Raw genomic sequence first — 72,089 nt, 5'->3', positions numbered from 1 at the left:
GTTACTTCTATTTAAGAATATTAAGAAACATATCTCCCTAAATATAAAGCAAGTTTTTAAAAATCATGTTTTCTTTTTTTAATGGCAAAGAAATCCTGTTTAGCAAGTTTATTAGCACTGAGAATCTCTTTTCTCTGTTTTGTTTTGTTCTGCTGTTTTAAATTGTGATCCTAGACCTGGCTCCTTCCCCCGTTCCTCATCTCTCATCCTGTCCAGATCAACACGTGGCCTCTGTCCCTGGCCTGCACAGCTTTCTGTTTGCAGCCTTTGGGATAAAATATCAAGACACGGAGACTTTTAGTAATCTTTCAAACTCAGCTTTCTTTTATTTCCAGAAGCCTGAATTCATTTGATTCTATAGAAGTGGTGGGATTTTCCCCTTGTTTTAATCTTGGCTCTCTGTTTCTGGTTTGACCTAAAAGAGGTTTTCCTAAGTAGCGATAAAACTAAAGTATATTATTACCACAAAACATTCTCAGAGGCACAGGAAGTTTTGCAAGTGACATTTGGTACTGATCGCCTTAGCCAATTCTTCAGAAACGAGTTTACTCACAGGAGGGATGTTTATGAGAAGATTTGCCCCATACATATGTATATGCATGTTTTATAGGCTGTTTTCTGGGATTAGCCTTAAAAACATGACGAAAAAGAGGCCCAACATGGTGTGGGTGTTCCCCTTATTTTATATTTACATTGGCTCCTTGTAAAATCCTTTCCAGAGAATAAGATTCCTAGACAGAGACGCTTCTCAACTCTGTACCTTACTGAAAAACCAGATGAGATATATATTGAAAAGTATTTGCTTTGGATGTTTTATGTAAGTAGACTCATAGAATTGGCAAAACACGATACCAACAAAACCCAACTTTAAATGAAAGAAGAAAAGAACACTTCACGGGGAAGAAATTGCTGGATACATTTTCAGAATGTAACAGTAGGGATGCTAGGTGTGGTATGCTTTTAGAGTCCTTTGATTAAGATCTGGAACAAACAGAAGAATTAAAACACAGAGCTGGGATAAAAGACGGAAGATGGGTGGAAAGGATAACATAATGTAATCAACACGGGGTCCATCATGCAGAAAGAAAGCAGTCTTGACTCTACCATGTTTACGGTCTTGTTGTTTGAGGAGAGAAATGTTATTATTGGGAACAGGGAAAACAGTACAGAGGTAGAAGGATTTAGTACATGAGCACAACCCTGAGCAGCTATTTGGAAACCTTCACAGAGCTTAGAAAAAGTTTAACTCTTCTTTTGGCTGCTCAGGCATTAAGTAAGTATAACCTGAGAAGATACAGTCAGTTCTGCTGTAACACTTGTTTTGAACACGCAAATTAGTTCCACCGCCCTTGATACGCTAAGGAGCAATGTGGACACGTTTGCTTGAGTATAATGTGCTGTTTGAGCAAGCTTCCTCTTTGCTATTATATACACACAATTACATAGAAAATAGATAATCAACAAAGACCTACTGTAGAGCACAGGGAACTGTACTCAATATTCGCTAAGAGCCCATATGGGAAAAGAATCTGAGAAAAGAATGGATATAAGTGTATGTATAACTGATTCACCTTGCTGTACTTCTGAAACTAATACAACATTGTAAATCAACTAGACTTCAATATAAAATAAAAATTAAAAAAATGAAACACTTGAATGAGAAAAACTTCACCCAACTTGACAGAGCTGCATAGGAATACACCACACACACACACACACACACACACACACGCACACACACACGTACTCCCAGACATCTCAGCTCACCCGGTGTGTTATGAGCTCATTGACCTGTATGTACCTGGTGGTACCACTTTCCATCATGTTTCAGAGAACCCTCCTTCCACCACCTCCCAATAACTCACAAGCTGCAAACCTTTCTTCTGACCCCCTACTTCCACAAGCAACCCTCAGGCCTTTCCCAAGGCAGAGTGCTATATTTACGGTAGCATTTATGCATTCCTTAACCATGTATAAAATACCGCCACTGTTTCTATCAGGGTCCTATCTTTTATTTTTATTTTTTAATGTATGGGTGATGAAACTTTTTGAGTGGTGTGCCCACAGCCCTCTTTTCCCCAATCAGTTCTAGTTTTCTTGTTTTTGTCTTTTTTGCAGATTACGGTGATTTTTAAGAACGCGCGTGTCCTGTTATAGCAGACCTCACTGCTATACCCCGGGGGAGAACTTGTGGCGGGAGCGGGTAGGGTATGTGAAACACTAGCACTGAAACGCGCCAGGACCCTCTGCCCTGCAGGTGCTGTTTCCTGTGAAGTGGGATCTGTTCACCACCCTCCCTCTATTCGCACGAAAACCTAAACATGCCACTTTGTCGTCTAGTCCTCCGGCCGTGTGATTCCTGATGCCCCCAGGCTCCGCTGACCTAGGATGACCCTAACCAGCCGGCAGGGTCCCCGTGCTCTCAGATGGGTTTTCCAAAGACCCGATGGACCCTTTTCTCGCCTTTTCAAAGAGAGCCGCACAGGAAGGGACGCAAGAAATTCAACTTTTAAACTGGGCTATTCATGGTCTTTGCAAAATCCTGGCAGAGAATCCTGGCTTTTCATTACGATTCATCTCACTGATTTCTAAGTGGAAAGAGCTGGCCTTTCACTAAGGCCGTGGGAGAGCCGAGTGGGGTGACCAGGTCCTTAAGTGCTGTTATCTGATGGGGGAAGTGGATGACTTCTCAATGTGCATTTGAGGAGCCTGCGTTTCCTTTCACTCGCTCTATCTTGTGACCATGGGTTCAAGGGGCAGGAGAAGTCCAGTCTTGCCTCCTCTGTCCTGCTAGAACAATGCCTGCCTTTCTGCTGTGTGGGCAGGCGGAGACAAGCAGACGGGGCGTTAGTGCTCCTGTTCCCACTTTCTGAAGAGGCCAGCCTTCCGCCCACTCAAGAACCTTCTATTCTCCAAATGAAGCTATTTACAAAATAGAAATAGAGTCACAGATGTAGAAAACACATCTGTGGGTACCAAGGGGGGAATGGGGGAGGGATACATTGGGAGACTGGGATTGACATATACACACTGCTGTATATAAAATAGACAACTAATAAGGACCTACTGTAGAGCACAGGGTACTCTGTAATGATGTAATGACCTATATGGGAAAAGAATCTAAAAAAGAGTGGATATATGTAAATCTACAACTGAATCACTTTGCTGTGCACCAGAAACAAACACAACACTGTAAATCAACTCTACTCCAATAAAAATTAATTATAAAAAAATTCACCATCCCCGCCCCCCAAAAAAAAGAGCATTCTACTCCTGTAACCGAGAGAAGTGTGATATCATTAGTTTCTTAGCTTGTCAACTAAAGCTCACACACACACACACACACACACACACACAATGCCACTTCTTTCTTCTACCAACCCCCACACCCTAGAGATACCAGTTTGCATAAGAGGGGAGGATGGTTTCATTTGAGCCCCAGTCTAAATTCATTGTCAGGAAATATAATGGTCTGTCACACAACCTGTTAAAATACTTTGTGGATAAATAATTTAAGTACAGCTTTGCTTTAATTTGAGCTACATTTACTGTAAAAAAAAAATAAACCTCTGATTTATAAATTATTGAACTGAATACATTATATGTACTTATTTGGATATTATTAAATATCACCTTTGAAGATATTATTTTACTTTCTTTTATTACAGTATTACACTAAACCATAGTCTTTTGGGTTTCAGGACCCAGTAACAACATTGCGGGGGACAGTTTCCCCATCCATCAGGAACAATTCTCCAGACACCAGTTGGACGCCTGTCATTCAACCCAGTTCTGAAACGGTGTACCCAGAGATAGCATCAGATGCCACAGGTGAAGGTAAGGCCCTTCCCCCACCCCCCCACCGGCCTTGCTCTTCAGGTGCCAGTTACAAGCCCAAGTTCTTAGCTGTGCTTCTGACCGCTGACTGGCTCCAAACTGGAGGTCTCAGCAACCCCCTCTAACACAGAATGTCAATCGCAGGTCCAGGTATGAACCTGTACTTCTGGCCAACTGGCTATCAGTCAGAGATTTCCACAAGCTTCTCCTTGGGTTCGATCGATTTGCTAGAGGGGCTCACAGAACTCAGAGAAACAGGACTTACGAGGTCACTCACTTATCGGAAAGAGATGTAACTCAGGAACAGCCAGATGGAAGAGATGCCCAGGGTGAGGTGTGGGGAAAGGTGTGGAGTTTGCATGCCCCTCCAGGTGAGCTGAACCTACACAGGTTCACCAGCTGGGAAGCTCTCTGAACCCCATCCTTCTGGGTTTCTATGGAAGCTTCATTATACAGTTATGACTGATTAAATCATTGGCCAGTGGTGATTGATTTGACCTCTGGCTCCTCTTCCCTCTCCAAGGGTTAAAGGGGGTGGGATCCTTAGTTCCAACCATCTAATCACAAGGTTGGTTCCCATGGCAACCAGCCTCAGCAGCTTAGGTTACCTGAGGGCTTTCCAAAAGTTATCTCATTAGCATAACAAAAGACAGCTTTATTGCTCTCATCACAGGAAATTCCAGGGGTAAGCTTTAGCTCTCTGCCAAGAAGAGGTCTTGTTATAAATCACAATATCACACTTAGACTGAACTTTCTGCACATCTAATTCATTATATTGTTAATTTAAAAAAAAAAGCAAAAATGGTAGTGGGTTAAGGATTGTGATGAGATAGTATAGAACCAATTGGATATTACCGTTCAAACATCGTTATTAGAAATAAACAATCTATCAGCTGGGTATTCTGTTTACATATTATTAAATATTCAGCTATTTGGTAATGTGTGTGTGTGTGTGTGTGTGTGTGTGTGTTAGAGAGAGAGAGAGAGAGAGGGTGAATGTATTGGTACTTAGTGTCAACTTAAAAAAATGCACAGGGGTAAAATGAGGACTGTCTCCCAGAGAGCTTTGGGAAACGGCTCCAGAGAGGTAGTGGGGGCAGGTCAGTATGCATGTGATTTGGGTGAAGGGGGAGTCCATGCAGTCGAGCGCATATTTTTTGCAGACGTTTCTGCTCGTCATGAGGAGCAGTCGTCACCGTGAAGGATTTTAGTGCCTTTCTAGATATGAGGAGATACAAGAATTGGGCTCATAAAATCGGCTCCTGAAAATATCTATCTCAAGACCTGTTCTGCCAGTTTTTCCCGGAGCACAGTGCCTCATTCCTGCTCTCCACCCTGAAATCCAGAGGGTGTGGAAGGTCAGCAGCTGCAGCAGCACATGATTTAATCCTTGTAGAGGCAGAGGGCGGGTGCCCATGGCGAGTGCCAGGTGCAGTGGACATTAGCAACCTTTTTGAAGTGCATAGATCAGGATACGAGAACTCATTAACGCAAAATAAGTTTCTTAGAATAATCGTACGCAGAGGTTTGTCTACACAATTCTGCTAAATTTTGTCTCCTTCATTCTTTGCCCTTATGTATAAATCAAAGCAAATAGTGGCAAAGTGAAATATATTGATTTCTAAGCTGCACGGTGGTTTTTAAGATCGTGAAACAACTGGGCATTATAAATAGTCAATTTATTGCAGAAAAAAACTTCCAGGTGTAGTTTGTCTTGAAATCGCACAATACAAAACTACAATTAAATGCAAGATTTCCAAGCCTGTGAAATCTCACAGCAACTCCTTCCATTTCAGCCTTAACTAGATCTATATTTTATACAGTGCAAGATTATAGATTAGCAGCCTATAGATATACAATGGGAATAAAAATGTACAAAAGTGTCTAGAAATCTCCCATTTTAAACACTGCTGATTGCTGGGAACATTTACATGTGAGCAATCGTAAATAACCTTTAAGATTATAAGACTATGTAAAGTATGACTGTAATTTTTTAGTGTCAAGCAGACTGCATCTACATGATCCAGCCAAACCCCTTGGGCTAAAACGTCAAATGACTACTTTGATGTTTTTTTTAAACTGAACCAATCAGTCCTTTTGCCTTGATATAAACACACAATCTTCTGCTAATTCATTCATTTATTCACGTCGTCAATCGTTAAGCATGTGTTTATTGAACACACATCTTGGGCCAGGTACTGTGTTGAGTATGCAGTGTAGAACAAAAAAGACCTAATCTCTGTTCTTATTTATGTAGCTTCAGTTCGTTACCAGATAGACAGATAGAACAATGAAGTTATAGATCATCAACCTAAAGGAAAACGCACAACATGAGATCTATGAGTTTAAGTTTTATTCAGACTTACGGAGAACTGTAGCCCAGCAGACAGTCACGCAGTTAACTCTGAGGAAACTGCTCCAAAGAGGTGGAGGAGGAGCCAGTTTAGATATGATTTTTTTTTGGCTGGGAAATATGTGCAGTTGAGTATGCATCTTGGTGTAAAATGACTTCTGATCACAAAGAACAAATCCTTAAGTTGATGATTTTAATGCTTTTCTCTGTATGAGAAGATGCAAGAATCTGGGGTCTTTGAAATTCCTCCGGAGATGTGTATCTGACACCTAAGGGCTTGGGTATCTACCACACAGAGTGCCTCACCCTGCGTTCCACCCTAAATTCCTCTCCAGGTGCATTTTCTGTGTGCCACTGGAGCAAGTTATGACTTAACCCACGTAAAACTGGGTGGTGAGCAACCCACGAAACCCAGAAGAGACAACAGGGATCATCCAACTCCTTGTTCTGCAAACTGGAAAGCGAGGATCTGAAGACATGAAGTGTCTCAAGAAAGGTCACACTTCCAGTTAGTTGTCAGTCCAGAAATAAAATCCAGCTTCCTGGTGTTTTCTCTAGTGATGTTGCCCTTACAAGAGACTGCTTGTACTTAGTGGAGGCTGTGGGAGAATATTCTTCTCATTAAGAGGTGAAGCATCTTCAGGAAAATTCCTCCACGTACTCAGATAACGAAAACGCAGAATTATCTCTGACTTCTTTCTCTGCTTCTGCCTAGTTTTATCAGCTGATAAATAACATAAAGGCATTTACATCTGCCTAATTCTCCTTCTATCCACTAACTTCAATACTCATTTCTAACCTAATCCTTTTCACGAATTCCTCCTTTTTTTTTTTACCCTTCCCCCATTGACTGTCTTTTTTCCACTTCAGTTATGCTACACATGGTCTGGATTCACATTTCTGCCCCCAGCCTTCAGAGGTTCCCCATCACCTACGAAACCAAGCACAATGCCTTCACCGGGTGATGAAGTTCTTCCAGGATCTGGTCTCGATCACTTTTTTTCAATCTTTGCTTCACTACAGGAGCCCCCAAACCACAGTCCACCTGCAACATTCTTTCTTCCGGATAGTTTCTCTCTTCGGACTTTGTGCACCCTTTTCTTTAGGTTCAGCATACGTGCATGACCTTCTCCACCTCTTGGAAGTTCATTGTCCATTGTGAAAACACTGCTCGCGTGCAACTTTTGCTGATCTCCACCCGTGGGTGGGCTTGTCCTTACTTTGCTTCCACAGTCATTGGTGTGTGATCCTTTTAAGCATCCGCGTTACCTAAAGTCCAGCAGGTTTTTATTGTTGTTGTTGTTGTTTTTAGTGTACTTGTTGTGCTGTCCTACTAGACTGATGACTCCGTGAGAGCAGGCAGGGGACCATATCTTACTCAAGCTGATAACTGTAGTGTTTGGCACATCTCCTGGAACATACAGGCGCCCAGTCCACGTGTGTTAAATCAAGTTCCAAAGATATATACGTATGTGACTAAATTTTATGCAAGATGAGTATCCTTTCCTCCTTCCCTTCTGCCTTATCCTTTTTCCTCCTCTCTTTCTCTCTCCCCCCTTCCCTGCCTTTCTGTCTCTTCCAGAAAAATGCAAGAATTCTAATTCTGTATCTGCTTTCTATATCACCGATGTACGATTCAGTGAAAAAATTCATGGAGTTGCTATAATTCAGTGGTGTTCGTTTTTTGCTGGGTGAGTGGTCCGAAAGTCCTTGGAACTTGAGTTTATTTAAACAAGTAAATAAAGAAAATGGGCAAAGGACTTTATTACAGGAATAAGATGTATACTGTGAAATACAGTCAGGGTCTGAAAGAACCTGGAAGAGGACGGTTGTGGTGTTCACATCAGATCCATGGGGAAGCCCAGAACCCAGGCAGGGACCCCACGAAGCTGTGAGTACTTGGGGCAGGGTCATGAAGCTTCTAAAAGATGGGAGTCGTTCTGAGTTGAGCAAACACCTTCAACACGTACTAAATAATCACGTAGAAAATTACACCAAGAAACAAATTTACCTGATATATTTTCTTTATATTGAGCTTTCAATCTGTCAAAAAAGAGACACAATCCGAACTTCAGATTCTGAGATTTTCATTATGATTTAGTTGTATCTAGCTCTCGCATTCGCTGATATTATTTGGAACTAGAGATGCAAACATTGCTCGGTAGTTGTCATAATTTGAAATGATTTTGCTTTCCTTTGGGGGCTGATGGAATTTGGTCCAGGGCTCGTATCAATATCTAACCAAGACCATATAGTTGCTAAACCAAAGAAAGATGTGCTCGGCCAATACTTAGGCAAAAACAAATCGTTCACAGCTCTGCTTCTGCAGCCAGGCTGCCAGGGTTCATATCCTGGAGCCTTGATTTGTGAGGTGTGGGAGCTTGAGCAGGTAACACAAAATGCCTGTACCTGCCTCAGTTTCCCTGTTGGTTAAATGACAAAAAGAAATGATATAATACGTGAAAAGTGTCTAAAAGAGTACCTACAACTAGTATCCACTCAGTGTTTCTTGTTACTTTTTTTTTTTATTTTTTTGGGGGTACACCAGGTTCAATCATCTGTTTTTATACACATATCCCCGTATTCCCTCCCTTCCTTGGCTCCCCCCCCTCGAGTCCCCCCCACCCTCCCTGCCCCAGTCCTCTAAGGCATCTTCCATCCTCGAGTTGGACTCCCTTTGTTATACAACAACTTCCCACTGACTATTTTACAGTTGGTAGTATATACATGTCTGTGCTACTCTCTTGCTTTGTCTTGTTACTTTTATTTAGATTCTAATGATTATTGCCACAGTAAAAATATACAGTTGGAAAATTTTCAGGGAAAAAAGTCATCTTCAGTTTTAGAGCAATGCTTTCAGTTACTTATACAGAATCTACCAGGCTGCAGGAGACATCATCGTCATTTAATTATTTCATTTCAAATGACACCCACTGACATAGATGCATTTCATTCCCATTTTGTATAAATCACCAGCTTTAGGAAATGGCAATTTCATCATTTAAACAAATCATTCTTGAAATATTGTTTAAATATTGTGCCTTAGGTTTTGAAAAGGCTAAAATGGATTGCTCCTTGAGGAAACAAATTCAAGTTGGTTATTTTTTCCTTTTCTCCCCACTTCTTATCATATAGATTCTGGCAGATTTGGAAAATAGTAGAATACACAGAATCCAGCAGTATTTTTTTTTTAAAGGAGGAAATGGAGGAGTGGAAGGAGGGAGGAGGAGAAAGAAAGGAATCCAAGAAGGCAGTCTGGCAGGCAGAAGATGGGTGAGCAGAAACTTACTTTAAGAGTCAGAGCTGTGGTTCTTACAATATGAGGCATTTTGATTTGTGGTTTGAGGGACTAGCTGTGTGAACTTTATCTTTACAACAGGAAAAATCCCGTTTGCATAAGCAAAGGCATCACATTTCAGTTATATTCCCTTTGCAGATTCAAAGGCTCTCAAGTTCTCCCTCCTCGAAGACAAACATCAGCTCTGTCAGGCGCTGCCGGCACAGGAGAAGTTAAGAACACGTGACTCTAGTAGACAAAACAAGAAGATAGACAGACTCACGGGAAATGTCTAGATTTTGAAAAGTACCTGATGTGGAAAAAAATTAAAAGAGACATAGGAATGGAAAATTCCTCTGTTGGCTTCCTGTTCTCTTTCCTGCTAAGGTGGGATTAGTTACCAGCTGTCAAAAGAAATATCACTTTTAATTCTTATTTGGGGTGGGGGGGGAGGAAAGCATTAGGAAAAAGAATGACTTGGAAGAGAGAGAGATAACAAGGGCCTCTCTTTTTACAATCCATCCCTGCAGCTTGAAGGCATGCAAGAGGGGCGTGAGGAGGGGAGGAAAGGTCATGCCACCGTATGAACACTGAAGACAAGTTGAGGACATTATGTCCATAAATGAGTCTCCTCAAACATTTCCTAATGAAACCATCCACATGGTAATGAGGTTAGTTAGGGGTATGGGACTTGAAGTATTCAGACAGTTATCTCACATCTTCCCTAGGAGAGGCAAGGAGTTCATAAAAGAAAATTAGTCTTCAGAATAAGGGAGTCCTTTGAAATCCGATCAACCACCCTTTGATGCAATTCCCATTCCCACAAGGCTTCCTTGAGAAGGGTGACCACTTTTCAGTGTATAAGCACTTCTTCCAGAGAAATAGGATTTACCCCATGTTTGGGCACAGCTTCCAATGGCGTGCTCGAGAGTTTACAAAGCTCTCTCAGAGCGCGGTTTCCGTTAATGCCCACAACTAAGAGTAAATCCTATCAGGAAATGCAGGTGTGATTGGGATGGACAGGGAAGACAGCACGTGCTCCAAAAGATCTGCTTCACCTGCTTCTACTGGACATCAGGAATTCCACGGTCACGAACGAACGCATCCTTTTGAATTAAGACAAGAGCTCCTTGGCGAAGGTTAAAAAGCAAGATTCAAAATTGTGACTGTAATGAAATCTTAATTTTTTCTTAAAACAACAGGGAAAAAGATTGGAAATAACTTTTCTAAAGGAAGTTGAGGCTGGTGATTAATTTCTGTTGCTTCCTTTGCACGCGTATTCATCGTATCTACAATAAACATTCATGACTTGAATATCCAAGAGAGATTTAAAGGTATTCTCCCCTTTTTTCCCCTCCTCTGGAAAGGATAATACAGCTCTTAACCTGCTAGCATGATTCATTCAGTGTATCAAGCTCTTCTGAATGATACAGTCAGTTGCATCATTTGTATTTAAACCTTTTGCTGGAATAGCTTGCCTCAGCTTACAAAAACGCTGAGCTGGATTGCTCCTTCAGGAAGCAGATTCAAGTTACCTTTTTTTCCCCCTTTGCCTCTTATCGTGTACAGTATATTCTGAAGGGCTTGGAAGGTGGTAAAACACAGAGTCCTTCAAGTGGAAATGAGACACAATGAAGGAAAATTTTGAGAGATGGGTTGACGAAGAGAGAAAAAACACCCAGGTACAATCCAGCAATTATGATGTTGGGTGGAGCATGTGGGCAGCAAGAGGGTCTTGAGCCTTCAGAGAGGTGGAGATGGACAGAGAAGGATAGGGAAGCTCATTAAGGCAGTGCACTAAAGGAAAAGGGTCGAGGAGAGTAAAAGGCAATCAATCAATCAATCAGTCAAACAATCTATAAGTGTTTGGTCTCCAAATATGGTATACTTGCTACTCTAAAAAAAAGCATTCATTCCTTAGTATCTATTGTGTTACAGTTTTCTGCTGGACACTTTGTTGGATTCAGTGAGGGATAAGCTTCGGTCAGGCCTTACCTGCTAGAATTTAAAATTTGGTAAAGGAAATGACACATGGCACAAAAAACCACGACATATAGATGGGGAGGGATAGTGCCTTTAAAAAGTTTATTCTTTTTAAAAATTATCTTAAAAATAAACTGTGAATTGATACTTACTGTAGGCAAGGAGGGAGTTAGTAGAAGGAACCCAGAAGGAAAGACAGCATTTTTTAAAGACTATTTTTTAGAGCAGTTTTAGGTTTACAGCGACCCTGCGGGAAGGTCGAGAGATTTCCCGTCACCCTCTGCTCCCACAGAGGCTTAGCTGCCCGGCTACCAGCATCATTCACCAGAAAGGTGCATTTCTTTCACTAAGGATGAACTTACATTGACACATTGTAACTACCCAAGTAATCCCCATAGTATACTCTAGGGTTCACTCTTCGTGTCGTGCATTCTATAGGTTTGAACAAATGTGTGATGCCATACTGATGACATACATCCATCGTTGCAATGTCGTATAGAGTGTGTTCACTGCTCTGAAAAATCCTCTGTGCTCTGCCTATTCATCTCTCCTTCCCTCTGCCCCCACCAACCCCTGATCCTTTTATGACCTCCATAATTTCAGCTTTCTCAGAATGGCATGTAGTTGGACTCACACATTACCTAGGGTTTTCAGATTGCCTTCTTCCGCTTAGTAACAGGCATTTAAGTTTCCTCCACATATTTTCATGGCTGGATAGTTTGTTTCCTTTTACCAGCGCAAAATATTCCATTGTCTGGATGGACCACTGTTTATTCACCTACTGAAGGATGGATGTCTTGGTTTCTTTTGCGTTTTGGAAATTACGAATAAAACTGCTATAAATATCTGTGTACAGGTTTTTTGTAGGTGTATATTTTTAACTCTTTTAGGTAAAGACCAAGGAGCATGATTGCTGAGTTGGATGTAGAAAAGGATTTTAAATTGTAGAAATTCAGTTGCCTTGGAGTTAACCCTGTGTTGTTCATTAATCAGAAAAGACGAGCATCGTCATTGGAGAAGAGTGAATTGCATAGTTTAGCTAGGTCGGAGGTCTGCAAATGTAAAGGGCCCGATACTGAATATCTGAGGCTTTGAGGCCACATGGCCGCTGTTGAGACTCTGAGCTTCGTTGAATTCTGCTACTGGAGGGCGAGTGCAGCCGCAGACAAGATGTAAATGAATGAAAGAGTGGGGCTGCATTCCAGTGAAACTGGGTATGGTACTGAAGTTTGAATTTCACGTAACTTTCACACCACAAAATATTGTTCCTCTTTTAATTTCCCCCCCACCATTTAAAAATGTAAAAACTATTCTTAGCTCCCAGGTCTTACAAAAACAGGAGTAAGGCTGAACAAACAAAAACAGTGTGTCCATGTCAGAGCTAGAGTAGTAACACCTCACCTCTATACTCTAGAATGTTGTATAGTATATAAACGTATGTGCATGTGTATTTAGGCTGTGTTGGGTCTTTGTTGCTACTTGTGGGCTTTCTCTAGCTGCAGCGAGCAGGGGCTATTCTTCATTGCGGTGTGTGGGCTTCTCATTGCGGTGACTTCTCCTGTTGCGGAGCACGGGCTCTAGGCGCGTGGGCTTCAGTAGTTGTGGCGCGCAGGCTCAGTAGTTGTGGTGCACGGGCTTAGTTGCTCCGCAGCATGTGGGATCTTCCTGGACCAGGGATGGAACCTGTGTCCCCTGCATTGGCGGGGGGTTCTTCCCCACTGCGCCACCAGGGAAGCCCCTGTATAGTGTATAGGGACTATTACTAAAGTCATCAGACAGCAGTACACACGGATGATTGAAAAAGAGATGATGTATCAACGTTTTTATGTTGACGTAATGGATTCTTTCATCATCTTGCCCTTTGACAAATCTTAAAACAAAACAGTCCCCTTCAATTTGCCTCAGTTTCTCTCTGTGTTTCGGGGAGGACTACAGTTCCCCAAAGCTGAACTTCAATATGTATAATTCTCAGCGAAGGTAGATTTAGAAGGCGTAGGCTGCAGCAGAAAAGCCAATCCAGATAATCATTTTATTTGGCTTTAGAGACTGTTTTTCCACTTACATGTGAGGATGGGTGTGTCTGGTGTTCTGGGAATTTACTTCAAACAAAGGAATGAGGCAGTGATGATCGACCCGGAGATGGGACGCAGGCCAGCTTCCCCACCTTGCCTCCTGTCCTGCGCTTCTCTTCAGTCTTTTTTATGCCGTGTTTAGTTGCCTCATCTTCTAAGATCAGTCCAAACGCTCCCCTAAACAAAGCCACCTTCCCTGAGATTGTCCTTGCAGAGCAGAGAGAGTTATGTGTCTGTTATGTTCTTTTAAGTCCTTTCAGATGGACCACTCTTGAGGGAACCTTAGCTTTCCACAAGCCAGGAACAGAGCAGAGTAACTGCTAATACTCGCTAAGCAATCAAGTTGCCTTGTTATGAATACATCACCATGAAAGGGGCCTCGATTTGTGTGGACATGTAGACCTTCCTCCAGTCTTCAGATTTCTTGGCAGAAAAGTTCACCTCTGGGTCCTCTGGGTCCACTGCTTCCCTGACATTTATGGGTGATTAGAAAGCTACACCCCTTGGAGGGTTCAAACTCTTCTACCGGTTACTGTGTAACAGGTTGCAAATCACGTGCTCCTATCAGAATGTCAAAACCTGATTGATGGCTACCAGGTTTGGAACACTGAGTACCAGCCTGAGTAGGAGCTGCTGCTGATATTATTATTATTAGTCCCGTTGTACAGATGAGGAAACTGGGATACAGAGAGATTAAGCAGCTCCCGATGTCACAAAGCCAGTAAGTGACAGCACCAACATTGAAACCCAATCTTGTTTCCTCAGGTGTTCAAGCTTTTAAAGTGCAAGCAAACACCAAACAACCCTAAAACAGCAACTATGGTCAGAACCTAGATACGGCCCCTCAAATGTGGAGAGGGACCCAAACGAGCTGGGGCCTCCCAGATCCCCTGGCTACCAGTGCTCTTCGGAGTAAAGCAAAATGCTAATTCCTGGCCGGCACAAAACTGCTTTGGCAATCTCCTGGACACAGCTGCCCCAGGTTCTGAAGAGCTCGGGTTGTTATTTCTTTAGTTTCTTGTGGCTGCCGTTCGCATTTTCTGGACCTTTCTCTTGACTCTGCCACCCCTTCACTTACTATTCGGTTATCTGACTCCTGGTCAGCCCGCTCGGCCCCATGACCACCTCGACATTTCCCTTCATCCCTGAGGACCGATTGCAGAGGAACTGTCAGATTGTACGTTTTGGATCTGGACCACAGCCTGAGGTTTATTTATCATCTCTGTCTTAAACTCTGATTGCTGAGGTTGGGGGAGGGAGGAAACTTCAGCCTCCGTCTCTGCCTTCCGTTTATCAAGGCTTGTTCACCTGTGGATGCCCGCTCTTTGGAACTGTGCTGCCCCGGGTTAAATCATCATTAAAGGCGTGTTGAGTACAGAGATGAGTGTATGCTTCACTTTTTCTGGTCGTCTTGTCTCAGTTGTCACTGGCATCCCATCTCAACTCTGACCTGCTGAGCTGCACACAAAGGACTCTGCTGAAAAGAGCTGCTTTGCGTTGCTCAGACAAAGTCTGAAAATCCAGCTCCCGCCAACCCTGTTTGTAAATATTTGAGTCACTAACGGGCATTGTTGAACATAATTCCTGGCCCAGGAAAACTTCTTCCTTTGTATCCCAGACCGAGTGGAAAGTGAGTCAGGGTATGCTTGGGTGACCTTCTCCCCGCACCTCCTCCTGTGGTCCAGAGGCGGGGCCGTTACCTCAGTCTCGGCTGACTGGCTGTCACCTGCCTTACAAGATGCCAAGGGCTACCGGTGTCGACTCCCAGGGTGGAACTGTAGGAACAAACCGGTGTCAATGGTTAACCCAGGTGCATGGTGTCTGGAGCTTTTCTTTCCTGTATTATTAACTGAAGGACATTTTCACCACTGCCCAGCTGTGAGCACCCAGCTCACAGATCCTCTATGGGGAGAGTGAAGACAGGTAAGCATTGCTCTCTTCTTGTCATTATTCCAAGTCATTCAGCCTAGGTCTCGCTCACGCTGGCCTCTTTGATTAGGAAGCAGCAGTGCTGTGTATCCAGTGATGTAAATATCAGTGTCGAATGAAATACAATGAAGAGAATTTAATTTCCGGTACCAGGGCTGTAAGTAGACGTCTGTGTGTCATATTCCTTGAGTTCTTTTGAAGCTTTGGTCACAGGTAGTCTCAAATCTGTCTTTAGAGAGTTTACTAAGGAGATCTTAGGTGCCACTATAGATGTAGATATCTAAAAGTGACTTCTTCCTATCTCTTATTTAATACCAGGTGAGGTAGCCTTTAACTTCTATCAAAAGCAAATCATGGCATCCGTATATAGGTATACATTTATGAGTCTATGGCTTCAGGCATTGAAATGTGCATTTACATATCCCCTAAAAATTTCAAGAAAATAGGTTAATTTTTTCTGAGAATTGTATGTAGTGATATGAGAGGAAATAAAAACATCCATTTTTCTAGACTTATTTTAACATGGATTCAAAGTAGAGAATTTTCTCCTGTTGTGTTCACCTTAATTTCTCTTAACGCTTTTTTTCTTGTCCATTAAAAGCTGAGAACTTTTGTCTTTGAGTATTCAGAAAACTATAGACTTATCAATTCTTGCTTTCTGGACACCATGAATTCTTTAACATATAAAATCAAATTATCTCCTTTGTTGCTGGATTGAGGTGGTAAACAGGAACTTTCCTATAAACCCAATGGATTTTGATCATTTGCATTATACTCTCATATAGTCGAAGGAACTGAAAGGTCTTTAGGGAAATAGGACTGGAGTATTTGTGCTAAACATTATCCTTACAGCTACAAGAGACAGACTCTTAAGAAGAAAAAATATATTAATGTACCTTTGCCACTTTACTTTGGAAAATGTAGACCAACCACTCTCTAAGTCAGATTTTAACTAACAAAGTGACTTGCAGTGCCTAAGCTGCAGCTGTTTTGTAGAATACCATTTAAAAGTTCCTGAAATTAAGCCAAAAGTAAGTTTCAAAGTGAACAGGGTCCAGAGTTCAACTCAATTCAAAAAAGCAGAGACAGAGAAAGAGGGAGAGAAAGAAACAGAGACAGAGACAGACAGTGAGAGAACCAGAGTACCTGATGGATGTCATTCCCGCTTAAGTTTATTTTTAGAACAGGAGCGCTGTGATATGTTCAAGAGATTAGTCCACTGCAAAACAAGACCATGACAACATTTGAAACTGGAGGAAAAGACTGAGGTGAGAGGGGCACTCAAGATGCTACTTTAATGCATTTTCCTAAATAAGTATATTTTTAGTAGCAAAAGAACAAGAGTTTTAAAGGACATTGAAAAATCTGTTTTTTGCATCATACATGTGAGCAGTGAGTCCACATCAACACTTGGATATAAATTAGTTGAAAGTTAGAAATTAGCAAAAGGTAGAGTTTTTGGAAAAAAACAATAGACATATAAAGGGTATTTAGAGTAAATGTTTATAACCAAGACCACCCAAGGATTTGGTTGAATCATTTCTTTTTTGAATTCGTAAAACCCATCATTTAACAAACTGTTTAGCTTTGTCCCTTATGACTTTATCCTTGAGTTACTTCCTTGTTCTAGGAAAAGTGGCCTCAAATCTAACTTTAGGAGTAGTGGCTGGAAAATGTCATTATTTCTGGCATTGCACACTATAAATATTTCTATGGTAGCTTGGGGACATAAACACTTATGTGCTTACTGTATTTTGGGTGATTAAATACTATATTCATTGGATCTTCACTACAAGTCTGAAAGGAGCTATTATATTCATTTTATAGATGAAGATTAGGTTTTCCGCTTTCTGGCCTTGTAATCTTGGAAAAGTCACGTAACGTCTTCAAGTCGAAGCTTCAAACTCAGTCTTGTCTGAATTCTACAATGCGCGTGCCTTCTCATCACCAGACGATATCCTGCCTTTTCTAACATGATAACACTAAGAGTTATTAGGCTTGGTACAAACGGCAAAGAGGAAATGCCCCCAAAGATCTCACACATGTGATCTTTGTCCGAGGACATGGCTGAACACAGATGGGTGACCAATTCCCTCTCTCTTGAACAGACGAGTGATGTTTTCTCCACGGATATTGGTTTCAACCAACCAACAGGATATCTATCATCACAGCTCCATCACGCCATGTAGCAGAAACCTTAACCCTCAAGAATCTGCCCTGATTCTTTGTATAAGGTGGTGACTGACACGGCTCTTCTTTCCTAGGCATTTGATAAAAGCAATTCTTCCAGAATGGAGGATGTTTTGCAATTTGTTTTTCCTGCTAGTACCATTGTTTTGAATAATGGGAAAGAAAGAAGTTAACGTTCTTCAGAAGGCAATGGCCTACATTTTGTCTGTGAAAAAATAAACCCTAGAATTCTGATTCCTTTTTTTTTTTTTTTTCGCCACCATAACCTCAAGCCCTTGACCTTATAGACACTAACATGGAGTTAATGGGTCATCTGGTCATTTCCCTGATTTGATTGTTACTGCAATAAGCAGAAAAAAAAAAAAAATCCACATTTCTCTAATTCACTCACTGATTGATCCTCTCAACAAAGCTTTATTAAATACAAAAAAGTCCTAAAGAATGAGGGTTCAGTGGGAGATGGTTTCCTGCAATGAAACCGTTTTCCTTAGGAACTTAACATTAGTGAAGGGGGAAAAACTGGTAACTTGTCATTGAGTGATATAATACTTCATGTGTTGAACAAATATTTATTGACTGACTACTCTGTGCCAGGCATTGATTAGACATCAGAAATATATCGACAAAAAGAAAAAGGCATTTTAGTAGATGTTGAGGGCGACTGTCAATAAGTAAAACAAATGGCACATCACGGGTGAGAAGCCTTCTGGCGGAAAAGCTAACAGAGGGAGACATTAGGTGTGGGGGTGGAGGAGTGAGTATCGTATCAGTTATTTTAGAACCACAAACGTCTGTTATCTCAGTGTGTGTGTTGGCCAGGAAGCCAGGCTTCTCTGGGTCCTCCGGGTCAGGGTCTCTCCTGCTGCCGGCGCAGGGTCCAGCGGGACCACAGGCATCTCAAGCCTCACCCGGGGGAGGATTCTCTTCCAGGAGCAATCACACGGTACTTGGCAGGACTGGGATCCTCTGGGGCAGCTGGATGGGGCGCTCAGTGTCTACGAGCTGTTGGCCAGAGCCCTCCTTCAGCGCCTTGCCACTTGGACCTCTGCACAGAACAGCGCCCAACGTGGCAGCTGGTTTCCATTAGCTCCAGTGAGCAAGACAGAAGGCAGAGGCTTTCTTTTGCCTGGTCTTGGACGTGACATCCCCTCCATTTGGCCATATTCTGTTGATTTAGAAATGAGTCACTTATTCCAGCCGGCCCTCAAGGGGAGGGGATTTCACAAAAGTATGAACCCCAGGAGGCAAGGATTATGGGGGGCCATCGCCCAAGCTGCTTGTCACAGGTTTCCATGTGTAAACAGAAGAGTCAGAGAGCGCTTCAGTAAGTAGGTGGTATTTGGTCAAAGACCGGGAAGTGGTGGGGAATGGGGCAAGATGGGTACCTTGGAGCCGAGCAGTTCAGGTAGACGGAACAGCCTGTGCAAAACTCGGACGTGCTGGGCATATTTGAGGGACAGAAAGGAGATCAGAGTGGCTGAAGCAGAGTTACAAAGGGAAGAGTAGTAGTGGAGGAGGCTGTGTATGTGCCAGGATTTTTTTTTCCCTAGATGGAGAGGATTCTGCAAGCTAGATATGTCTGAGCATTTTTTTTTTTTTTTTTGAGATGTTGGAAAAGACCAGGGTAGGTATAGACTTGAATAGTTTAGACAGAGAGGAAGACTGTTGGGTACGGCAGGCAGGTGATGGAGAGGAACAAAGTACAGAAGTGGGAAATGAGAGTAAATGAAGACCTGGTGCCTCCAGCTTGCCCGATGGAAAAATAAAAAGGTGTCTTAACCCCAAGCGTGCTGAGGCTAGTGACCTGCTCACCAAATGAGACTTGCAAGGGACACACCAATCTCATCAACACAGAAACTCAGGCCAGCTGTTGCCGACAGACAGGAAATCACAAAGCAAACGTAGATTTCTTAGTAAACAGTATTAGAAGGTCTCCAAATGCCTCTCTTCTGATTAGGGTGGACTCCTCTCTCAGATGTGAGCAAGTGATGACCAGCAAGTCACCCGTCGGTCTTAGCATCTTCAAATGGTCCCTTTGTTGGAAACCATGGGAGTAAGGACTCTGTAAACAAACCGTGCTTCTGAGATGCATGTTGTCTTAGTCCTTTGGGGCTGCTGGGTCAAAAATACCATAGACTGGGTGGTTTAAACACAAACATTTATTTCCCACAGTCCTGGAGGCGGGAAGTCCAAGATCGAGGTGCTGGAACATTTGGTACCTGGTGAGATGCATTTTCTAGCTTATGTAGGGCTTTCTCACTATGTCCCCATGTGGCAGAATGGGGAGAGAGCGCTCTGGGGTCTCTTTTAAAGGGCAGTGATGCCATTCATGAAGGCTCCACCCTCATGACCCAATCACCTTTCCAAGGCACCACCTCCTAAATCCATCACCTTGGCGGTTAGGATTTCAACATAGGAGATTTGGGAGGGTACAAACATTCAGTCCACAGCATCGATGAATGTTGAAATAAACTCAGATCAGTTGTTTTTGGTTACTGTTTCTGGGCCCAGGAGCTCAGCTTTGGGAAAGAAATGACTTGTCTACACCCTGTAATGATTGCACGGGAGGGTACTTCTGCATGGACATTTGCATCCTGCTTTCTCAGCTGGCCAGCCTCAGCAGACTTGGAGGAGAATTATTTTTCTTATCACTTTTTTTAGGCCATCTGTACCCTGGAATTTGTAGCTATTAAAACTTAAGGGGTGGATGGCTGTACTTTTTCTTATAGCTGCTTTTCAGTGAAAAAGATGGGATCGATTTTTTTTTCCTCCTGTCCCTCCAGGGTTTTCTGCTCTAAAATCAGGGATTCAAGATGCACAATGTATATAGCATTTTAATGAGACTTTTACTTTTAAAACTTTTTCTAGTTACATTGGCTCCACATTCACTCTTTTTCAAAAATAGACCTGAAACTGTCCACAGATGCAGAGACAAACTGAGAAAAGTCAATCATCTGAGTAAGAAACAGCCCCAAAATAGATTTACCCAACAGTTCCACATATAGAAGGTAATTTTTACCTTAACAATGTCCAGAAATATCACCTCAAGTTCTGATTTTATTTAAACTATATGAGTATAGTTTTAAAGACTTCAAGTAGTTACATGGCTTTAGATTATATTCCATAAGATTTATTACTTTAACTCAAACAGAAACATTCAGTTATTCTTTCTTTTTTTTTTTAAAGAAAAAAGTATGTTCCAGCACACGACCCAAAACATATTTCATCACGATGAATTTTCATTTTTTATTATATTCCATTTTAAATTAGAACCATGTTCCCATGCAATCAATAATCATTAATTGCATCTGGTACCAAGACGACAAGGACCTGATCCCCATCCTTGGTCTGGCAGACAAAGGCAGATCTGTAAATAATTAAGGGCGACTCAGTGACCTGGTCCCATGATAACTGACATATGAGGAGCACACTGACGAACTGGGCTTGTTTTCTCAAAACCAGTAGGGTGACAGGCAAATTTGTTGTGTGCTGCTGTTGTCCTGGGTGTGCTTTCATAATTCAGAATTTTTAGGCACTGAAATACTGTGTGTGTGTGTTTTTAAGAACTTTTATTGAGATATAATTGACATACAATAAACTGCACATATTTAAAGTGTACAATTTGATATTTTTTTTTCTTATTAGTAATGTATATATGGCAATTCCAACCTCCTAATTCATTCCACTCCCCCCCACCACTTTCTCCTCTTGGTGTCCATATGCTTTTTCTCTACATCTGTGTCTCTATTTTTGCCTTGCAGACTGGTTGATTTGTACCATTTTTCTATATTCCACATATATACGATATTTGTTTTTCTCTTTCTGACCCACTTCATGCTGTATGAGGTCCATCCATGTCTCTACAAATGTCCCAGTTTCATTCCTTTTTATGGCTGAGTAATATTCCATTGTATATATGTACCACATCTTCTTTATCCATTCAGCTGTTGATGGACATTTAGGTTGCTTCCATGACCTGGCTATTGTAAATAGTGCTGGAATGAATATTGGGGTGCATGTGTCTTCTTGAATTTATGGTTTTCTCTGGGTTGAAATATTGTTTTTTACTATGAACTCCTTTGTGAGATTTTTTTGCCAGAAACTTACTCTGACTGTTCCCTTAGAATTATTGTTTTCCTTCCCCTATAGTTTGGTAACTGTATCAGGTTATCCAGAGAAACAGGACCAATGGGATACATATATATACAGAGAGAAGGAGAGGTAGGAAGAGATTTAATATAAGGAATGGGCCGTGTGATGGTGAGGGCTGGTAGATCTGAAATCTGTAGGGTAGGCTGGCAATCTGGAACTTAAGAGTTAATATTGCGGTCTTGAGTCCAAAATTTGCCAGGTAGGCCAGCAGGCAGGAAACCCAGGGAGAATATGTTTCAGGCTTCAGGCAGAATTGCTTCCTCTTGCTGTTTTGGGAAACCTCATTCTTTGCTCCTAATCCCATCACCTGATTGGATGAGGCCCACCCTCACTATGGAGGGTCCTCTATTGTACTTTACTTAAAATCTACGGATCGTAAATGTTCATCACGTCTAACAGACATCTTCACCACGACATCCAGAATGTAGATGTGTATGTCCTGCCCCCAGATGACTGTGTTTACAGTCGTAGACACATGCCAGGGGCTTCGAGAAGCCACAAGATAAACGTGGTGTATCTTTTTGAATCCTTAACTCAACAATTTGGATGGAGAACACACGAATTAAGTCATTTAACTGATAAGCAGTTTTAATACTTATCTTTGTAATGCAGCGTGTATTTTAAAGAAAAAAATCATACAATGGAAATATTTTTAGCTTGCGCTTAGTCCTGTGTGTTATATTCTCAGATTTCCTAGGATTTGGGCGTAAGGATAAGGGTGATATACTCATTTCTCTTTTGTTCTTTTCAGATTTTTTAATGGACAATTTTGGGAAGCACTGTTAAAGGAGGACTTTTGTGAGGTTAAATACATGGGTAAGGGCTTCCTAGGTGGCGCAGTGGTTAAGAATCTGCCTGCCAATGCAGAGGTCACGGGTTCGATCCCAGCTCCAGGAAGATCCCACATGCCGCGGAGCAACTAAGCCCGTGTGCCAAAAAAAAAAAAAAAAAAAAATACATGGGTAAGGTTAGTACCTGATTAGTCAACAGGCTCTGCCCACCCTCCACCCCTCACCCAAACAGCTACTCACCCACAAACGTGGCAGTCTTCTCACAACTGTGTACTTATCTCATGATGTGAAATGATGGTCATTCAGGACATGCTGTCTCTACTTTGGGAAAATAATTCAAAGTAACCTCAGGAAACAAGGCACTTGGCATCATGGCTGGACCACAAGAAACTGCTCAGCAGGTCTCTGATTCAGGCTTCTTGTATATGGAAGCACCGCCTTGAGCCTGCTGAACAAGAGCTTGGTGAGACTCACCAACTTGCACTTGCCTGAAAGGCACGCTCAGCCCCCCTGGTGAACTATGAGGTTATTAACTGACCTTTCAGCGTTCTCCTGTACTATCGAGTTCTATTTATAGACGGTACAATAAAGTCCTTCCCTGGACTTGCAACTAAAATTTGAGCAGGTGCCAGAGCCTTAGAGGCTCTGAGCTCCGCCCCAGGATTGTCACATCCAGAAGCCTCCTCCTTGTGCTCAGGTCAGAACTGAGTCAACTTGTGGGTGGTTAGGGAAACACTCAAGGAGAAAATAGTGTGGCTAACTTGAGCAAATTATCTAAGACTTATGAGTTACACATATTTAAATTTAGGCTTCGTGGGAATGGAAGGCGGTTTCATTTCCTTATGACTAAATTCTTATTTAACTGTACCAGATAACAATATTGGGTTGGAGATAAGATTACCCCCATTTACAACAGGAGTTCAAAAGCTAAAGAAACATTCAGGGAAACAAAACTGAACGAAGCAAAATCATAAACAAGCAAACAAAACCCAGGAGAAGCAAAATATACTGCAATCCCTGCTCACAGTGGGGGTCAGGACCATGTTTCCACCCCTCTTACTACTGTAGGCTGAGTTCCTTGTGTGTGCTTTTCCTGCACACTTGTGTCACCTCATTCCTGTTCTTTGCTGGCATAAAGGAGGAAGCACTGTTTCTCCGGTTGTGCATGGAATTTTGTGTGGGAAAAAAGCGACCATACTAATTACGTACAAAGTAAGACCATGATAACCGTATCATGGACCTGGTCGTTTTCGGCATTAAAATAATAGCATTCAGTGACCACGTTGCCATGCAGTAGACAGAAGGTTGTCATCCATTACACTTCGGTGTCACAAATTGAAAAATGGCATCTCTATTCTTCTACATATGAGGACAATACTCATTCCACTGGACACAAGGGTATATGAAGATACACCCATCAACTCCTTGCCAATGGCAAAGACAAAGCCTATCAAAAAAAGGCAAGGGCAGAAGAAAATCAACTTTGCTGGGAAATTGAGGGACGCTTTACAGCGGAAGAAATACTTGTGTTTCAGCGTGAAGAAAAAGGAAGGTCTGATCTGCAGAGAACTGAACACGTTTGGAAAAATGTGAGAAGTTCAGTGTGGATGCAGTACAGGGTCCTGGTGTAAAAATTCAGGCAGGTGGCAACACATGGGCTAAGGAAGTGGGCATGACCTAGCAGTACCTCACCTGGAGAGGGTCTTTACAGGGTTTACCCTTCTCCCCAGATGGCACCCAACTCTAGTTCTGAGGCTGCACAGGCTCCCCGTGACCTGTGACGGATTCTGGGAAAGGAGGAGGATTTAATAGAAAATGTAAAGAACAGAGAAGAGATAGAAGCTAATTCGTGATGTTTTTCTACTTTATGGAGGACTCTTTGATTCTCATGCAAGGTAGGCTTTTTCCAAGACATAGCACCCTTTCTAACACAGATACCTTTAATAATGGCTTCTCAGGGCTCTGTTTTCTTGAAGTCGTCCACTCGCCGTGCTTTACTGTCCTAAACTGCATGGATATTAACTGGGTGCCCCTCTGCTTAGGGAGTAAGTGATCAGAATATCTTTTTCATATCTGAATGGAGTTCTCGAGATGGGTTGAGGAATTCACCTGCAAAGACCCAGCTCCTCTGTATACCAAGGGGTGAGCAGATAGAGTAGAAGAGGCGTTGTGGTGGTGGAAAGAACACTAGGCTCAAAGTCAGGTGCCTTCAGTCTTAGGATCGTTATACATTTAGTTTGATTTGACAGTAAGCAGTTCTCCATTGTCAGTTTCCTCATCTTTTTTTTTTTTGGGGGGGGTACACCAAGTTCAATCATCTGTTTTTATACACATATCCCCGTATTCCCTCCCTCCCTTGACTCCCCCCCCACCCTCCCTTGAGTCCCCGCCACCCTCCCTGCCCCAGTCCTCTAAGGCATCTTCCATCCTCGCGTTGAACTCCCTTTGTTATACAACAACTTCCCACTGGCTATCTATTTTACAGTTGGTAGTATATACATGTCTGTGCTACTCTCTCACTTCGTCTCAGCTTCCCCTTCACCACCCGCTCCCCCCAAACCTCGAGTTCTCCAGTCCATTCTCTGTATCTGCGTCCTTGTTCTTGTCTTGTCACTGAGTTCATCAGTACCATTTTTAGATTCCTCATCTTTAAAATAAAAATATTCCCATCATTTATTTCTACATTCCTTCAACAAACAAGTAATAGTGTATATATATAAAGTGTGTGTATATTTATATATATAAATAAATATATATGCGTAAATAGAAATAATTATATATCATATATAAATAAATCTATTATATAAAGAATAAAATAAAATCTATTATATGTAATATATAAATAAAAATAAATCTATTATATGTAATGTATACATATTTTATATATACATATTTCTCTAGTGGTTTCTGCTTTTCTTTTTTTTTATAAATTTATTTATTTATGTATTTTTTATTGGCTGCATTGGATCTTCATTGCTGCACACGGGCTTTTTCTAGTTGCAATGAGCAGGGGCTACTCTTCGTTGCAGTGTGTGGACTTCTCATTGCGGTGGCTTCTCTTGTTGCGGAGCACCGGCTCTAGGCATGTGGGCTTCAGTAGTTGTGGCACACGGGCTCGATAGTTGTGGCTCATGGGCTCTAGAGTGCAGTCTCAATAGTTGTGATGCACGGGCTTAGTTGCTCCCCGGCATGTGGGATCTTCCTGGGGCAGGGATTGAACCCGTGTCCCCTGCATTGGCAGGTGGTTTCTTAACCACTGCACCACCTAGGAAGTCCCGGTTCTGCTTTTCTAATCAAACTATGGAAACCAAGCCTATTTGGTATATACATGTATATATATATGTGTGGCTTATCATAGGATTTGACCTATATGATGGGTGACACCTCGGGTGCTGGAGCCTGAAACCGCGAGGCAGGCAGCTGGCAGCACAGGTGGACAGGAGGGGAAGGAAGACAGCAGGTGAGAACCACCTGGAAGCCACCAGGATGAAATGGAGCTCATGCTTGTCTCTCACAGCCTTTGAGCCTCCAGGGAGATCAGGAGATGTCCAGCAGAGGACGACGCTGCCCCCTCATGTAATGCAGGAGCTGTAGGAGCTGAAGGAGGGGACCCAGCAGAACGCCTTCCTACTGCCCTGTGCCAACCACTTGAGTCAGCAGATCCGGGCCACCCTGGTGAAGATGCACAGTGCCGCGTGCCCTGCGCCGACCTTCTGATGGAAAGAGAATGCAGCCATTGGTTGACCTCTGCCTTACAGATACCATGCAGAATGTGTCCCGCGGCCCAGGCTACCCTGGAGCTACGAAGGAAATGGGATTCTGGAATGTGTGGTCCCAGTTTCGCTAAACTGATACGACCCAAACCTACCACATATGACGCCTGCCATTCAGGATATACCACAAAGGATTGAAATACAGCTCTCATCTCCAGACAGCTACCTGTACTGTGGGAGACAGTCTTCGCTCACTGCGATGTGTGTTATAACAGAAGCGCCTGTGTAATAGAACACGAGCTCAAAGTGAGAACAACACACGTGAGCGAGATTGGGAAGTGTTAAATGTTTCATGGCTTTGCAGAGTCTCATGTTGGCTATTTGACCTTAGATCACCTCTATTTAAAACAATGAAAACTGGAGAATAAATGTGTTCTAGACACTTTAATAAGTGTATATTCCCTGAGATACCCTCGCCTTTATCTTATTTCACTTGGGTGAGTGGTGGTGCTGAACGGATAGCAACCAGATCTTCTGGTCCCGTAATTACATCTGCTTATTTAAGTCACTGACCATTTTCCCACAGAGATAATGTTTGTCTTGCTTAAGGATAACTTACCCCTCTTCTAACTTGAGGGGAAAAAAAACCCTACAGATATATTAAGAAATTCCTTGACCAGTAGCAAAATTCCTTGACCACAAATAATAAAGGAAAAGGCAATGAAGTTAGGAAGTAGTTTTAAAATGTTATGCCCGAACTATATGATGAAAGCTGCCTGTTTGTCATCAGCATCTTATATAGGTTTTCTCTACTATTTCCTTATTAAGTTATGTTGGACTAACTCTTTCAGCTTAATCTTCTGCCTCAGTTTCTCTTCCTTTGCTGCTATCTACTAGGGTCGATCTGGTATATTTTAAAGGCGTGTTTTCTCTGTATCATGAAGATAGTGTCACAGGGGGAGCTGGCCTCATCTGTTCTGTGAAGGGTTTGTGTCCACATCCCACATGTTCTGTTATCAAAGTCATGAAAAGAAGATATTTCTGCTGAATCTCCTGTGAATGGTGTAAGACTACATGGAGAATCTTACGACATGTCTCCCCTATCAGTAACAAAGGAGCACGTGTCATTTTACAGCACTGATTTTTATTTAACAAACACAGAGTGCTAATAACTACATGCTGTGCATTGTTCTAAGTGCTTTATGAGCACTCATCCTTCCATCCGCACGAGGAACTTCATTTTTATAGATAAGAAAACGGGCCAGAGAGGCCATGGAGTGTTCCAAGGTCACACAGCTAGTAAATGGCATAGCTTATTTTGGACCAGGCAGCCTTTCTCTATAATATGTGTTTTAAACCACGAATCCATGCCCTCTAAAGAACCTCAGTTCCCCATAAATTCATATCTGTGATTATTAGGAATGTTAAATTATATTAACACATGATTTGGGTTATACACCTAAGGCATTGAAATGATAAAATAGAATCAAGCCCTACCCCCTGAACCCTGCTCTCTACTCTCTGGTTACTGGTTTTTTTGAAAATTCTACTTTGCACGCCAAGCATAAAAAACAAGCAAATCAGAAGCCGGAAAGAAGATACCTGTACTCTATTTAATAGGCGGAATCCCAGCTGCATCAGCACAAGGATTTGTCACTTTCATCAAAAGTTAATAAACACAAACAGAATTTTAACATCGTAAATCAATAAAGATTTCACTTCATTGAGCATATAGAAAAGCGAAACTAAGGAAAGTTATAATTCATCAATGGGGAAAAATACAACCATTCTTTATGGTCCTAATGACATATGGAAATCTGACAACTTTAATGCCAAATATTGAACTAATACTAAGCAAGCCATTTGTTTGAGGGGAAAAATAGGATAACATTTTTCATTTTCATTTTTTCAAGCCCAATGGGCCTTGAAAGATTTCTTAATTTATAGTATAAAGTCTCTCTTTAGTTAATTCAATGTCAAATAGGCCCCTTCTTTGTGTCAGTGAATATAAACTTCATTAGTTAGAAATTACGGCTCATGATATATAAATGTATATAATGGGAGTTATATATTCTCCTGCTTCATGGAGAAAGTAGAAGCAGCCTTCATTTTCACTCTTGCATTAAAATTAATTAAGAAAAGCAGTGATGTGAAGTCACCTGTGTTAGCTATTTACAGCATAGCAAATCCTGTATTTCATTGGTTCAGCCATTTATTACAAATGAAGTTGTATTTATGTTTTGAGAAACAGCGTCCGACAAAGCTGATGACCAGCATAATGAAATTGTTAATAGTAAAATATTTTCAGTATTCTCTGAAAGAAAAAAAAAACTATACTTCCAAAGAAAGAAAGCTGTTAGCATTACATTTTAATATCCAAAAATTACATGAAAATAATCATTTATTAATCATTTTCCAGGATTCATCATAAAAATGTCTCTTGAAGACATAGAATGCTTACTTCTTAAATTGAAAAAAAAGAAAAAACCTGTTGGAAAAATGTGGCAGTTGCCCCATCCTTAAGACCGTTAGTGCCTTCACATTAAAGATCCCTGAATTCCTGAAGGTCTAATAAACGTCTTTGTTGTGCTTGGCATTTCCTTTTACATAGTCTCAGCTTTTAAACTAAAGACCAGATCCTTCACTCACATATTTTTGTTTTTCTTGTTTTGTTCATTTTTACTTTTTTTTTGATTTGATTCCTAATGAAAATAACAAACATTTGTGGTAGCACTTCAAAGCTTAGAAAATTCTTTTACAACAATGATCACGTTTTATCTTCAAAACAACTCTGTGAGATCAGTGAGAGTAGAGCAGGTGAATCCTTACAGCAGTGATGGAAATACTAAGAATCAGGTCTGTTGAGCCTACGTGGCAGACAAGGGAACTCAAACTCCTGGCTTTCGATTCCAGATTCATTTCTCTTTTTAAAAACGTGCAACTCCTACAGCTTCTTTTCTCCTCCGTCTCTGTGGTACAGAAGTCTTAAGAGGATAAATGATTCCCCCGCGTGCAATCGGTTTGTCTTGTAGAATCAGACAGACCTGGGTTTTAATCTAGACTCTGCCCCTTATGCCTTTTTTGATTTAGACTAGAGGTTCTCAAAGTGTGGTCCAGCCCCAGAAGCATTAGAATCACCTGGGAACTTGTTAAAAAAAAAAAAAGCAAAATCTCAGGCTCCGTCTCCAACCTACTGATTCACCAACTGTGGGGTTATTGTCCAGCGGGTCTAACAAAACTTCCAGGTGATTCGGGTCCACGTTCAAGTTTGGAAACCAGGGGAATGAATAGGCCAAGGCATGTCACCACTGTGGAGCTTCTCTTTCTCTTTCAATTGGGTCAGTGATAGCTGCGACACAGAGCTCTTCCGAGGGTGGGGGCGATGAGCGTGAAACAGCAAACACACAGCAGACAGTGCTTTAGAAACGCTGACCCTCCCAGGGGATTGAATTTCATCAAAAGGGTTAATTCTAACTCATGTAATGAATGGTCCTCTATGAGAACAGAAGTGAAGCAACACTTCTTCTTTGGATGCTGCATTTTTTTTTTATAAATGAGGACTATTTCTAACTCATAGGTAAATGGGATGGTCCTTTGGGGTGATATTCAAAGTAACTAGCGGCTGCCAGTGAAAAGAATCCAATGAAGTCAAGTGCTGCTGTTTTTTCTACTAGGAACTTTCATACAAGCTCTGGGAGGGGGCATGACCTCTGTGTTTGTCACCAGCATTTTATTTGTTGTTTGTTCATGGGATGCTGGCAGTTGTGTCCTAATAGCTTTGCCCAACAGCCAATTTTTAGTTCCATGTCTTGAATTACTTAAAATGTATAGATCTGAATATGGCTCAGGAATTTAAAAGCCTTCAGTTTTTTAAAACCATCTATAAATTCAATTTTAAAACTCAGTGAAGAACTTGTCTAGCCTCGTGTCCACCAAAACGTATGAAAGTTGGTCTTCTGTAGCGGCCATGGAGTGCGGAGGTAGGAACAAGCTCTGAGCCCTCTGCTGGTGCTCTTCATGGATCTGCAATAGTACTGAACGCTTGCTAGAGACCTACTGTGTGCCGGGCGCCGGGCTGGAAGCTTGGGGTCATGCTATCCTTATTTATTCGGCTCTGTAGAGGGGTGGGGTGGGAAATGTTCTATAACAGGAATTGGGCGATTCAAGCCACTTCAGTCAACCACCTACGTTTTTGTTGTTGTTTTGTTTTTTTAACTATTAATTTATTTATTTGGCTGCACTGGGTCTTTAGTTGCTGCACGTGGGACCTAGTTCCCTGACCAGGGATGGAACCTGGGCCCCCTGCATTGGGAGCACAGAGTCATAACCGCTGGACCACCAGGGACGTCCCAAGTTTTTGTTTTTAGATTAAATTAAGAGGCTTGCATAATTTGTGCGTGGATTTTAACCACCAGGAACCAGCATCTTAGCTTGCCTGCTTTTCACTGAACTCTCTGTCCGCCCAGATTCCTGAAGTCGGAAGAGAACCAACCCCTGAAAGCCATGTTTTTTTGTTGTTTGTTTGCTCCAATAATTCCCAAAGGTGGAATTCTTGACTCGGAGAAGACAGTGAGAAAACAAAAAACAAAACCCTCAAAACCTTATGTTACTAAAGTGTAAAACTGCAGGATTTCCGTAATTGTTGTAGTCTATAGCCAGAGGGCACACTAAGATATAAACTTACTTGGCTAGGAAGAAGGGAAAATATTGAGCTATAAACTAGATTTACCACTGCGTGTAACATTGGTTTCAGAAGGTTACCATATCTCTGTTTACCAAATCTGAATGTAGATAATAAAATTAAAAGCTAGTTACTTCAGTGTTTACAGAGAACACACAGCTCTAACTAACTCTGTTTAGAGTCTCTAGTTATATCACACTCGAGATAAAGGCAGAATGTGATATTCTACACTCCATAACCCTGGCAATAACTGCATCCACCACCGGAGGTCTAGTCCTGATGTCGCGGGGCTTTAAGCAAAGAGCTCCGGCGGGCGGACTGGTGGTGTCCACTTCTGTTCAGCCTCAGCTGCCTCTCTGCACAGCAAGAAAGCTGTTCAATCATTTGGTCAAACATTTATTTTTTTAGGCTCCACCTTGAACTTCATCACATACTTATCTTCCTGCCAAAGTATTTGTGCTGGTGAAACAGGGCAACTCGATCTAGGCAGAACCTGCTGTTTCTGCTTCTGTCCAAAGGGTCAGTGGTAGAAAGGCCAATGGCAGTGATTTTATAATTGAATGGGGTAATTGTTCTGGGGGTTTTGTTTTTCCCTTGAAAGAAAATGCTACAGGCTTGAAAGCTCTAAGATAAGGGGGAAAATCTACAGCAAAACACTGTGTGCCTTCTCACAAACCTTTAGAGAGGAGAAAACAGATCCTCTGTTACATTTTGGCTGGACAAAATTGACACATTGTATGGGGAACTGAGGTGAATGGAAAGAAACCCTTGGAGTTTATTTTCCCAGGTACTTTCCTGGGCTGAATTATGGACCTAATGTAGACATATAGCCCTGCTTACAGACGGAGTTGAATTCATTGGGTGCATTTAGCACATTCATAGCTGTCATTGTGAATGATAAAATTCTGCAGTCTCTTCAATACGCTATGATTTGTCTGCCTGACTGACCAGGGATGTATGCAGTGCCCGTGTAATTTTGCTAAATTTGGCAAACAGGATCTAAAAAATGAAAGTGTCATCCATTTTATTTGCCTCCATGGCCAAAAATGTCACCAAAGCCTCGTTCAGAACTATTGTTTAGGAGATTTGTGGCTACTGAAAAAAGACTCAACGTCCTTTGCCAGCCAGGCAAAAGTTTAGTTTTGCCATTTGGGGCCCAAGTTCATGTTTTGGCCCTCCCTGCCACCATTTCTCTCTCTCACTTGACACACATGCTGCGCCCTTTCCTCCCTTCTGGAGTGTGTAAATCCTCTCCCACTTAACTCACCCATCTAAACAGGTGTCTCAACGTTAGAGCAAAACCACCTCTTACACGATGCTTTTCCAGATGAAATAAAGCAACAAGGCGCGCAGCCTGCTTTGAATGCATTCTGGTTTCTATCTCCTCTACTGCTCATCAGCCATCAGCCAGGACCGTTTCCCACTCATCTGACTGTTAGTTGAAACGTACCTGAAATAAACATACAATTTAAGTGATTATTTCCTGTTTGTTATAGCTAGTCTTCTAAAGAGCTTCCTGACTTCCCGACGACTGGCATCATGCTTTATAAATCATAAATCTGCAAATACCTATCTGTTACCGACCTCTTGGACTCTTTAATCAGTAGACTTTGATACAAGGACCTATGAGGAATTCAGGCAAGGAGTTGCTGGGGCTTGTGCTGCGGCAGGAGGGGTGAAAGCAAGCGGTGGGTTCCCTTGCTCCATCCCTGAGGCGGGTGAGCCGGTCAGTGCGTGCGGCAGGAGGGGGGGCTCAGGTGGTCTGCCCACCCCCTTCATGGTGCTGTGTGCAGGGGTCACGCGTGGTGCCCTGCTTTTGCTCCTGTCCCCTCGGAAGTGGCAGTTGGGGTTTTTTTGTTGTTGTTTTTTGGTCTCTTTGTATCTTGTTGTTCATAACTTGCTCCAACCCTGCATCAGTGCCGTTATTTTCAGTCCTTTATAGTTTCTTTGTATTCTGTTGCTCGAGGAGATTTCTGTCCAGGTAGGAGCCCTGCAGCAAAGGGTCCCAGGTCCTAGCCTGTCTCATATTAACCACCTCGAACATAGTGAAAGGGGGGAGGGGGCTAAGGAACAGCATTTATTTCTTTGGGGCAAAGGATCAAAAGTTAGGCTTAGGAAGGATATGTAATAGGAGTTGCCCCTTTATAGGATACACTGCAAACAAGTTAAAAATAGGCAGCGTTTATTTTAGGTCCTCCTTCTCTTCTGTCCCTCACTCTCTCTCCGATGCACACACGCACGCACGCACGCACGCATACACCATCTCTGGTGCTCTGATCTCCTCTCTTCTACTGGCTGCAGGACTAGTTCTTTGCTTGAGCCCCATGGAGGTCTTTGCTTTGCTGCTATTCTCCAGGGAGGGCTTTGTGACACACGTAGGGGCTCCTTTGCTTGATTTTCACCTTTGCGCCTGAATCACCCTGACCTCTAGTCTGTGAAGAGTCACGTTTCCCTTATTTTACCCTCTCCCAATATTTACATTTGCATTTGAGACTCCTTGGTGCATTGACCGCACAGTAAATAAACATAAATAAGTCAAGTACTATGATGGCCTGGGATGGGGGGGAGGAGTTTTGATTTAGGCCCAGTGGGAGGAGTGGTTACTTATCCTGTTTAAACAGAACCTTGTTTATAGGCCAGGAAATAAAGTGTTATATAATACCAAAATGTCTAAAATGTGGTCTGCATCACAAATAAAAAATCCTAAAATGTCTATTTAAAAGCACATCTGCATAAACCATGGAGGGCTCTTAATTTGCTTTTTAATTTAGTCTTTATTGTTTTTTGAAACATAGTCTCCACATGGGATCAAAATAACTTAAATCACATCTTCCAAATATGTACTTGCTCCCTTTAGACTGTATATTCAGAAATATGGAATAAACTGTATAAACAGATTTACCCCCCAGGAACTGGACGTCTGGCGATCTGTAGGTACCATGTAAAATTGAAAAGCAACTTTTAAAGATTTCCATCATTTCTTGATAATGTGATATGTTACAACCTAAGAGTAAGTTTAATATCTAGAATGGCATTTCTGGAAAACAAACTCAGAATCTGACTTATGTCAAGCAGCTGGTTGGAAATGATTGAGTCTACTAGGTTAACAATTTGCAAAGGTTGAAAGGTAGTAGAAGAGTCCTCAGAGAGGAAGACATAGATGAAAATTCTAAAAGATGTAGAATAACCTTTCAAATGCAAATACGGACGTTTGCTGGTTTCCTGAGGCTGCCTTAACTGTGAGAGAAATGTATTCTGTCATGGTTCCGGAGCCTGGAAGCCTGAAATCAAGGCTACCCTCCCTCCAAAGCTCTAGGGGAAGCTCCTCCCTTGCTTCTTCCAGCTTCTAGTAGCCTCAGGAGCTCCTTGACTTGTGTCAGCATCAAACCCATCCCATCTCTGTCTCCCTCTTCATTGGCTTCTTCTCCATTTGTGTGTGTGTGTGTTCCTTCTTCTCTTAAGGGCACCTGTTACATGGAATGAGGACCACCCTGATGACCTCATCTTCACTTGATTACATCTGCAAAGACCCTATTTCCAAATAAGGTGATGTTGACGGGTAACGGAGGTTAGGACTTCAAAACACCTTGTTTTGGGGAGGACACAAGTCCACCCATAACAGATGATGAAGGAAGAAGTGAGAGACTCCATACTTTCCTCAGAAAAGAGTAGAGAGACACAAATACAGAATGGCTTTACTTTCTCGTTCTTAATTCTTTCTACCTTTCAGCTTTTAGCTTATGTTGGCCGTTATGGAATGCTAAGATAACACTGGATGGAAGCATTTGTTTTCCTACGTACGGTTTTGACTCTTTCATTGCTTTGAGGACTTTGCTGTGGTTACTGGAATTGGTTAGCTGTCAGTAAGTAGGTAACCTTAATGCTGTTAATAAACAAAATGCACGAACATATTTCACAAAGAGGAAAGGAAGCAAAAAAGAAAATAAGAAGGAACAGTTAATTGTGGATTGAGGAAAGGTGAGAGACATGAAGTATTCTCAGAAGTAGTTATCCTATAAACATGGAGACAATGGGGATTTGGGTACTGACGCAGTAACTCATGACTCAGATTTTCTTCCATAACTTCTCGTGCACCCCAGGCAGCCCCGGGTTCTAAAGCTTCCTCTATATATTCCAGACTCCCTTGCCTAAAGAGAAATAGCAGTAGTGACATTTGCATTTACTTAAGGCTTTGGAAAAAATTAAAGTGAAAATAAAAGTAACCTCCAAGGAATGTCTGCAGGGAATACTGGACTCAAGCCTGTCGTTTGGTCCTTATCTTCATGGTTGCAGTAGCAATACATACAAGCGACATTTCAAGGAGAGTGGAAAGGTGAGACGATCTAGTGGATCTTTCTGTGCAAGAAAACAGCTGCAAGCTGAAAACACTACTGATTAGTCAGTGTTGCATTTGTGAATTCGAGAAAGTCGCAGAAGTTGAAAGAACTTAAGCTTCTAACAATTAGTGAAAGTATGTGCTGTATACACAGACACCATCCAGACAGAAAGAAAGGACTGGCAGCATATTTAAATGACCACACCCATCTACACAGCACTTTATTAGCCTGTAAGGTGATGAGTCAGAGAAATAGAGCCAGCAGAAAAGGTAGGGAAAATGGTCAAATACTTTGACCTTCCTTTTTGTGAGTAAAGCCAACTTGAATTGGTAGATTTGACAAGGCTGAAACTTGTTACCCCCCTCCCCCTTAGTGTAAAATATTTTTTGACTGTTCAAAGAGTCATATTTGAAAATAAATGCAAAATAGGCAAAAGGCCATATTTCCGAGAACAGGATGCATCCACCTTGCTAGAGCTGATCAGTCCTGAGAGAGGGCAGGAACTGTTGTTTTCAGCAACCTGTACTGCAAGGCCATGCACTTTATCCCCAGAAAACTGTTATTACTGAGGATTTGTTGCAATAGTTTTCATTAAGATCAGATTCAATTACAGTTAAATCAACCCATCTTTAATATATTGGCTAATAGAATTCTAAGAAAGTCAGGCTGCCTTGGGAGGAAAAAAAAAGAGTGATCTAATGCATTTTTTAACTCATATAATGGGGGAGCTGAATAATTTTTTTTTTTTTTGTTGGGGGGGTACACCAGGTTCAATCATCTGTTTTTATACACATATCCCCGTATTCCCTCCCTTCCTTGACTCCCCCCCCCTCGAGTAATAATTTTTTTTTTTTTAACAAATGCTTCGATTTTAAGTATTACATAGAGGCTATAGTTTTAAGAAGCATGTTTGTGTAAAGTAGTTTTCCACATTTCATTTACCATCACGTCATACTGTTTGTTTTGAGAGGCTGAATATACAAGCAATGGCTGAGATCATGTATGACAGTACAACTCTGACCCCGCGACCTCTATAGCAAATAGCCCTGGTAGACGCATTTTTGTAGCAGTGAGCCTGAAATGGTTAAGAATTGGTCATTGACTTCCAACTTCCCTATTTTTTTCCCCTGCTTCTAACTTAGAACCAACCAGAGAAAGCAAAATGTGCCTCCTCCACAGAAGACGCCTCACCTCTAGTTAACCTGATTCCAGCTTCTCGTGCCCATAGGCTAGGATCAAACCATACCTGAGGCCTTCCTTTTTTTTTTTTTTTTTTTTATAACTATAAGGACTTCCAACTCTTCTGTCTCCCTTTGAGTCCCTGCCAAACATGAGTGATGGTGGCAGACTCCCTGGCGAGAGCAAACTCTAAACAATAGTCCCTGCTTGTTCTCGTTTGGGCGGTCTTCATTTCTGCGATATTTATTTAATGTCCATATAGAAACTTTTAAATGGCAAGATGAGTCCTGCCCAAGTTTGTTAGACAATCATTTAGGGTCGCTGGACATTCAGTGGAGTGCCAATAATTTTGCAAGCTGGACGAACTGTTAGAAGTGGTTCAAACTTGGGTCAAGACTTCTTTGACCTGGTTCAGATCCATGATAATTTGGCATTTGTAACAGTCAGTCCCCTTTCCAGGTCATTGCAACAAAGGTCCACTGCGTGTGTCTCCTGCACACAGTCTGGTTTGGGGGTTTGTTTTCTTTGTAAAACAACATCACCTGTAATTAGTTCAAATCCACTCTATTTCTTTGAGAAGTTTATTTTGCTTTTTAACTGAGAAGTATGTGGTCTTTGATTTTAGAAGGTTTCAATTCTAATCCTGCCCGTAACTTGTATTCATAACGAGACTTTGATAGAGTCTATCGATATATTTGTCTTATTTACAAATTGCTAGTGACATAGGTACCTATTTCATGGGTCACTTAAGAGTGAAAACAAATAATTTCTGTAAAACTGTTACCAAAATCCTCTGCACTAATATGTATGGAGTATGTATTCAGTAAGTAATGGCTATGATTATTACGCCAAAATAGTGGCTCATATTTCCAAAGGAACAATCCTTTTTTTATCCGATGTGACAACACAGAACATTTGGAGCAAAGCTTTGGAAATTGCTGGTAACTTGCTAGTTTTTCAGGTTGTATTAAGTATCCGATAAGCATGGCTGGATGACAACATATGCATTATGTCCTATGGAGAATGAAGGCAACTGTCTTCATGATTCAGTTGATGTACACCTTCTGCTATACTGAAAACCACACTTCTTGACCCCTCTCAGGCCTGGGATGATTTGGGATTAGACAGGCAGGACTGTGTTTTGACCTTGGCGTTCCCAATGGCCTCTAAATGTTGAGCAGTTCATAGCTAGTAACACGGTTAAGGTTTTTGGATATAAACGTGCCGTTTTAGAGTGTCGACAAACCTACATTTAAAACGTGTAACTCCAGAGGTGCGGCAAGGTACGTGACCCAGCCAGCTGCAGAAGGTAGCATGTTCTTTATTTGCTTTTACATCCCATTCCAGTCAAAGAAAGCATCTGACATGGTGAAATGCTCCCTTTGCAGACATGACGTGTGCAAGTTTAATTTCTGAATCAAACAAAGGAAAAAACGTCCTGGGCATTTTACGTGCATTTTTCTTAATATGACCACAGAATCCGAGTTAGCCATTTAATCCTGAGCGAGACATGACTTCACTGGGGTTTGTTCCCTGACTAAATTTCGGAGTTCCACACCGGGACACGTCAACTGCCTGTATGCTCCTGTCCCGGTGCTGATGTCAGGGGCTGTGTGAGGGCGGGGGCGGCGGAAGGGGGGCCGCCAGTACATGTTTCGGAGCAAGTATTTGTGGGAAGTTCACTGTTTTTGTCATAAAGGCCATTTAGTGGTCAATCTGGAAACCCAGAGTGGAATGAGTTACCCTGTTAAAATTCTTCAATCAAAAAGCGTTGGTTCCCTTTGGTGAGTTTCACTAAAAATTAGAGGCACAGGTCATTACAGGGGAGTGGGGAGACCGAACGGGAGCACCTGGACCATGTTTTCAAAGTACACGTTTTCCACCACATGCTCGAGGAAACATTCCTAAGGACGGGTCCTCTATGCAGCCCCACATAACGTAGGTTTTAACGTCCCCGCGGTGACCATTTCGGCTGTTTTCCACTCTCTTTAAGTCTCTGATCCCACCTCTGTTCCCAGCATCCCCTTATCGAACCAGGAAATAAAATCACCAGCTCCTTGCCATCCCACCTGTAGACCTAATTGCGGCCGTGCCCATCCTTTCCTTGGAATCATCCTCGCCCCCTTCCCACGCCTGCCTTCTCTCTGCCACTCCTTTCCTTTTCCCCTCCCTCCCTCCCTGAGGGATTTCCGCTTCTTGTGGATTCCCACTCCCAAACACCTCTTGAATCTGTTCCTTCTGCTTTTACTCCCCGGCTTATGCAATCTCTTCCTCACTTGCCTCCCTATCTGTTGTCTGGCTGATCCCTTCTCGCCACCACTGCCAGAACATGTGCTCTTAAATTCTAATCAGATTGTCTTACTCCCCTGATCAAAGCCCTTGAGTCCTGCCTGAGAATAACTGCAATTCTTGAACCTGACTTACCAGATGCGGCTCGCCACTCCAGCTTGGTCTCACACCTCTCTCCATCCTAGATGCCACCATTGAGCCAAATAAACGCTTTAATTTTTCCTGCTAACTCCTGGTCAGCACTAACACGGTTTGTCTCTACCAGTTGCATTCAGTGTGGACAGAGGAAGGGTATAAATTACACCCGTGGGGGAAAATGACTCACCAGTGACTACTGCAGCGTGGATTCCCTGAAGAACAATCACACACATACCCACGGCTTTAAAGAAAGTCGGAGGCTATCGAAGAGTGAAGAAGGCTGCACGTGGGGAGAAGTTATTCATTTGCAGAGGTTTAAGTTGGATATTTCTAGAGTTTCCTTAATGCATGATGAGAACTTCATAAAGGCTTGCTGACTTATAGGGAAACATTTAAAACGTTAAATCACTTTTTACACTAGCCCTCTAAACAAGCCAGCCATTTAAAATCCAGCTTCTTTTTCACTCTATTAAAAAAAATGACCACTTTAATTAAGACTTTGTGGTATGTAATTGTTGCTTAGTGATATTATATATATATAATTTAACATATATCAGCTTTGCCTAATATATTCGCCTTGCCCAATTTTATTTCCAGTACAGACACTAAAGACAAACTTTTTTTCCTGACCCAAATATTAGAAGCTAGAGGCTTTTTCTGTGACTTTGTCTTTCTCTACCTCCCTACCCTCATTCCCAGTAGCTGTGAAGTTGAAGTTTTTTTTAAGAACGTTTATTGAGATACACTTGCCATACAATAAACTGCATATATTTAAAGTGTACAATATGATTTTTTTTCTTATTAGTAATGTATATATGGCAATCCCAATCTCCCAATTCATTCTCCCCCAACCCTCCCCGCTTTCCCCACTTGGTGTCCATATGTTTGTTCTCTACAGTTGTGTCTCTGTTTCTGCCTTGCAAACCGGTTGATTTGTACCATTTTTCTATATTCCGCATATGTGTGTTAATATACGATATTTGTTTTTTTCTTTGTGAAGTTGAATTTTGATAAAATTGGATCTTTGAAATAGAATTTTGAGTGTAATCTGGACAGATTCCTGCCTGGTCAAACAACACGACCGTAACTGTGAGTTAAGATATGTCACATTTTAAAAGACACGGTTAGAGAAGAGTAATCCAGACAGCGAGCAAATCCTCAAACACGGCTTCCGGCCCAGGGCTGTGCAGGAACAGACTCGCGGCAGCTCCGCAGGGCCAACTGCTCAGCCGTCTTCACCGCCTCCACGTTCTGGTGCTTTCCATCAGCAACCTGACAACAACCGAGATCGCCGTCTATACCAAGAAATCAGCAAACTGTGTTGTATCTCTTTGCAAAACAGAAACAGAGCCGCAGGTATAGAAGAAAAACTTATGGATAGCAAAGGCGAAGCGTGGGGGATAAAGTAGGAGTTTGGGGTTCCCCATATATACACCACTACATACAAAGTAGATAGCTAATAAAGACTTACTGTAGAGCACAGGGAACTCTATTAAATGTTCTTTAATAAGCTCTATAGGGAAAGAGTCTAAAGAAGAATGGATGCATGTATGCGTATAACTGATTCACTTTGCTGTACACCAGAAACTAACACAACATGGTAAACAAGCTATACTCCAACAACAACAACAACAAAAAAGAAATTGGCAAACTCTACCGTCAGTCCTTTCTTCCCTCAGGGAACCCATAATGAAAACGTGCTAGCCCACAGCCGCTTATGAATCAGCCAAGCGTCCCAGCAGTCCTGGCTGACACCTGCTGCCTTGCAGACTCATCATTTTAGCATTTGTGCCAACGCTTTTTACTCTCCAAAGTGACACCTCAAATCAGCGCTTTGCGTCTCAGGAACCCAGGAGGCTTTGGACAGTTTTCCCTGGAGGAAGTGAAGCCTGAGGAGTAACTAGGAGATTCTCTTTTTTTTTCTGTCTGGAGCACTGGCTGTGGGAAGTAGGACAGGACTTGTTTTGCAGAGGGACAGCAGGGGGACAGGAAAGTCCTGGGAGAGATGCGGGAGACATTAAGGAAGGACTTCCTCATCGAGAGAGTTGAGTCATCATAAGATAGGAGCAGAACATGTGAAAGTTCCTGAGGTCCTTACCGATGAACATGCCCCAGCAGACACCGAGGGCCACCTTGAAGGGGTGTTGTGGTGGGGCTCCGGCAATGACATCTTGCTGTGCTCACGCGCTCCGGGGTGTTTGCGGTGACTCCCCCCTGACAGCACCTGCCTCAGTCACTGGGGCGATCCTCACAGGGACTTTGTTCAGTCACATGTGGGTTAATAGCCGGAGAAGTAATTCATTCCAATTCGGAAGAAAATGATCCGAGCAGAAAGTTTATGATGCGTCATTGTTAAGCTTTAAAATGGGACGGTGAGCACTAGTTTCAGAGGAAACCCGTGCTAACCAGTTGACCACTGATGGATTTCTGAGTCCAGATTTTGAAATCCAATAGGACCCGCTACTCCACAGTTTGGCCAAAGAGAGGAAAATAAATCAGTAAGTTTCAGATAATTTAGGAACCTAGGTAACGGGAGAGACTTTCATAAGCAGTGGGAGAGGAATGCCCTGTTTAGCAGAGAGAACTTCAGATGCTTCCTCTGTCGCCTGTGGTCCCCTGGTAGTTAGAATAACAGGAAGCCCTCCGGCCAGCAGAAGTGGCTCCTCTGAAGTGTGTTTGGCTCTGTCCGAAGGCCAGGTTTCAGCAGCGACTGAGGCTACACCAAACAACTTAGAGTTTTCCCTTAAGTGTGTGAAAATTATGTTAACATAAACAATTACCTAGTGTCTACATCATACTACATAAAAGTCCAACTTGTTTTCTATTTCAGATGAGTCTATTAAATTAGTCCAGTTTGATTATCTTATAGAGCATCAAAAGAATAGTTACATAGTTTTTCTCTAAGCTCAGTGCCTTCCATGTATACACTTTTAATCTTACCTAACACTTCTCTGCCCCGACCTTCAGCCAGTAAGATCCTCCAGTGTTTCCCATTTTTCGTTTGACCTTTCACCACTCAGACACCACGCACCAGCCCACACGCGTGTCTCCTTGGCCTCTTCCATCAGACTGTCATTTAACGGTGTCAGGAGGGGTGAATACTATCTCCTGATGCTTTTATACGTGCTTTGCAAATATTCGTTTATTTACTTCCGCTGAGAGCTGTACGGAACAGGTGTTTTTGTTATCTTCCTTTCACAGATGGGGGATCGAGGCACCGTGAGAGTCAGCTTTCTAATCAGCAGAAAGTGTTCCCCACCTCAGTTCGTCATCAATTACGCTGCCTCGCACGTTAAAGATAAGAAATTGATCCCGTCTTAACGTGATTCTCTGAAAAACCAACGCTGACACTTGTCCCTCCATGGAAATGTGCTTTCTCTTTACCTATTTTCCTGAAGTCCAGCTTTCTTCCTATGAATATATACTTTCCTAAGCTCAGAGCCGTGTTAACATCGAGTTACAAACACAGCATCTTTTATACACATTTTACGTTATGTATCTTCTCCTTAAAGGATCCACCTTGGCTGTGTTTTAGGAAAGAAATCGTGTTTACATATGTTGTGACTCCGTATTCTATCATGGACTCCACTAACCAAGAGGAAGACTCACGTACCTGGTTCTTTGAGTCTAGGAGAGCGGGTCTCAAACAGGGGCGATTTTGTCACCCAGGGGGCAGTTGACAATGTTTGGACACATTACTGGCTGTCACTCTGGGGGCTGGGGGCACGTGGCATCTAGTGGGAAGAGTTTAGGGATGTTGCTAAACACCCTATAAGCGCAGAACATCCTCCCACTAAAAAGAATTATCTTGGCCCAAAATATCAAGGCTGAGAAACCCAGGTCTAGGGTTTCCTGTGCATTTAAAGTGATTCTGTTGCGACGCCCCTGGTGGTCCAGTGGGTGAGACTCCGTGTTCCCAATGCAGGGGGCCCGGGTTCAATCCCTGGTCAGGGAGCTAGATAGCCCATGCTGCAACCAAGACCCGGCACAGCCAAAATAAATAAATAAATATTTTAAAAATATGGTTCAGTTGAGGACAATTTATATACCTCTTCAATTGTTCTATAAAAGCTATAGAAAACTCTATGCATATATCGATACAACCACGTCTGTTCATCCGTCTCTCATTAATATATCAGTCTGTGATTAAGTAGACTCAATTGATATCTTACATGTTATTTTCTCTTCTCAGAGATCTGAATGTTTTATAAAGAACTCAGATTCATAACCTAGTCTGAAAATAGATATAACTCTTAAGGAAAATGGTGATAATAGCAGGTTTGTTTAGTGTTCACTGATCACTCTCATTCATTTATTTTCAAGAAAGAAGTATTAAGCATAAACCATACACCAGCAATGTTATAGGTGAACAAGTAGTTTAGGGTTAGGCTATGATTCCTCTGTAGATTAATGTTAGGATTATTTTAGTTAATGTTTACTGAGAATTTATGAATATGGGTTTTATACTTTCTGTAGTTTATATTGCTCTACACAATTATATAAATGATGTTTTATTTAAGATGAAATTAAGCAAAATATTTTGCATAATGCAGGAAAAAAATGGGAGAGAAAATGATTTTTAGAAAGTTGATTATTCACTTTTCAACCAATTAGTTACGTTGGTGGGTGGTAGTATAACGTGCACAAGGCAGACACAGGTGTTGGTCCAATAAATAGTATTTCATTCCCTCCTCATGATTTTGTAATGAAACCGTGAGACCAGACAGGATACCTTCTTCAAGTCTCCCCAAAGAGGTACTTATTTTTAATAAAAATGACACACATGCGTCACTGTAGGACATTTATTTAATTAAAAATTAGTAAGTTGGCAACATCTTATTTGACAAACTGTACATATCTCATATTAAAGCCAAGCAAAAAACTCTTACCCTGAAAAATAAACCCTCTTGAGCCCCATATTCCTTCTCATTCGTCACCCCATTTTTCTACTCCATCTGCCAGCAGGACTCCTTAAAAAGGGGATACCTGTGATCTCCACTTCCTCTCCCCCTGTTCCCACCTGTACCTGGTCTAATCAGGCATGTGTCTCCAAAACTCTATTGAGGCATCTTTCATCAAAGCCACCAGTGACATCACAGCCACATCTGACGGTCCGTTCTTAGTCTTCTTCTTGACTTCACTTTAATCTCTGACACAGAGGATCACTCCCTTCTTCTTGTCATATTTTCTTCATCTCGTATTACATCTCGTGGTTTGCTGTCCACTTCAAGAAATTCTCCTTTTCAGTCTCCTTTGTTGGCTTGTCCTCATCTTTCCAACTTCAAACTGAGTGGCCCAGAGCTTAGTCATTGGAATCTTTCTCTTTTCTAACCACCTTCACTTCTTGTGTGGTCTCATCCACATTCACGGTTTTAAATACCCTACATGTACTCATAACTTCCAATCTCATACCTCCATCTGGACCTCTCCCCTCAATTCCAGAAGAATGTGTTGTCTACCTGACGTCTTCCTTTGGATGTCAGAGAGCATATCCAATTACCACAATAAAACCTCAACCACTGAACTCCCCACTTCAAAATTCCTTCTCTTCTAGTTTCATCATCTCAGTAATTGATACCAGCATTCACTCAATTTCTTAGAAATGACCACATTTTCATGACTAGTTCATTCCAAATTATAAAACTTCCCAATAGGTGAAAAATGGACTAAGAAACTTATTCTCTCCCACATCCCAAACTTAGAACGAATAAACAAGCCAGAAAATAAAACCAGCTTCTCGGAAAAAATATCTAAACGTTGCCCTTGAAACCACTGCTGAGCTTGTCAGTGGTCTTCTAAGGGCACACACTTCCTTGGAACCCAAAATGAAACGCTGTTTGCCCTCGGTGTACGATTGCATAGTCAGAAAGGGTGTGTGTTTGCATAGAAAAATTCTTTACAGTGACAGTCTAGGGCACCTACACTTAAGAAGAACACACTTGGAAGAAGTTGTTCAAGTCCCAAAGGTGTTCGTGAGAAACAAATCCAGCCTCTGGGACCGTGAGAAGTTTGGGGGCAACTCTTGGCCATTGTGTGAACTGGGGAGAGCCTCGTGGCATACGTTTGAAAGACAAAGATATATAGTTGGGCAGGAAGGGAGGCTATTTCGTCTTAATTCTTGTATTCTGGAAGCCACCATTGGCAAGACTGTCTACTACGGGTAGGCATGGGGACAAGTTGCAGAGAGTGTTGATTCACTAGAGGCAAGCCGAGAACTCAGTAGCCTTTGTGTCTGCTGAATGTGTCCGGAAAGGCAAAGAAGAGCGAGATTCTCCCGAGGGCTTTCTCATCTCCATGGCGGTGGCTACTGAGAGCTTCAGAGAGAGAGCTCAGAGGAGCAGAGAGAAAAGAGCCCCCAAGACGCCTAGCTGCCGTGCTCTCATATGATGCAAAGGACACAGGAGTCTGAGCTGAACTGCATCATCTACTGCACCATCTGTAACTAAGGTAAGACCATCAAGTGGGTTACTAAGTGATCCAAGCCTGAAAGCACTGCTCTCCCATTCAACCTGTTTTGCGTGTACGCCTGCTAGCAGGCATCCTAATGACGCTTCCCCTGGCTCCGTAGGCATGCGTGATTGCTGTACGGTCTGTGGCTGGGAATAATCTTTCTTTCCTTCATATCATCTCTGGGGAGTGCTGAATCTACCAGACTAAGAATGCAAGTGCCATTTATAGATCAGGGAAGTAACCATCAGAGACAGAGAGAGACTTAAAAGCACGATGACTTATCCAACCGAATGTGACTTACTGACGTGAGACAGTGTGGAAGAGGATGAGTCTTTGCTTTCCCATGGAAGCGGTCAGTCATAAAATCCTCTTTTTGTGTGTCTTCATCACTCTTCCACTGTTCCAAAGGGACAACAAAGTGGCATCGAGGATTTGAAACTGTGGGATGAGATGTGCTGTCATTGAGTGGTTGTTCATTACGTCTTGACAACTAAAAATATAGACAGAAATACTGTAAAGACTCACTAGAAAAAAAAACTGCTAAAAGGTAACTTCAATAAATAGTAAGATCCTAAGGCTTTGACGTCTGATTAGGTAGAAAAGCTCTGGGCTTTTTAACTTGTAATGTTTTTCTCCTACGCACTGTTTCTTTTGGTTTGCAATCTAGGGTGTTGCCATGGGTTCAATAACAACGGTTAACACCCCATAGCTTCAGATTTCATCGCTCTGGTGAAAGGAGCAGAGGTTGAGATAATGCAGCTTGTCTACCTGGAAACTCCAGCACTGCATAGATGCAGGGCCATGGGTTTAACCATAAATACGTGTTATTTATGAAATTCTGTAAGCTTTTCTTTCTTTCTTTCTTTTTGCTTGCAGTTTACAAGGCTAATTTAATGTAATGCCTAGAACAAATAAAGATTAAACATAAAACCTTGACTATAGGCCAATCCAAATTTTGCTATATTAAAAAAGAAACTTTCAAAATTGCAAATTGAATCTACCCGTAGATTCATCTACCCAAGAATGTAAAGATAACTATACATTAGAAAAATCTATTGATATAGTTCATATACTAACACATTCAAGGAAAAAAAATCTCAGTATGACATAACCAGTAGATGCAGAAAATTCATTAAATAAAATTTGAAGCTTATTCATAATTCTAAAAATCATTAACAAAATAGGCAACAAAAGTATATATCAGGAGTGCAGCAAATATCATGTTTGTTTAAGCTTTTATTTTTAAAGACCCTTCCACCTCCTTCTTTAGTTTCCCATGAGCCCTGAAATCATTTGGGGAACTCAGAGGGAGCTAGGGGAACAGCCCTACAGGTCCCAAGAGCCCACAGTCCTGAAGGTAGCGCTCAGATGGGCTGCTTACACCTGCGTGACCTTCCCGAGAGACTTAGTTTCTCTCCGCCTCCTTTCCCAAAGCCTTTCATAATCTCGCTCTCCAAGATATCGTTTCACCTCCTTCGATATGGTACCTGGCACATGGTGAGCACAAACTCCATGGAGACAGTCGTTATTAGCTCCAGTTTAGAGAGGAGGGAAACCTGATACAGACAGTGATAGTCGGTTAATAGCTAAGCTTAAAGCAATATCTCAAATGGCTCAACTCCAAGGAACATACGTCTTGTTCTTGGGTTTGAGAAAATACAAGCCAGTTGCACGTTTGCACTAAGAAAGGTAGAATACTCGTGATATCAAAGGTGGTTCTGGCAATTTACACGAGCCCTGAGCCGCTTCTGACATGGTTTTCTCAGCAGCAATGTTCCACTTTGAGTTTCCAGACACCCACATTCCATCCCTGGACCTCGCCTCTCTGATGAGGCCAATCTTCTGGGCGATGCAGCCGAGGTCCAGGAAGGTATGTGGGATGGGCTGGCATCAGGGTGATGAGGGTCAGGAAAAGAGTCCGGGCCAGGGAACTGCTTTTCTGTGTACGTGGTTTAATAAAGATAAATCAGTCATTCCACGTTTTGATCTTTTTAAAAATCAAAACATCTGTCTCCATCATGGCTACCGTAGCTGCTCCAAGTCAGCCAAGTTGCCTTGATGTTGTCCAGGTGAAAACTACTGCTGTTTATGGGACACCTACCATCTTATAATGCTATCTGATGTTATTCTTGTAATTGCCCTTTTAAAGGGACGGGAATCAAAGAGGTAAAATAACTGGTTGGAATTCATATCAGTAAGTCGTAAAGATGAGATTCCAACAGAAATCAGTCTAACTAACTCCAAAAATCAAAACTAAATGATTTAGGTAAAGGCGTTATCTTGTTTGCATTATGTAAATAATATACATGGAATTGTATATTATTTGTATTGTAATATACAATTCCATGTAAAAAGGAACCTGATTGAGACTTTCTGGGACCCAGACCATCAAACCTGAATTGGTTCACCTGCAAGTTTACATCCAACCTCAGAGTGGGATTCAGGGGCAGCCTGGAACACAAGAGTAGCTGATCCAGAAGCATCTCCTGCTCCTGGAAACTTCCCTGTCAGCCATCACTCTAGGCTTCCCCTAATTTTTCTCTTAAGAAAATCCACGATCCAGCCTGAGATTTTTTTTTTAAATTGAGGACATACACAGAAATACAAAATGAAAATAAAAACAGATCAACTGAAATACAAAGTTGATGCAATGCACAAAGGCACAAAAAGTACCAAAACACAGGTCAGTATGATCTTTCCTTTTGGCATAAAAATACTGCTCATAATTATTAAAATAAAAAGTGTTTTTACTTTAATGAGAAGATGAGGTCTTTCTGACACTTTATTTTTTTAATCCTCTTGGACAATCTTTTACCATCGTTCATTTCATAAAAGTGGAGGAAATGCGATTTACTAGTTAATGAAAAATAACATAAAATCTTTAAATTCTGTGTAAAAAGAAGCCTTCAGAGTTACCTAGCTCAACCTCCTAACAAATTCAGGAAACTCTTCGATATATATTCTTCAAGTTGGTCATCCAAATTCTGAGTGCATAGTCCTGATCTTCACCAGCTTATTAGAGATAATAAAAACATTCTTCTCGATACAGATGTTTAACTCTACTTCCCTGCAAACTCCATACCCAAATCCTGGTTCCAACTTCTGTAGCATCACCTAGTAGGGTCCCTTTCTCTACTGCATGAATATAGATGTCCCGTCTCTCCATTCCAACTACTTGAACAGGGTCATGTTTTCATAATCTTGGCACATCTAGCTCAAGTTCAGGGACTATCGTTGGTGCTCAGTAGGGTTTTCAATACATGAGTGGATACTTTCTTGAATATCTCCTCTTCCTTCAGTTCTTTTCCTAGGTCTCCGGCTCTAATTCTTCACTATTGCAATAACTTATCCTGAAAAGCAAAATATCCAGAATTGGACATTACACTTCAGATATGGAACTGCTCCAATTAAACAAACTTTTATTACTTTCATGGGGAGTTCTGGGTGGATGAGAAACTATTTTTGTTAACTTGTGGCCTTGATTTTCTGGGAAAGAGAGATTTTTCAGCTCAGTGACCACCTCACCCTTCCTCACTGCTCCTCTTCGCTGCCTTCTGAGCTTGGGATTGATCAGCTTTTAGTGGAGTCATCTGCCTAGATTTCCCTGCTGTGAATTTTCCCAGTCCCTAGGGCTTAGAGAACGGGACCCCACACGCGAGACCTGGTGCTGCGGGTTCTGAGATGGGGAAATCCCTAGAGCACCTGAGTGGCCCTAAAACACATCCCGAAGGACTCAGCCCGTATCTTCTGACGTGAATGCTGCTCTGAACTCGTGCCCCAGCCCGAGTGACTGGGCTTCCTCTTTTTTTTTTCGGCTGAGATCAGTTCAAAGAACCACCTTCACCCTGATTCTACTTCCAACAGCTCCCCTCCTCATTAAGGCTTAGAACTTTACATATGGCAGGAGCTGAATTCCTTGTAGCTCCTTCCCCCCCTCAACGTTTACTATCTGTGTGACCCTGGATAAATCTGCCGAGAGTGCTAAGCTTTAATTTTTCATCCCTTGCTAACTATTATGTATATAGAATGATAAACAACAATGTCCTACTGTACAGCACAAGGAACTATATTCAATATCCTGTGATAAGCAGTAATGGAAAGGAATATGAAAGAGAATATGTATATTCTTTTTAATATTGGGAGAGATATATATATATATCTCCCAATCTCCCAATTTATCCCTCCCCTATATGTACTACTATATATAAAATAGGTAACTAATAAGGACCTACTGTATAGCACAGAGAACTCTACTCAGTACTCTGTAATGACCTATATGGGAAAGGAATCTAAAAATGAGTGGATATATGTATAACTGATTTACTTTGCTGTACACCTGAAACTAACACAACATTGTAATTCAACTCTACTGCAACACAATTTTTTAAAAAAAGAAAATATATATATATATACACGGGTGTGTGTGTGTGTGTATATATGTGTGTGTGTATATATATATAACTGAATCACTTTGTCGTAGAGCAGAAATTAACACAACATTGTAAATCAACTATACTTCAATAAAAAGAAATTAAAAAAATTCTCCATCCTTAAAATGGGGCTGATACTGATACCTAGTTAGGATTTGGGAGAAAATTAAACAGATTCTTGGACGTGAAGTGCTGGCACTTAAGAAGTGTTTCTTTTCAGGCTGAGGAACATATACAACACTTACCCTCCCTGAGTCTGGAGCCCCGGCCCTGCAGCCCAGCTCCACACACAGGCTCAGTTACTTCTGCCCACACCTCTTTGATGGGGCTGCTCACCTGCCTGGGTGTCCACCTGCTGTCCACACTCACCCCTCTTGAACTCCCCAGCTCTGTATTTCCCCTTCCTTCTGGGCCCTCTGCCTCTCACTAGTGGCTGTTAAACTAATTCACAAAAGCCCTGGGAGTCTTTTCTCCCCATACTGTCCTCCAGCAGCTCAACTGAATTCCTGTCCTTCCACAACCCTAAGTGGACCTTCCTCCAAGCACAGCCAGTGCCCCACTCCAGGGGGCACTCCACAATCCTTGGCCTTTGACCTTAGGGGTCTGGCCATTCTATTGCCTATTAGTCCATATACATCAGATTTGGTACCCAGAAAGTCATTAGCATCTTCTCCCTAAATATGTGCTCGCAGCCATGGGGGAGATTCTCTGAGCTCCCCGGGGCCCACGAGCCACAGGGTAAGAAGCCGTGAACACAACCAGCCATGTTCCACAACCAGCCACTGGCTCAGCCTTTGTGATGACCTCCGGAGGGCTCCTCAAAATGAGGCAGCCCTCCATCCACAGTGGTCCAAGGAGTCCCTCCAAAGCAGAAGAAGGGACTCCCTTCTGACTAAAAAATTCTGGATTGTAATGATAACATATTCTTTTTATTGATTGATTTTCGGGGGTACACCAGGTTCAATCATCTGTTTTTATACACATATCCCCGTATTCCCTCCCTTCCTTGACTCCCCCCCCTCGAGTCCCCCCCACCCTCCCTGCCCCAGTCCTCTAAGGCATCTTCCATCCTCGAGTTGGACTCCCTTTGTTATACAACAACTTCCCACTGACTATTTTACAGCTGGTAGTATATATATGTCTGTGCTACTCTCTCGCTTCGTCTCAGTTTCCCCTTCACCCCCCGCCCCCTCCCATACCTCGAGTTCTCCAGTCCATTCTCTGTATCTGCGTCCTTGTTCTTGTCACTGAGTTCATCAGTACCATTTTTAGATTCCGTATATGTGAGTTAGCATACAATATTTGTCCTTCTCTTTCTGACTTACTTCACTCTGTATGACAGATTGTAGTTACATCCACCTCATTACATATAGCTCCATCTCATCCCTTTTTATAGCTGAGTAATATTCCATTGCATATATATGCCACATCTTCTTTATCCATTCATTTGTTGATGGGCATTTAGGTTGCTTCCATGTCCTGGCTATTGTAAAGAGTGCTGCAATAAACATGATGGTACAAGTTTCTTTTGGGATTCTGGTTTTCTTTGGGTATATGCCCAGGAGTGGGATTACTGGATCATATGGTAGTTCTATTTGTAGTTTTTTAAGGAACCTCCAAATTGTTTTCCATAGTGGCTGTACCAACTTACAGTCCCACATATTCTTCATGCTTGGGACATCTCTTTTGCCATGAAGATGGAAATGTGTTTTTTCTCATTCCAACCTTAGGTTGCTTTGTATTCTTTTATGAGATGGTCAGTCAGGTGTGGCCGCCAAGAGAGCAGACAGCATTGAGGCTTAGGAAAAACTAAAGTGTATTATATACTCAAACGTCCGGTCCTTGAGATGGGAGATGCTGTACAGGACCAGCTGGGAAAGACACGGGGGTGGTCCAGAAGACAGCAGCAAAGCAAAGTCAGGTCACAGCCAGTTTCTATCAGGGTTTGCGTGAGAAAGGCAAGCCAGGGCAGGGTGAATAGCTTAGCAGTGGCTAGTTTGAATGATTTCAGAGAACTTTGGGTGATAAGGGTTGTTCCTAGATGCTTGATACCTGGCCCTGGGGTGATGAAGGCAGAAGAATATTGCCTTCTGGGTGTACAGCCCCTGGAGGACACGTGGCCCTGGATGGCTTAGTTTGTGTAACTAAAGCATGCCCCAGGCTGGGTCCTTTTCCATCTCTAAGGATTGTCTAGCCCTGGCAGGGGCAGCTCCTCTTTAGCAGGGATATTTCTTTCTTTTTGTTTTCTTTTTAGGATGTCAAAAATGTCGTAGTAGATAGACAATTTGAAAATCTTTACAGTGCATAGGTATTCCTTCGTCTATGGCTTGAGCTGACAGACAGACCTTCCTTTGTCACCTAAGAAATTTAGTAAAATGAATCTCTCTTTATTTTCCTGATCCTGGGCTGCCACTGACCTAAAGCCCTTTCAGTTTGGGGTCCTTCTTCCCTACCCTGACTTTTCCTAGTAATTGTCTAGTAATCACCATCATTACAGGACATGGCAGACTTCTGATCATAGAATGTGTGTCCTGAAGGAGGGCAAGCCAATGTCCTACGAACCTCAGGAAAAACAGGCTTTGCCTAGTTACAATGATTCATGAACTACCTAAAACACGTGTGAGGAGGGCTGGGAACATTGCTTCTCTAATTCACTGCTTAGGAACCACACACACACACACACACACACACACACACACACCCTCTGCAGCACCGAGTCTTTACGATCAGGGCTAGTCCTTCCATAAGAGTCAGGCTCTGGCTGCAGAAGGAATTAACGCCAAAATAAGCCTGTGTTCTTTGGACGCGAGCGGTAGGAGGCTTTATCCCTGCCGCTTTCCTCAGGATGCTCTGTGACGACAACCTCACAGGCTTGTTTTTCCCTTTATGTTCAAACATTCTGGCTTGACTCCAGAGGGCGTCCAAGGCGACAGAGCTTCCCTGCAGCCCACCCACGGGCCCTGCAATCTCACAACTGGAAACATGCATCTCCTTGAAAAGGCATCGCCCAGTTCCCTCGCGTTGACAGCGTCACCTCAGCCCCACCCCAGGCCTGGGCTTCCTCCGGCCTCTTTCCTTCCTGACTCTCTGTAGTTCTGAGTGGTTCAGTCAGGCGGTTTTGCCAGTCGACGGTCACTGGGGCTTGTGTATACTGGTGTGCATGTCGAGGGCTGATCTTACCAGGAGCGTGGGTGGACGTATCTCAGGAAAGCTTGAAAACCACCACAGATGCTAAAATATTTTCCCACAACCTGTGTGTTTAGAGTTACTGGAATACCACACAACCTCCTAATATCATACAACCTCCTTAATTCTAGAAAACCTGGTTCAAGCCTTTTCTACAAGAGATATGTACATCCAAGAGGATGACGTTAACTTTTAAGCACCATCTAGAATCTCGTGATAGAGACCCAGCTGTGATCCTGGTCCTTTCCCTGTCCACCTCTATGATAGATGGTGAACAACGTCCTTTCTCTAAGCTTTAGTGTGTTAATTTGCAAAGCAAAAAAAGGTAAAATAAAGCAAGCGTTTCAGGCTTGCTGTTAGCATTAGGGGAGAGCGACACAGAACTGAGGCCCTGAGAGAAGAGGTCCAGCTGGACCAGGGGCAGGTGTCACTAGTGTGGGGGCTGGGAGCACACAGAGAAGCCTTGCTGGCATCACAGGGTGCCTGTGGGCTGGACCTCCCAGGCTGCACCACGCTGAACTGCTTGGGGATACTTTTCAACCGCCTGGCCATCACTTTTTAGATAGTCGAGGTTTTGATTAGCGCTGTTCTACTGAACTGACAGTAAAATCTCCCTGGGAAAAGAGGCTGGGGAGACATGCCTACAGATGGATAAGGTCACGACTCCCGACGTGTTGCTTCCATACAAAGAGCGTTCTTGGATTCAGATGACAAGGGTCGAGGTCATGAACAGCCCTGCAGGGGACAGGAGGTGGAGACCAGCTTTGCTTGGTGGCTCCGGCATGGATGTTGTGTTTCCATGCCAAGGCAACTCTGGGACCAAGCAACCAAGCAGCAAATGGAAGCTCTTGGTTGGTGGTGCTGGGGAGTGAGTTTCCCAAGATTTTGGCGCCAAGGAGCCAAATACAAACGATTACAGAACGCATACCCTCTCATCCTATTATGTCTCCTCTCTTGAATGTCTGTGGATGTGGAAGCTGGCACGGGTATGTTCACAAGCTGTTGAACATCTGTCTTTGAGGACTGGCTTCTAATTTTTTTCAACGAGGGCATCCAATCTCTCTTCCTAGAGGAAATCTGCATGAGATTTGAGAGTTCAGACTGTCAATGATATTTACATTTCTCAGTTAAAAAGCCAATATTTCTTCCTCTGGCCCTAAACTCTATGAATGGAAAAAGCTGTTTTAGTTCACAGCATATTCTTTCTGTTAAGATTTTCAACTTCTGCAGGACTGCCAGCGCTCATCAATGGAATGAATTTTTCATAAATGGTATCTACCTTATGTGGGTGCAAGCTGGCATTTTGATTAAATTGAAGCCAAAAGTTATGTTATTAGCAGAGAAAACATTCCTCTCCATCCACTCCTCCAATCAGCCTCAAGTGAAAGGAGGCCAGGCTGGCTACAGCTGCAATTGTTACGAATGATTTTTAATAAAATCAGTAGCTAAAAATTGTCGAATTTTCAAAACGTATTGGAAATCTTTCTCCATGTCGCTATGCTGTGTACATTCTTGGCTAAGAATGGATTTTGATTTGGATGTGGGACATCTATTTGTTCAAGCCAAGCACCACTCAAGTTTCCATTGGCAGATTATCTGCTGGGTGAATTAGCCCAAGGAATTAAAAATAAAAATTCCTAAACCGCCTTTTGCTCGACTACCCAGAATGTTCCCCTTGATTGCATGCTGCCTGCCTGATAGCTTGACTTCAGGGAACAGGAAAACGTTTTAGAAGCCAGCGATGTACAGAAACGGGGCATTCTTTTCAGAGCCTGTGATTTATTCCAAGCCAAATGCAAATCGATTTCTCACTTCTTTCCTTCCATGGCTTATCAATGCCACTGTTTTCCTTCCTTAGTCTAGAAGATCAAGAATTAACCACAAACGCAGTATGCTGGGGGGGCACCTTTGCTCCTTAAATGCTGGGGAAAGTCTCACACCTAACTACCTTTCTTTTGGATGGACAACGTGAAATCACTTCTGTATTCTTCTACCAGAGAAGCCTCCACTCTCCAAGGCCTGTCTTGACAAAGCGTGTGTGGTGCACTTGGCAGGACTGAGCAGCTCAAGGGCAGTAACCGTTGTCACAGTCCTCGGGAGGAGTCCCCCAAGTGCCTCCAGTGTAGCGACAGGTTGACTGCAGTGAAGAATACTTGGAGGCCGTTTCCATGATCTTTTCCAGCTTGCTACAGGCATTCGTAAGATAGAGTCTCTTACGGTGCAGGTTTAGCAGGAGATGCAAGGGGAAAATGCCCCATCTGCCTCAAACTCAACTCCCCAGTGTTCATCCCAATGACTGTTCTAGCTCAAGAGATGCTGGGAACAGAATCACTTCTCTTTTTAAGAGATGTCTTGCTAACCTGGGTCACCTCTGTTTGTGTCGGCATTCACAAATAATGACATCTCACCTTCCAACGTAGGGAGGGTGATCTATTCTTCTTCTCCAGCACTCTAGTGGAAACGAAAGTACAACCAGTGGAGATGGTACAGAAGATGAAATGCATGGAAATCCAAGGGTCTATCTCACTCACTAGCTTCTGTCAGCTACCTAAATCATCTATTACCTTTAGTAAGGGGTGATGCTTTTTTGCCAGGTGTTCTTGAAAAGGGCCAGTCTAATAGAAAGCTAATCTCACGTGACAGACAACACACTGCTTAAAGTATTGTATCAATAGGCTGTCTATCTGGATCTTCCTAGGGAAATCATTTGTCTTGTATTTTAAGACCTTCTCAATTTATCTGTACCTACAAGGGAAAACGGGAATTGAGATAATAGCCAATACCAGCCGCTTTATTTTCCTCCCCAGTAAAGATGTCCTGGGTTTTCATTTTGACAGCTTAAAACAGAAACTCAATCATTTAAAGGTCAAAGAAGTAGCAGACATTATCCAAAGAGTTCCTGGTCTCTGAGCAAATCACATCTGTGAGTTCAGCAGTACCCAAAAGATTGACTAGACTAATAAATAGTCTCTCTGTAACTGCCCAAAAGAACAATTTGCAGGCGGTTCTCACAAAATGCGAAAATAGCTACAGAGAGACAGGACTTGATTTTCTGTTGGAATACCACACAGACCTAACTTGGAGAAAGTCAAACACAAGGGCACGTACACTTTCCATAAAATATGAGTGTTTTGGAATGAACAGTTAAGTTCAACCAAAGCAGCTCCCAGATCAAAGTACTCGGGAGCTGACCTGGCATTTACAAAGCAAGGCGGGTGACTAGTACAAAATGGTATCTGTTCGTAGGGATGCTTGTGGTTCTTCTGGGCAACTCAGCCATGACTGCTTGAAGGTTATATCAAGGCAATTAGGTGCTAGAAGGGAATTTTCAAACAAGTCCGGAAATCGCCAATCTCATAATTCTTGGTGGAAAAATAATGGCAGATAACTTTCAAACTCTTTCCCTCACTCTTTCCCTCTCCTCATCTGGATCTGTACCTGAATGGACTGTAGGCATACGTATAAGCATTGCCGTTAGCTACTCGGTACGTGTCAGGGACTGTGAAAGGATGTTTGGGAATATAGCTCCGTCACTCCTCCTAGCAGCCTATGACCTGCGTTTTTCCAGAGGTGCAAGCAGAGACTCAGAGACTAACATGTAGAAGTGCACAGTCTTACCAGTGATCAAGTAAACCTCTGAACTCAATTTCATGTCTGTTAGAACCCAGCTTCTCAATTCTTGAAGGTGGTAGATCTCCATCATGAGGATACGTGAGAATCGATGCAGGAGTTGAAGCAGGGGGGATGGAACCAGAGTGACTGGGGTGGAACCCAAGGGTCTGCAGGTGTAACATTCTAGGATCTCAGAAGCAGGTTGTGGTAGACTACACTTTAGGAAACACCCTACTGCTTGAGGGGTATCTGAGTGAGGTTTCAGAATGAATGAATAAGAATTATTAAGAAGTGTCAAGGGCCAGCTTTTTAGGTAAATCTACATCATAAATATCTAATTGCCTTCTTCAAATTCATCCATTTCTAAAGATCATTTCCTGGTGTCTTAAAAGTCCATTAACATAGACCTTAAGGTTGTCAGGTTGCAAAATAGCACAATTTTTTAACATTTTCTTTCCAAAATGATTCCAAATATTAGGATAAAAGATTCTTAAAACAGACTTTGGTACACGGAGCCAAGAAGCGAAGGTATTAGCAGTTTAACAGGTTTTGGAATCAGGAAGGGAGAGGAGAGAGCACAGAGGGAGAAGAACCACTTTCGAGGCCTGTTGAACTTGAACTCTGCTTTATGCAGCCCTGATTTGTGACCAGCTGCTTTCATGATTCCTCCAATTGGTCTCCAGCGGCCAAATCTGACCCAGCTCCCTCTTCCCCCACTTCCTTGTTTTAAATGAGATCTGGTTTTACTTAGATGAATTAAATGTCACTATATTTGTTTCTGTGAATTGTTCCAGCAAAAATTACAGCATCAGTGTCTGACTTTAAACGTCTGTAAGACTGTCTGCTTCTCTGAGCTATTTATAGTTACGCTCTAACAAATGCTTCTAGATAGCTATTGGTTTTCTTCCCCTTTACAGAGCCTCGGAACCAGTGCACTTCCGAGTACCAGCTGAAAATACCTGTTTTTTCTTTATTTGCAAAAGTAATGCATGGTCATTGTAAAATTTTTGAAAATGTAAATGGACAAATAGAAGAAAGGGGGGAGAAAAAAAATGGTCATACCACAGAGGGCCACAATTCACATTTTGTTTCTGTCTTTGTGTCTTTTCTCCATGTTTAAACGTATATAAACTTAAAAAATGATACCATACAAGCGGTTCTATAGTCTCCTTTTATTTTTTCACCAAACAACGTTTTCGATTTTTTTCTGTCATTCTTCTATTCGATCACGTGTAATGGCTACATTAAAAGTAGCGAGTAATGATAGGATTGTACCCGTACCTATGAAACCACCCACGTTTACTAGATGGCTGGGCCAGAGCCAAAACTTGCTACTACAAATCGCCTTACAGATTAGCCAAGTCATTCCACTCGCTCGAGATTGTTTCTTTCGGGTAAATTGCTACCAGTGGAATTGCTGGACCCGAAGCTGTACCAGATTCACAGACTATTGTCACGTGCAGTTCACTCACCTCCAGAAATAGTTCAAATTAAATGTCTATAATACAATGTAATATTATATCTTTGAAATGACAGTGTAATAACACGCATTCATGTTAGGGGAACCCCATTTCTGATAATTCAATCATCATTTTAACAAATTTTATTAACACTTTTTAGTGCCAGGCATTTTTTTTTTTCAACTCCAGATTTCCAGAGAGTTCTGCAGCATAATTTACCATACTAAAACCTTCAGTTCTAGGGAAGCTGCAAAGCAAAAGTGAATAGAAAGACTTTAAAAAAAAAACATGTAAGAACTGGCAGCGAGGGCAGGTGAAAGGCAAGGTGAAAGGAAAGGAACTGAGAGCTGTGTTTGCAGAACTGACAGGTTGATGGTGGTACAGATCTAGGAATGCTGATTCTCTTGCTAGGACTGGAATCTCCTTGAGGATATTGCATTGTCCAATCGGTCTCATTCAATCGTTTGTTAATTCATCCCTTCAGAGTCTGATTAGGGGCGGTCCATACGCTACTCATCCCTCCAGCTGCTGGGGGTGCCGTGGTAAACAGAACGAGGAAGGCTTTTCTGAAGGAATTTACAGCCTGTTCCTTGGGCAACCCAGCCAACAAACAAGCAAACCCATCAGTTAGTGGTAAGTGTTTTGAAATAAATCATATTAAAGAGACAGAAAAGAACAGTATGGGGGTGCGTTTTTAGTTTACATCCTCATCATACAAGCCCTCTCTGGAAAGGATGAAACATCAGTGATAAGAAGCCACACAGGCAGAAAAGGAAGTGCAAAGGCCCTGAGGTAGGAGCATCCTTGTCAGTTGGAGTGGAGCTCAACACACTTTTCCTGTAAAGCACCATGTTTCTGGCTTTGTGGACCACGTGGTCTCTGTCGCAGCTACTCAAGTCTGCAAGGGTGATGTGGCAGTAAGTAGTCGCAGGCCATGAATAGGCAATGGTCTGACAGTGTTTCAATAAAAGTTCATTTACAAAACAACCAATGAGCTAGACGCACCCCATGGACTGTAGTTTTCTGCCCCCTGCATTAGTGAAGAAGAGAAACTCAATGATGAGAGAGTGTGAACGGTGAGAAGAATAACGGGAGATAATTTTCGGAGATGGGCAGAGGTCAGGTATGTACAATCTGTGACAATACTGATGATGGAAACGTCTCTCACCGCACTGGGAAGACACTGGGTCGTTTTAAGCAGGGGAGTGACAGGTTTTGATTTTATTTTTTAAAAAGAGTAGATCCAGGTACAGTAGGGGCAGAAAGAGGAGGTCTCTTAGAAAGCCGCTGCTGTGGTCCATTGAAGACCTGGCCCATTAAAGACACAGCGGTTTTGGCAATGATGAGAAGAGCTGCTTTGAAAGAGAGCCAATGGGACATGCTGCTCCTTTGCATAATGGGAGTAAAGGAGAGTGAGAGACCACCACTCTTGCATGTAGGAGATACCTTTAAAATGTAAATCAAACTGAATTTTAACTGAATGTTTTCCGTTTCAAGAAACAAAAGCTATCCCTGGTTAACACAAGTAGAAGAAAATATTATTGAAAAGATATGAGGTAACTTATAGCATCCAAGGAAGTATAAAGAAAGAGACCCTGATTTGAGCAGACTCAAGAGGCAGAATGAAAATCTAACTTCAGGAACTGTCTCCCTGGAAGCTGCTGCTTGTGTCTTTCTCTGGGAGATTGAGACGTGCACCATCACGCCACTGGCTTCTTGACTCTTCACAGTTGCCTGGAATAATAGGATTTAGCATGTTTGAGTCACTTCCTCAGGAATCAGTCTTGTTCCTGAAGTTCTGGTTGGCCACTCCAAGGTCAGGTGACCCTGCTCCAGGTGGAGATGTTCTGATTGGCCACTCCAAGGTCAGGTGACCCTGCTCCAGGTGGAGATGTTCTGATTGGCCACTCCAAGGTCAGGTGACCCTGCTCCAGGTGCAGGGTGAGGAAAGTCTGTAGTGAGAAGTGGCTTCTGCCACCTCATCCAATTCCCAGTCACCATCATCTCTTACTATCCAGTTATTGAAATACCTTCCTGATTTACCTTCCTATGTCTGCTTTTAAATTTCTCCAACCAATTTACCATGGTACAGTCAGAGTGATCTCTTAAAAATGCAAACCTTATCATGCTGCGTTCTTGGTTAAGATACTTCAATCGCTTTCACTGCTCTTGGGAGAAAGACGCAGATCTTTAATTCTACCTAGTAGGTCATTTGTGCTCTGCCTCTCTCTCTTTCCAGCTTCAAATCCCCAACACTCCCATTCCATCCACTGCCTCGAATTCAGTTCTTTGGAAGGCATGCCCTGTGCATCTCTGAGTCACGGAGCCTTTGCAAATGCTATTCTTCTGCCTGGGAACCTCTTTTTCCCTTTCTTCTTAGTTGACTTGACCTCATCGTTCAGACTGTAGTTCAGACATCCATCTCTCCCACACTCCATAAGGACCCAGTATTATAAGCTATTGCAAGAAACAGGGGAGAGATATTCATTTAAGTTGAGGGTTAAAGGAAGACTACAAGGACAGCTTCCAAGGTGCTAACATTTGTAGCCTTTTATATTATGCCATTCGTCCCTTTAAAAACATTTTGAGATAAGTCAACTATTGTCATGTTTTAAATAAAAAACACAAAGAGATTTGTTAAGACGCTGATATACGTACAACTAAGATGTGGTAGAACCATACCTGGAATCCAAGTCTTTGATCTCCATATTCCTGCTCTTTAACTGCGCCACCAGAGGACCATATTGTGGCACTTGGACTGCACCCCAAGGTCATAGGAGAAGGATATTTACATTTCAGAATAACCTCACCGGTCAAAAGTGGCAAGAGATGAGTTAGAGGCTGTTACGTAAACCAGGTAAAACCAGGTTCTTCACTGATTGGGAAAGCTCAAATTCAGCACTAAAATGCAGATGCGTTCCTGTAATGACAGGTTCTTGTGAGAACCAGGCCGTAAAACTAGCTGAGCACGAAGGATGGAGCACCCCAACTGCACCTACCGATAGTGAGAGGCTTAATGAGAGCACCTCAAACAAACAGAATAGGGCCACAAGGTGTGAGCTGAGAGCACTTTTGCCTACAGCGAGAGCCAGGAGCATTGAAGAGCATCTCTCAGCTCCAAGGTCAGGTCCTGGACCCAGCTGTCTCCGATCACCCCTGTGAAAGGGCACCCTCTCCACTGGCTCCGGCCACGCTCCGTATTCATACCTCATTTTGCTTTCTCCTTGGTATTTATGCCGCACTCTTGGTGACCATCTCCTTTTCCTGTTTATCAATGCCCGACTCTCTAATGCAAATTCCACAAGATGGGACTCTTCGCTAATTCCTGAAGGTGGGTAGGTCCAGCACGCAGGAGAAGCTCAAATTTTTTAGAAAGTGAATTATAAAAAACAAAACAAGAATGAAAACAATCAGTCACAAGTTCTCCACTGGAGGGTTTTGGAGACCACTGAGAAAGTGCTTTCCTTACACAACAAGGGGAAATTGAACTGTGGTCTCTTAGAGAGACGTTAAGATCTCATGATATCCAGCCTCTGTACAAAGCCGAGTCCCACTCAAGGTAAACTCTGAGCAACAGGGGCTGACATCCAACCAGCACCAGGATAGGCAGGCTGATTTTCAGAATAAGAACAAGAGAAAGCTGCAGAGCCATGTCAGTAAAGCAGGTACCTACATTTAAGACAAAGAATAAGGATGATAAGGGCCTTGTGAATTTCTTAACCTGATAACTTTGTTGAGCTTGTCAGTCTTGTTTCCTTCAGGTTGGTCCGTCAGAGTAAACAGAAATAAAATTCTTAACCTGACCTGTATCGTGTATACAGGAGCGTGTGAGTGTTGAGAACAAGGACTCAGAGGTTTTCCATTTGGTAACGGTTGTGAAAGAGAAAAGAAAATGACCTGGTCCCTGGGGTTCAGGAGAAGTGATGGAAAAGGACAGAGAAGTTGCCCAGGTGGCTTAATGGTAGGAAACGGTGGTGACATCCATACCTATTGGGAACCACATATTATCTGCCCTGGTGTCATGCACCTGGAAAGCTCTCTGAGAAGGTAGAGCATGTGCTCTGATATTTTACAGAGGGGGACACGGTGCTCATGGGATCCAGATTCAAGCGACAATTACTGAGTAGCAGCTACGAGCGCAGCACAGTGACAGACGGCCGCCCATCCTTACCTGGTTCAAACCTTAGACAGCTCAGTGGCATCGGTATCCCCGCATCATGAATGAAGACACTGACGTTCAGGGAAAAGCTACATCAGCCACTCAAGATGTGGAGGGTGGACCTGGAACTGGAGCCTACCTCCCAATTCATGATTTCTCTACAATACCTGAAACATTTTACTTCAGACTATTTCTTAATAATGGGGTTATTTGATCTCTAGACCAGAATAATTGGTTATTACAATTCATATTATTTTGGTACTATCTTGACATCCAGAACATGGAGAAACAGAATCCCAGACTTCAGATTTCTTCTACTTCTTTATAAAACACAGCATCCTTTGGAGTGAGGCAGGATTTACATAAGTGATAGATATCACTTAGGGGAAAACTGGGCTGGAAAAAGGGTTTGCAGATAAAGTTACTACTAATTTTGTCAGGCTGGATTTCTGTTTCTTCCCAGCACCTCCTTCTTTTGGCTGATGACATATTATAACTCCCTTTCCTGTTATGAAACCCCGCTATTCCATAAACTGGCATAAAACTTTCTAAATTGACTCAGAAGGAGAAACTGTAAGGTTATACCAGGGAAGAGGTAAAATCCATGATCACTGAGAAGCTGGACCAGGGATGGAGCGTAGGGCTGGGAAGCAGGAAACAGAGAGCGAACGCGAGCTGCAGGTGAAGGCACAGCCTGCTCTGGGGGTGACAGCAGCTGAGAAGGAAACATGGGATACCATGGATTGGTCAACAAAGGAGACACTGTTTGAAATCAGAGAGACAGGGAGGACGTGGAGAAGGACAGGCAGTGTCCAGCAGGGACTGGGCGAAGCAGGTGTCCGGTGGCTGAATGTCAAGGTCCACCTAAGAGCATCTGAGTGTCTTATGAGGACGGCAGGCCAGATAAGGCTCAGGCTTAATTCTGAGGCAAGAAGTTGTGGGAGAGGTTTTGAGCAAAATAACTTGTTTGGGTTCTCTCCTAACTCATTTAACCCCTCTTTCTTTCCTCCTTGCCAACCAGAGCCCACCCATGTGCCCTCTGATCACACCTCCTCCCGGACCTCGCGGTACCCTCCCCCCACCTCACCCCCGCACACAGACTCCATCCGAGCGGGTCTTCAAACACAATGACCCTCACGCAGAATTCAGGCCTCTCTTTCTATTCTCTGCTGCATCCACTCTCACGTTTCCACTAAAATTTATCTCATCTAATCGTTTTGCCAGGAAAGTAACTTGATTACTGATGACTTCATGAAACCCATTTACATGATAAAGAAAGTACTTGTTTATCTCAAAGGCCATGGGCCTGAGTAAGTGAATTTTACCAAAGACATTTACACCTTTATTTGTGGTGCATCTCAAATTACACAGAGATGATTCCTATTGCTATTCATATATTTACATTAAGTGGATGCTAAAGACAGGACCACATTTTATTATCAAAGCGACCCAGGATTATAAAGTCTTAGCCATTGTGTTATGCCCTCAACATGCTAATGCAGAGCTTAGGTTTGAAGAACTATCTACAGAGTCGTCTGCTCAGTAAATGGCTGAATTTGAGAGGATGGGGCAAAATGGCAGGGGAATTGCTTCTGAATTGGTGAGTCTGACTGAAGCATTGTTTTGCATCCAGGAAAGGGGACAGGTACGCAGGCTGCTGCTTTGTTTTGTTGAAAATATTCCCTGTCATTTCTATAGCCCATTGGAAATGCGCTCTATTTGTAAAGGTTTCTCCTTGAATTCACACAAAGATCCAAAAACCTGGGTCCTAAGAGCAGATCTCACCAGTCAAAGTAGACTAAGGAAGATTTTTTATGTCTTAACTTAGTTCAATGCGCAAGATTTGAGAAAAGCCATTGTCAGGATTGGGTCTACTCACCCCTCAAATGTTCTCTCTCTCATGTGTTTGCAGTGCTTTCCTGAGTATCTTGGCAAATCGTAATGAACTTGGGTGGCGTTCTCAGGAAGAGCCACCGTCCTCACTGTGCATTGCAAAATTCCTTTTTTAAAAATAAAAACCACAGCAGAGGATGTGATGGGTGTGAGGCAGCATTCTCACAGCTGTTAACTTGTATCCTGGACATTGCTACATGATTCAGAAATAATTTTTCCACATACTCACATTTGCTCACTTGTAGCTTGTATCAATTGAAACTTCCTTCACCAATTAGCACACTGTTGAAGGTATTTTAAAAATGGCTTGTTTATAACAGTCGCTGACACTCCAGGAGTTCAGAGTGATGCCAAGCAAATGCCATTGCAAATGAAACCTTTCTTTCTGTGTTGGCAGCAGGAGAGAGCAGCCAGCCAGTGGCTCCTGATTTATGAACGGAGCTTTCTTATTCTCAGTCTCCCACGGTGTGTGCCGTTCCCTTTAAAGAACTGGGTTAGAAGGATGCCTTTCCCAAGACAATAACCCTATCTCCAAATCTGCTTCTTAATTTGCAATCATGTGGGCCTTTGATTTGAACTGTCCTGTTCTCATGCCTCAAACGACCAGGTGAGAGAGTGGAAGCTGAGAACCTTGAGCAGCTTCTTGTTTGTAAAGGTCCTTCAATGGCAAATCAGGCAGGAACCTACAAAGAAGCACAATTTGTGGGACTATTTTACCTTCAACATTGCAGAAAACATTTTGTCAGCCTCGGGTCACGTCTTGAAAGTATGCAATTGTCTCCCCAAAACATGGCTGGGGTGGTGACCAAAGAGAGGGTGTAACCTTTCAAAGCAGATCTGGAGGCCGGCTGGGTGAAGTGGCCGGGGGGCAGGCAGACGGACGGGGGAAACTCAGACGTGCCTTAAAGGACATTTTGGCTGTAGCCAGAGTGTCCATCCTCACAGTGGTCCAACAAACAGAGTGTTTATTGTAAAGTGGGCCTGATCCCTGGAGAAGAAGAAAAATGATTCCTATTGACTGGAGGGAAATTAACTCATTCCTCCCTTTCCTAGCAGGGAAGGCACTGGATAAATAGTTGGTGATTAATTTCCTTGGTTGGTTTCAAGGGGTGAGGGGGGGGTCTCCAGGTCCAGAAAAGTATTTACTCCCACGGAATTTTCTATGTTGCCCAGTGGCAGGAACCTCTAATCCAAATCTCCCCTCCCCTTCCACACCCCTCCCCCACCTGGCACAGGTAGACCACGTGGAAAACATATTCTAGTAATTACTCCACCGTTAACATTGGGCCCTAGTGACTCCCTTTTTTTTTTTTTTTTTTTTTTTGGCAGAGAAGTAGCTAAGGACCATTTAATATTGAATTTTTAAAACTTACACTCAGACTTGAGCTGGAAAACCGTTGGTCTATAGCAAGGATGCTAAAAGCCATAATAACTGAACGTATCAACATAACTTGATCTTTTAAAGAGTGAACACATTTGGAGGGAGGAAAATGTCTTTGCCCAGGGATGACTGTGAAACCATCAGGAATAGAAGGAAGAGCTGGTGCGAAGAGTTCAACTGCAGCACGCCCCCTTTAAGAGGGAAACAAGATTAGCAACCTTGGCAAATTTTCGGCTTCTATTCAGAGAAAAAGAGAAGCGCTTCCAGTGTCAAAAAAAAAAAAAAAAAAAAAAGAAAAAAGAAAAGAAAAGAAAAAAAGGATGGCTGTTTTGAAACGAAGGCAGAAGCAATTTTATACTTTATTGAAAGCTTACCTGGGAGTGGTTTTACCTCCTCTGGGGTTAAGAAAGATTTTTTTTTTTTTTCCTCTCAGGACCAAAGGTGGAGCTAGGTTAAAAGAGTTGAATCTGAAAGAGCACCCCTGTCAGTTCTGTTCTGTCCTGGGAGGCACACAGGGGAGAAGAACCTCTGTGGATGAGAGGAGGCTACAGGTGCAGAAGGTGAGAGACCATCTATGACACAACCCACATGTAAGTTACATTGTAACAGGAAGGTAGAAACCCTTAATTGCCTCCTTTTTCTAAGGAAAACCATCAGACTGAAACAGTAAGCCTCTAAGATGGCTAGGCAAATGCCTGAATTCTATCTTTCCTTTTTACATTATAGATTATTTTGTTTTCTAAATGCCCTCGGGCCAGAAGAGCCCACCAAATGAAGACAATTTTTTTTTTTAAATGTCGGGTCAGAAGAGACAGTGAGGCCTCATTTTGGGTAATCATAGTGTTGACTGAAGCCTTAGGCATATATAAAAATGCTGTTTTCTCTAATTGCATATTTTGTTCCTGTAATGACTGAGTTGAATTCTAAACTGAAATGAGTAATCAATACTTGATGTCTCCACCGTTCAAATGCAGTCTTCGCTGTTTCAGATGGCATCAAATTGCTTCCATCGGGGCAAATTGCTCTAAAGATGGGCATTAAAAGCTAAAGAAGTGTGTTACACTTTCTGTTTTTCAGGTTTGACGTGATCGCCCAAACTCTCCCGTAGCAGCACACCAAGCACCGCTGCCACTTCCAGGAGTCACCCGGATGCCCAGAGGGCACTGGAAAGCATGAGCTACTACGGCAGCAGCTACCCGATCGTGAACGTGGACCCCAAGTACCCGGGCTACCCCCCAGAGCACATCCTGGCCGAGAAGCGAAGAGCAAGGCGGCGCCTGCTGCACAAAGACGGCAGCTGCAACGTGTACTTCAAGCACATTTTCGGAGAGTGGGGCAGCTACGTGGTGGACATCTTCACCACCCTGGTGGACACCAAGTGGAGGCACATGTTCGTGATATTCTCCTTGTCCTACGTCCTCTCCTGGCTGACGTTCGGCTCCGTCTTCTGGCTCATCGCCTTCCACCACGGGGACCTGCTGAACGACCCCGAGCTCACGCCCTGCGTGGACAACGTCCACTCCTTCACCGCGGCCTTCCTCTTCTCCCTGGAGACCCAGACCACCATCGGCTACGGCTACCGCTGCGTCACCGAGGAGTGCTCCGTGGCCGTGCTCACGGTCATCCTGCAGTCCATCCTGAGCTGCATCATCAACACCTTCATCATCGGGGCCGCCCTGGCCAAAATGGCCACCGCCAGGAAGAGGGCCCAGACCATCCGGTTCAGCTCCTTCGCCCTCATCGGCATGAGGGATGGCAAGCTCTGCCTCATGTGGCGCGTGGGTGACTTCCGCCCCAACCACGTGGTGGAAGGCACGGTGAGAGCCCAGCTTCTGCGCTACACAGAAGACAGCGAGGGGCGGATGACCATGGCCTTCAGGGACCTCAAGCTCGTCAACGACCAGATCATCCTCGTCACACCGGTGACGATCGTTCACGAAATCGACCACGAGAGCCCCCTCTATGCCCTCGACCGAAAAGCCGTGGCCAAAGATAACTTCGAGATTTTGGTGACTTTTATTTATACTGGTGATTCTACCGGGACCTCCCACCAGTCCAGGAGTTCCTACCTTCCCCGAGAAATTCTCTGGGGCCACAGGTTTAATGATGTCTTGGAAGTGAAGAGGAAGTACTACAAGGTGAACTGCTTACAGTTCGAGGGAAGCGTGGAAGTCTATGCCCCCTTTTGCAGTGCCAAGCAACTGGACTGGAAAGACCAGCAGCTCCACAACGTGGAAAAAGCCCCGCCGGCCCGAGGATCCGGCACGTCCGACACCAAGGTCAGGAGAAGGTCATTTAGCGCCGTTGCCATGGTCAGCAGCTGTGAAAACCCAGAGGAGACCACCGCCCCTGCCACGGATGAGTGTAAGGAAGCACCGTATCAGAAGGCTTTCCTGACTTTAAACCGAGTCTCTGTAGAATCCCAAATGTAGTCCCGAGTTATCCGGACCAGGGCTACCACTCAACGAAGCCAACCACCGAAGGCAAGTAGTTATAAACAGAGCTTTTGAAGGCGGTTAGAGCTGTCATTGATGGTGACAGAAGATAAGTAGAACAGGTTAAACTTGATAAAAGATGGCTAACCGTTACGTCGAATCCAACTGTTTAATTTTTTTTTTTTTTTGGGCTAGCAAGCTTTTGTATTAGGGATGCTATTAAGAAGCCTAGTTGATTAATTTCCATCTCCTTTTAGTATCACATATGCTTGTATCGTCATGTGGGGGTACAGTAGCCAGTAATGGGGAACAAAGGGAGGGTACTGGGATAAACAATAACAGAAAGTAGAAAGACTGGAAAATAACACAAATAATATTTTAAGTGTATCCACATTGACAGTGTAATGAGTGACCTATAAAAACATGCTATCGTGCAATCACGATTTGCAAGGAATGTGTTCAGTAGCTTGTGATGCTGAGCTATTTAACCGTGAAATCGGCCGACCAGCCTGAGTCGTGGTGTTTGCCCCTCCGGGTGGCTCGGTAGCAGCAGAGGAGGCGCCTGTAGCAAAGAACGATGCCACGGACGCTGACGGTGACGGCCCTGCCACTTGCCAGGTGACGAAGCAGGGCTAGCGGTCGCCTTTCCTCACATCCATGAGGCAGAAGAGATGCTGGCATTATTATTCAGAGAGAGATTTCTCTCTCCAACGCCCTGGTTGACTCCGAGGGATGGTTCTGTGTGGAAGAGCAGAAACAAGACAAACAGGAGCTTTGTAAGGCCTGTGACAAGGGGGCCACTTATGCCCAGCCCCCCCCCCCACCTTCTCTGGGGACAGGATGAAGGACCAGGGTCATGGAGATGGGGTGAGGGAAAGGAGAGCCATAAATGTTCTCAGACTCCTGGAGAGAAAACGTGTTCCTGGGCCTAAAAGCCTGGACCTCTGGCTACACAAGGGATGGGACCTTTTTTTTGTTTTGTTTTTTGTTTTTTGGCAGTTGGTGGGGAGGATCTGCAGGTGAGGAGGCTGCGAGGGGTGAGGTATTTATTTGTGCCCGGAAGCAATTATCTATGTTTCCTGTCTTGGTCGCCTTAGAAAACATAAATAACTTGAATTGTGGATTTTAAGAAGCACTTCCACTGAACTTGGAATAATCACGTAAATGCAAGATTTTGTGAACTGTAATTAAGGGGATTTTAATACACGTGATGAAGTGGGTCTGCTAAGCGCTTTAGCATCTCTGCGATTGTAGGACGGGGACGCATGGGTATGCGCGTCACATTGCCACGTTAAAAGACATTCATCATGAAGACTCTAAACACAAATCCAATCACCTGTGAGGGAACAGTCACTCTGAGCTTTATCAGTCCAAGCGTTACCAGCAATATTCCGAATTACCTGTGTTATTTTTCACGTTGTTGCTGGGGTGGCAGTAAGCATATGCCCAGGTGTTTTATTTGCTTATTTTATTTAAATATATACACACACACACACATAGTGTTTGCTTTTTGCTGGAAAATGCCCCCCCCCCCATTTAAATTAAAGCACACAAGTAAATGTTACTGAATTCCAGAGGCCAGGATTACCAATAGAAGTAAAATGTGGAAGTATATAATAAAATCTTATTCTTTAGTTTTCCTTCTTTCTCCTTTTTCCTTCCTCCCTCCCTGCCTTCCTTCTTTCCTTTTCCTCCTTCTCTCGTGTGCCTGTGAGCAGTAAGGTTATTCTATAAGTGCGCACGTGCAAATCTTTTATTCCTGCCGTGGTTTGGGTAGGAGATCTGTTCAGGTCCCAGGTTGCAAAATTGTCCTAAAGGTTAACATCATAGTAATAAATAATGCATTTTTCCCTGCCTTGCTCCAGGAATGCAAAACCCCCCCTTTTTTTTAAATGCACATGCCTTGTAGATCTGATGTTGGCGCAGCAATTACTCAACTAAATTAGAACACTGCAATCTACCAGTAGAAAACAGACACCACTACAACAGGCAAACTCGCCCCCTTTCCCCCTTTTCTAGCTTGTTTCACGCCCGCCTAGTTTCATCCACTTTGCTTCCTGGACTCTGCTTGTTCACGATCTTGCTCTGTTAGTCTCAGGACAGACGCGTCAGTGTCCAGCAAACACACTGGGTCAGGCTGCGAGCCTCCTGCACCACTTTTTTTCTCTTACCCAGAATGGAATGTACAATCAGCTTCCCTGTGTAATATTTCTCTCCCGTGTTCTGTGTAGATTGATAACACCCTTCGACACCTCAGTGAGTTACTTAATAATAAAGGGCTTAAAATTGTGCAAAAAGTGTGTGTCTGTGCTGGTGGGAACTCCGTGGATGTGGTCAGCACTGGGGACAGGGCACCAAAACTGAGCTCGCTGTTTCATAGAATGAGGATGTGGGCAGAATTAGAAACCATTTTCCTGGGTTTCTAACAGCTTGCAGAATAGCTCTATTCAAATGAATGATTAAGTGCTCCTGTAAGCGTTGCAAGAAACCTCCTGCAAAATAGCATTTCTAGTTGGAAATGCTGTCACTGATGAGAGTATTTTTTCTACTGGCATTCATCTCCCCCTAAACATGACATTATTCAGTAGACCTAATTAGACAGAAAATAAATCGTGGCATTAAGGCAGGGCTCCGCTGTGTGTTATAGCCTGGGAGGAAGGAACACAGGAAAAGAAAAGGAAACGCTATTTTCACATACCACCAGCTCATCCAGTACCCTGCAGTGCTTTGCACAGATACACCCAATCCCCACACAAAAAACAGTGCGGTGGATATTTTTAATTTCTACGTCATCACATATCTCATTCTTGACTTTATCCTGACGGACACATTCCCAATTGGGATAATAAACTGCCCAGGTTAAAAAAAAAAATTTCAACTGTTTCCCAGTCTCTTTGGCAGCTGAGGGTGGGGTGGTGGGTGTGCTTCTGTGACTTGGTTCTGGCCCACGAGATGCCAGCAGAACTCTCTGGACGTGACCTCTTAGAAGGCTCTTTGGCTGGGATTGACCTAGCTGCCCTCTTACCTTCGTGTATTCATCCTTCTCCTCACCTGGACCTCAAACTTGGTAGCTGAGGCTCCTGCAGCCATCGCTTGAGAGTGAGAATCGGGGATGCTCCTTACAAGGGAATTTGGACACGTAAGAAAGGGTGGGAGCCTAGACTGCACATCTTCAGGCTTCTGCAAGAGTAACAGTGTGATTCCAAACTGGCAGAGTGAGCCATAGATCCGGAGGGAATTATCCAGGAAACAAACGCTGGGAAGGAGAAACCGATGTACGCGTCATGTCCAACTTGAACTTGTAGATGACATTTGACGGAGCGGGTCTCTGCAGAAATCACATATTTTCTGGGAGAGTTGAGGAAATGCCATCATGATTGTAAAGCAAATACAGAAGAATTACTCTGGGCCTGGAAATCCCTCTGAGACAGTGATGGCTGAGTGACCTTGATAAGAGAGTAGACCAGGCCTGCTCTCGGGCTGTCCTTTGTCTTCTTCCGCCCGTCCTGCAGAATTACATTCCATGTTCTAGTGGGACTTTCACTAGGGCTGGTGACCTGACATCTATGGAGACTCAAGCCCGCAAGTGCTGTGCAGCTTGGGCAGAAAGCAGAACTCCACCAAGGGAGGCTGTGGTTCAGAGCCCCCGGCGAGATCAAACTGCATGAATTCATCCACACGGATTCTAAATATTCCACAAGGAACCCGGACCCTGACTTTAAATATTTGTATTTCATCCCTTCTGAGTGGGCCAAGATGTGTGAAGTCGATTCTCTGGACCACTCTTATTTAAAAGATTGGGCCCCAAATTCTACTCAGTTTAACATATTCTGCTAGTTGCATCCATTACAGGCATTGATTCTTCTGTTCTGAATATTCTGCAAGGCACTATAAGCCCTTGAGATTTTTTTTAAGGGACGCTTTGCCTTTGGACTTCTAGAAACCTCCCCTCTACACTCTGGGCACTCTCTAAATTACAAAGCCCTGCCCCCATTCGAAATTGGCTGTGGCCAATCTCTCTCTCTCTCTCTCTCTCTCTCTCTCTCTCTCGCTCGCTCACTTTCATTTTCAAAGGAGCAGTATGAAAAACCTTGGGACACCACACACAGAATACAAGGAGGAATAACACAGCCGGACAGATAAAGCAGCAGGGAGGCCCTTG

General features: G+C 43.0%; 1 protein-coding gene and 1 long non-coding RNA gene across 3 annotated transcripts; both read left to right on the top strand.

The window, feature by feature from the left end:
* Positions 1-15,306: 15,306 nt before the first annotated feature.
* Positions 15,307-42,136, top strand: LOC130840834 (uncharacterized). The gene is made up of 3 exons (XR_009050065.1): positions 15,307-15,445; positions 15,522-15,608; positions 42,123-42,136. It is a non-coding gene; the product is annotated as an uncharacterized LOC130840834 (long non-coding RNA).
* A 3,218-nt stretch (positions 42,137-45,354) lies between these two features.
* Positions 45,355-68,091, top strand: KCNJ16 (potassium inwardly rectifying channel subfamily J member 16). Of its 2 annotated transcripts, XM_057716383.1 has the most exons (3): positions 45,355-45,368; positions 65,926-66,052; positions 66,570-68,091. In XM_057716383.1, the coding sequence occupies exon 3, from the start codon at positions 66,665-66,667 to the stop codon at positions 67,922-67,924; it is 1,260 nt and encodes a 419-aa protein (XP_057572366.1). In that variant the 5' UTR covers positions 45,355-45,368; positions 65,926-66,052; positions 66,570-66,664; the 3' UTR covers positions 67,925-68,091. The 2 variants fall into 2 exon arrangements, with proteins under 2 accessions (XP_057572366.1, XP_057572365.1); XM_057716382.1 differs by lacking the exon at positions 45,355-45,368 and having other exon boundaries at positions 65,834-66,052.
* Positions 68,092-72,089: the final 3,998 nt, after the last annotated feature.

This window comes from Hippopotamus amphibius, chromosome 17 (assembly GCF_030028045.1).
Source record: "Hippopotamus amphibius kiboko isolate mHipAmp2 chromosome 17, mHipAmp2.hap2, whole genome shotgun sequence".
Taxonomy (NCBI): domain Eukaryota; kingdom Metazoa; phylum Chordata; class Mammalia; order Artiodactyla; family Hippopotamidae; genus Hippopotamus; species Hippopotamus amphibius.
This window is presented reverse-complemented; position numbering and strand designations above follow the sequence as displayed.

Excerpts from the sequence above, each read along its gene's own strand:
- KCNJ16 (XM_057716383.1), top strand. The coding sequence starts at position 66,665 with ATGAGCTACTACGGCAGCAGCTACCCGATCGTGAACGTGGACCCCAAG.